This window comes from Lathyrus oleraceus, chromosome 6, assembly GCF_024323335.1.
Source record: "Lathyrus oleraceus cultivar Zhongwan6 chromosome 6, CAAS_Psat_ZW6_1.0, whole genome shotgun sequence".
NCBI classification, from domain to species: domain Eukaryota; kingdom Viridiplantae; phylum Streptophyta; class Magnoliopsida; order Fabales; family Fabaceae; genus Lathyrus; species Lathyrus oleraceus.
The window spans coordinates 33,086,504-33,158,592 of NC_066584.1; the positions used below are offsets into that span (position 1 = coordinate 33,086,504).

Below are 72,089 nucleotides of genomic sequence, written 5' to 3' on the forward strand. Positions count from 1 at the left end.
GGGAATAGCCACAAAAAGCATGATGATGCAAATTACAAAAAGCAATAGATACATGATAGTGATGAATCATAAAAGAACTGAAAACAGAAAAAGTTATAGTATTGCTATGAATTAAGGGTTGTAAGCAACATGATGAAGCAAATAAAAAGCAAAATTGAATGAGGTTATTTGCGATAATCCACCATGGTTTGAATTTGAATTGAATCGATAATTAGGGAGATAATTAACGGGAAGAGGGAATTGAAAATATTTGAATTATGAATCGGTTATGGTGAGTACCTATGGTGATGGTGTTGTTGTTGTTGTTCAGAGAGAGAGAGAGTGGAAAAAGGGGAATTTAGAGAGAGAGAGAGAATGAGAAGGGATGGAAAGGTGTGAGGGTATAAATCCTATTCGTCACCACATCAACAAATTTGGTTTTCGTTGACATGTTCAATAACTCTTTCAAAAAATACAACTTTTTTTTTAAAAATATCAACTATATATAAAACATACATATAAAATACAAACTAGAGTACCCATTTATGATTGTGGAACTAAAATTAAACATAATTTTTTTTTAGAATAGGATGTATCAGAATCATTTTTTATCTCTATTTTATTCTTTCTTTATATATGTATATATATTTTTAATATTATTTAATAGTAATTTTTTAGAATCACAACCATTTATATTTTTATTTAGTTTCCTAGAATTTATGTGGCTATTTATATTAATCTCTCCATTCATTGACTCTACTTCAACCACGTGCACCAAATCTCAAGTTCCCATTTGAGACTATCAATTTTCATTTTTTCTTCCACTTTTTACTCTTTTACTCACCCTCTCATTCTTCTTTTAAAATTTATTTATTTATTTACATTTTTTCTATTTTTCATTTCATTATTTTATCTTTTTTACCTAATTATTTTATTTTCTCTCAATTATTTTTAATATACTAAAACATATAATTATAATATATGATTATCATATTAAATATTTATTAGTGTATAAATGTATACAATGTTAATATTTAATATTATTTTTATGGTATATTTAATCAATTCTATTTATTTATTAATATTAAAAATATTAATTACTTTTTTTTAATTTTTAATAAAATTAAGAATTTATTTTAAAAAATTATATAATACTCGATAATCATATACACAACTAACTTTTCATCTCACATATAACTGTAACAAAATAAATTTTTGTTTTAATTAATAATTTTTATTATTTGAAATTCAAATTTTAACATTTCTCTTTTTTTCACGTGTCACTATCAACCAAATACACATTTCATTTTAATTAATAATTGTTTTATTTAAGACACAAAATCCTTATTTTCAAATATCAAAAATTTTCTTTTTTTCACGGATCACTATTAGCAAAATATCGATTTTATTTTAGTTAACAATTATCTTTATTTGATTCACAAAATTCTTATTTTTAAATATCAATTTTTTCCCCACGGGGCCATTATGAGCAAAAAAAAATACATATTTTATTTTAATTAACAATTGTTTTTATTTGAGACACAAACTTCTTATTTTTCAAATGTAAAATTTCTTTTTCTCACATGTCACTATCAGTAAAATACTTATTTTATTTTAATTAACAAATATCTTTATTTGAGATACAAAATTCTTATTTTCAAATGTCATAACTTTTCTTTTTCTCACGTGTCACTATTAGCAAAATATCTATTTTATTATAATTAACAATTGTCTTTATTTGATATATAACGAGGAGTATAAATGTTTGGAGCCGAACTCACGTTTCACTAGTTTTAACCCGACATGTGGACACGTCAAATTATACCAACGCTTCCTCCGTGCAAGCATATTCCGAGCACGACCTTGTGTTACTACCTCGACATTCCATCGAGACAACGCGTATGTATTAACGCAACACGCTTCCGAGCGAAACAACCATACACGACTCTACAAAAAACTTAAGATCATTTACACTTTTAGCAAAAATCATTTACTGCTCTCTACAACAAACAAATTATGCAAATTAGAGGGTTCCAAAATAAGCCTCGGTTCTCTTTGGATCTTGGTTTTCCTCAGATCCTAGCAGGACAATAATAATGGCCAAATAAGGAGAAATAATATACCAAAAAGCGCAATCACGCTAAAGGTAACAACTGAAATACATATATAAAAATATTGTAAACAGAGGCACAAAAGACCAGTCAAATATTACAGAAGTTAATAAAGTAAAGAAAAAGAACAAAACGGCTCTTAAACGTCACCACCCGACTCCTCAGCTCCAGGACCACTTCTGATATCCTTCTCAAAAGCATCTACTAAAGGGTCCAATTAGTCAGTGGTGATAGTAAGGCCGAACAAAATAACTGATCATGCTCTAACATTTCATCCCGAAGCCTACTCATGTTGAAGGGATTCTCGAGATTTTTGTCGAGCAACAACCACCTCTTCCTCAAGAACCTTCAAGCCATTAGCCTGATCATCCTTCCTCTATTGAAATCTTCGATGTGTTTTGAACGTCTGACACGCTTCAGCCTCATCTTCAGAAACCTTCTTACAACGTTTCTCCTCGTTAGCAATGGAGGCCTTCAACACCTCTATCTGAGCAACCAAAACGGGAGGTCTTCCATACTGATCTGCCTCTTTCTGTAAAGAGCCAAGATCATCAGCATTCGCTTAAAGCTCAGCCAATTACTTCTCGACATTAGAAATTTTCCGCTCAAGGGCTTCACCCTCTCCCTCAACTCATCTCGTTCCCTTGAAAGCTCGCCAGAGCCCCGAGCATCGTTCTGGCCAGCAGCCACAATAGAAACAAGGGACTCGGCCTTGAACAAAGTACGATAAGTGTCTGCAAAAAGGTTTCACCTCTCACTCGCAAATAAACCCCAGATAAAATCCAGGTCTTTAGTTACCACGACAACAGGAAACTCCTATGGAGTGCTAAGTACCCAAGAAGCCGAAAGAAATGAGTAAGAGCGTCATGCTCGCCACCCTCCGTCAATCGAGCCAGCTTGGGAGAACCTCCTCCAACGGGAGTAGATGGACTAACACCCCGACCTCTCTTGATCGGGGAAGGAGAAGCCTATAAAAACACAAAAAACTTTGATATTCCTATGAATTAAGGGTTCTAAGTAACATGATCAAGCAAATAAAAACCAAAATTGAATTAGGTTATTTCTGATAATTCATAGTTTGAATTAGAAAGAGAGATGAAAATGATGAGTGAGTACATATGATGTTGTTGTTGTTGAGAGAGAGTGAAAGAACAGGAAAAAAGTGGGAAAAGGGAATTTATAGAGAATGAATAAATGAGAAGGGATGAAAAGATGTCAGGGTATAAATCATATTTGTCACATATCAACAAATTTGTTTTTCGTTGACATGTTCAACCAACTCTTTAAAAAAATAGTTTTTTTAATATTTAAAAATATTTTAGTGAAATAAATTTTAAAATAGTAAAGATTTTAACTTATTTTTTCATAAGTTAAACGATTAATTATGATATCTAATAACATATGAATTTAGGCATATATATTAATAATCATTAAAAAGTTATATTTAATTATTAATAAAATAGTTTAATAATCAACAAATAATTATTAAAATCAATTATTTTAAATAATTAAATATAAATGAGTGATTTAACCATTAATAGTAATTTAATAAATTAAAATACTTTATAAATTTGATGAAAATAAATAAATAAATATATTAAATGAAACAAATATTACTAATACATCAATAAAACTTGCTTATTAAAATAGGAAGAAATATAAAGTCCAGTGGCGGAGCCCGATAAAAAATTTTGGGATGGCCGCTAACGTAAAATAAAGATTATAAATAAAATGTAAATAGTATTTTAAATAAAACATTAAAGTTAAAATAAATACAAAGTTAATTACTAAAAATTTAAATTACATGACTTAAAACTACCTTAAAGTAATGCTTTACGCGTTCCGAGTGACTTGAAATCGTCAATAATTGACTCCGAACTAATGCTTGCACTAATCTCCCTTTCAATATATACTGTCATGATATCTCCAAGAAACCAATCATCCATCTTGTTTCTCAACTTAGTCTTAATAATTTTTATTGCTGAAAAAGACCTCTCAGTTGTGGCCGTAGAAACGGGAAGAGTGATGATAAGACGAAGTAGTCTATCAATCAAGAAGTAAGTTTCAGCTTGTCCAAATGCAACCAAACATGAACATAGTTTTTGAATAGTTGATAAATTATTCAAGTTTGATGCTTGACGAGCAACAAATAGAAAATGTTGGAGTTGAAATTGCAAATTATTCTTCTCTTGATCACTAAAATCCATAGGATAATATTTTTCAACTAAAGAACAAATAGTATCAATGCTAAAAGCTTTATATCCATCCTTAGGAGATAAAGAACAAGAAAGAGTTAACAAATCCATTGCCTGCTCACTGAATCTGCTATTCAACTCTTGTAATTGTTTGTCAATGGTAGTGAAAAAGAGTTCAACTTTAAAGTAATGTTGAATTGTGACTTGATTCTCTTCAAGACGGGAGCGTCCAAATCTTGTTGTTGAATGAACATCATTAAGATCAGGAATCTCAATGCCATGCTTTTCACAAAAAGATACCACTTTAGTAAACAATATATCCCAACCATTTTCTCTCAAACCTTGAATAAGATGTTTTGTTGAACGAACCAAGTTCATAGCATTAACTACATCTTGATTTTCTTTTGTAAGGCTTGACAAAGCATATTTGTTATTCCCATGATTTCTTTCATCAAGTGCAAAATAAATATAAAATCAAATGCCTTCAAGTAATTGTAACAACTATCTGCATCCCCACGTGTAGCATAACTCCCTCTATCTTTTGCAAAAAAATTTAAAACTAAACAAGTTGCTTCATACATGTTTATCAAGCTAGAAATTGAATCGTAATGTGATCCCCAATGAGTATCTCCAGCTCGTTTCAATGTACCAACTTGATTTGCACCTTTACTAGTTACAATCTCATCAATCTCTAACAAATAAGCAATTTCTTCTAATTGGGCAGCTTGTAACTCATCATGACGCTTTGTAGAAGAACAAACAACATTCACAACAAAGATCAGCTTCTCAAAAAATTTATGAAAAGGTTTGACTTCTCTTGATGATGTAACTAATGCAAGTTACAATCGATGAGTAAAACAATGAACATAGTATGCATAAGGACAATTCTTCATAAAGAGGGCTTGTAAACCATTCCATTCTCCTCTCATATTGCTAGCACCATCATACCCTTAACCACGAATGTTAGAAACATCAAGGTTATATCGAGAAAGTATATCATATTGCTTCCTTAAGAGTTAAAGATGTGGTGTCTTTAACATGTGCCACATCAAAAAATCTCTCTTGTATTAAACCAACTTTATCAACAAATCTTAATACAAGAGCCATTTGTTCCTTTTTTGACTCATCACGAGCTTCATCAACAACGATACAAAATTTGGAATCACCAATTTCCTCACGAATACTCTTTTTCACCCTACAAGAAAGAATTTGCAAGAGCTCTTTTTGAATTTGATGTGAAGTATACTTGCAATTTTGTGGAGCATTTTCCAACACAACTTTTGCAACTTCATCATTGTAGGATGCTAAAAGTTTCAATAACTCAAGAAACTCATCTTGATTTCTTGATTTGTTGCTTTCGTCGTGACCCCTAAAAGCACAAGCTTGTAGTGTTAACCAACGAACAATGTCAATTGAAGTCTTGAGTCGTAACCGATTATTCATTCTTTGACTTGAACTTTGCACTTGAATAACATTTCTAATATGACCATCTTTTTGATTCAACAAGTCTTGACAAGCTTTCATTGCATTGTTGTATGGTGAGCAAGGATCCTTCCCTATGTGTTTAAGAAAGGAACAATGTTTTCCATTCCTAACTTTCTTCCAATTTCTAAAACCCATAGAAATAAAGACAAGTGATCCGGGACGTCCACTTAGTTTTTTGCTAAAAAGGTAACATGGTAAGCAATATGCGACATCTTCAGATGGTGAATATTCTAACCATGATGGAAATATGCTAAACCAAGTATGTTGAAACCTTCTCGGATGATCCTTGTTACCCGACAAATGATAGTTTTCTAAATGAATTTGATATGAACCCTGTGATACGGTGAACTGACTTTGTGTTTTTGCTTTGAAAAGCTATGTTGCGGATAGCAAGAGTCGCCACCGACTTTTCTTTTATCCAATAAGGAAAGGCGGAAAAGAACAGGAAAGACCTTGATTAGATTTTGAGTTCGGGAGGTACATTCTACAAAGGGAAGGTGTTAGCACCCTTTGTATCCATGGTTATCCATGGGCTCTTAATTGCTTAACTCACTTATGTTTTCCTTGTTTGAGAAAGTGTTTGAGAAATGTGGTGTGTTTAGAAAATATTTTGAAAGGAGAGTTTAACTTTGTAATGATTCTTGTACGAATATATACAAAGTGTTTATCTCGTTTGATTTTGAAAGATGTTTAGAAAAATATAACTCGGCGATGATTCTGGTGCGAATGTATACCAAGTGGTGATTTTCTAAAAGATGTTATGAAAAGTGTGAGGTGTAAAAAGTATTTTAAGCTGTGAGCAAGCATTTAAGAGTTATACCTAACCAAGGTCTTTATAGGTATTTCCTATCCTTAGAAGGGTAAAACTGTCCTTACTATTGAGAAGTAAGTAGTCTTATCCTTTGGATATAAAGGGACATTGTGGGGTCGTCGATTGGTCATTGAAGGCAACATTTGTAAGGATACCTTAGCATTCGAAGGGACGATCATCATTTAATCGTAGGCTACAACGAAGGGTCATCGAGGGACAAAGTCATATATTCGAAGGCAACGTTCGAGGGACAAGGTCATATATTCGAAGGCAACGTTCGAGGGACTATGATTTATCTTGTAAGGACATTGACCTTTTGATCGAAGAGGCTATGACTTATCTGTTTAGGGATGATGATGATTTAATCGAAAGGGTCTTTGCTAAGGGTATCCCCACATTCGCAGGACATGACCGTAATATCGTAAGGCAACAAAGAGAGGGTTACACTACGGGTGCAAGTGTGGAAATGATTGGATTCAGATATATTATCTTGAATTAATTTATCTAAGTTCGATTATTTATCTTTCCATGCAATCCTATTAGCATACATGTAGACAGTTGATGGATGAGAATGTAATCCAGATTCAACAGTCGAGGGATATAGATGATGTCAATGTGATAGTGCCAGTGTTTAAGACCCCAGAGAGGGTGGTAATCCAGTTCGATAGCAGCAACAGTAACAACATCAACAGATCGGTATCACCGTTGGTAATACGGTTAGCGGGCCCAGTCCCATATGCATCCGATAGAGTTGTTCCGTATCAGTATAATGCTAATATGTTGGAGAATGGTCAAGAGGTTTTGTTTGCTGTGACTAATTCCATTGTGAACATTGCTGATGTTACGAAGGTGACCCGTAGTGGTCGAGTTTTTGGTCCCGTTTTCCCAAAAGATGTAGAAGATGTTGGTAAGAAGGTTAAGGTACCTGTAGCAAATCCAGTTGGTGCTCCGAAGTGTCAGTCTGGTGAATCCAGCAATTTGAAGCCTAGTGATGATGATGAGGTACTAAGATTGATAAAAAAGAGTGAATTTAGTATGGTGGAGCAGCTGCTCCAAACTCCTTCCGAAATTTCAGTGTTGTCTCTGCTTATGAATTCTGAAGCGCACAGAGAAGCATTGCAAAAAGTATTAGAGCAAGCTTATGTTGAACATGATGTAACAGTAGATCAGTTTGACCACATTGTGGTTAACATCACTTCCTGCATCAACTTGAGCTTTTGTGATGAAGAACTTCTCGAGGAAGGAAGAAATCACAACCTAGCACTACATATATCGATGAATTGTAAGGAGGATGCATTGTCAAATATGTTGGTTGATACCGGTTCTTTGTTGAATGTACTCCCCAAGTCAACTCGGTCCAAATTAACGTATCAAGGCGCTTCTATGAGATATAGTGGTGTGATCGTCAAAGCTTTTGATGGTTCTCGCAAGACTGTTATTGGTGAGGTGGACCTTCCAGTGAAGATAGGTCCGAGTGATTTCCATATTACTTTCCAAGTAATGGACATCCACTCGGCCTATAGATGCTTATTGGGAAGGCCATGGATACATGAGGCTGGAACTGTGACGTCCACTCTGCACCAGAAGTTGAAATTTGCGAAGAATGGCAAGCTCGTCATCATGGGAGGAGAGAAAACATTGTTGGTGAGTCACCTGTCGTATTTCTCATATGTGGAAGCTGAGGATGAGATTGGAACTCTGTTACAAGCTATATCTATTGCTGAAGTGAAGAAGACTGAGGCACTCATGTTCTCTTTCAAAGATGCGCAGAAAATTGTTGAAGACAGCAGTTCAGATCAGTGGGGCCGTATGGTAGAGGTCGCCGAGAACAAGAATAGAGCTGGTTTAGGATTCTAGAGAGGGATGTCTAATGTCAAAGTTGAAGATGTGCAACCTAGTTTCTGTAGTGGAGGGTTCATCCATGGTAATGAGCAACACTCAGCAGCAGTGATCGAGGGTGACGAAGATGAAGACTGCACCAATTTTGTGACACATGGAAAAGCTTGCAACAATTGGATCGATGTTGATGTTCCTGTTATTGTTCATTGCTCTAAGTAATTGTTTTTACTATTTTTGAAAATCCTTATCCTATGCCTAAGGGAGAAGAGAACTTTGTTGGGCATATTTCAAATTAATCATCAATAAAATGCAATTCTATTCATCCACATCTATGATGTTTTATTTTACTTTTTTCTTTTCTAAAAATGGTAGTCACAAAAAACATAAATAAATAATAATTTTTCATCTGCATAATATTTGGTCACAATTCACTTCCCTAAAATCAAAATATCAAATCATTATGGAGGTTGATTTCTAAACCCATTGAATACAATGATCATACTCCTTCTCAAAACTTTGAATTCTCTGTGTTTGAGGCTGAGGAAGAAAGTGATAAAGAAGTGTCTGATGAATTGTCTCGTCTACTTGAGCACGAGGAAAAAGCCATTCAGCCATTCGAAGAGCAGATTGAGTTAGTCAACTTGGGTTCGGAAGATGATGTGAAGGAAGTCAAGATTGAATCTCGACTGTATCCAGAAGTTAAGAAGGGGTTGATTGATCTCCTCCGAGAGTACTCAAATGTATTTGCCTGGTCCTATCAAGACATGTCCGATTTGCATTCTGAGATTGTGGAGCATAGATTGTCATTGAATCCAGAATGCCCGCCAATCAAGCAGAAGTTGAGGAGGACTCATCCTGATATGGCAGTGAAAATCAAAGAAGTGAAAAAGCATATCGACGCCGGTTTCCTTGTTACTGCTGAGTATCCGCAGTGGATGGCCAATATTGTGCCCGTTCTTAAGAAGGATGGAAAAGTTTGTATGTGCGTTGATTATAGAGATTTGAAAAAGGCTAGTCCTAAAGATGATTTCCCTCTGCTACACATTGATATGTTGGTAGACAATACAGATAAGTTCAAAGTCTTTTCGTTTATAGACGAATTTTCCGGTTATAATCAGATCAAGATGGCACCCGAGGATATGGAGAAGACCACATTCATTACACCCTGGGGAACATTCTGCTATAGAGTGATGCCTTTCGGTCTAAAGAATGCTGGTGCAACGTACCAGAGAGCTATGACCACTCTTTTTCATGATATGATGCATAAAGAGATTGAGGTATATGTTGATGATATGATTGCCAAATCAAGTGATGAAGAAGAGCACGTTGAGAATTTGTTTAAACTATTCCAGCGTTTGAGGAAATACAAACTCCACTTGAATCCCAATAAATGTACATTTGGTGTTCGTTCTGGTAAGTTGTTGGGCTTTATTGTCAGCGAGAAGGGTATTAAAGTTGATCCTATCAAGGTCAAAGCAATACAAGAAATGCCTGCGCCTAAAACTGAGAAGCAAGTCAGAGGTTTTCTCGGCCGCTTGAATTATATCTCAAGATTTATTTCACACATGACTGCCACATGTGCACCTATATTCAAGCTTCTTCGGAAAGATCAGTCTTGTGATTGGACCGAGGATTTCCAGAAAGCTTTTGACAGTATAAAAGAGTATCTGCTTACGCCTCTGATTCTGTCTCCGCCTATGGAAGGAAGACCTTTGATCATGTATTTGATTGTGCTTGAATAAAGTATGGGTTGTGTGTTTGGTCAGCAAGATGAATCTGGAAAGAAAGAATATGCAATTTACTACCTTAGTAAGAAATTCCCCGACTGTGAGACTCGGTATTCTATGCGAGAAAAGACTTGTTGTGCATTGACTTGGGCTGCTAAGCGTCTGCGTCAGTATATGTTGAATCATACCACTTGGTTGATATCCAAAATGGATCCAATCAAGTATATTTTTGAGAAGCCTGCTTTAATTGGAAGGATTTCCCGTTGGCAGATGTTGTTATCCGAGTACGATATTGAATACCGATCTTAAAAAGCAATTAAAGGTAGTATCTTGGCTGATCATTTGGCCCACCAACCGATTGAAGATTATCAGTCAATGCAATTTGATTTTCCCGATGAAGAAATCTTGTACCTGAAAATGAAAGATTATGATGAACCATTGCTTGAAGAAGGGCCAGAACCTGGTTCCTGTTGGGGCATGGTATTTGATGGATCTGTTAATCAGTATGCAAACGACATTGGGGCAGTGATTATTACTCCTCAATGCACTCACTTTCCGTTTACAGCCAGATTGACTTTCAAGTGTACAAATGACATGGCTGAGCATGAAGCTTGCATTATGGGGCTTGAAGAGGCCATTAATCTTAGAATTAAGTATTTATACGTCTATGAAGATTCAACTTTGGTTGTGAATCAGATCAAGGGTGAATGGGAGACGAATCAACCCGGTTTGATACCATATAGAGATTATGCGAGGAGGATTTCAACTTTCTTTACAAAGGTTGAATTTTATCATATCCCCCGAGATGAAAACCGAATGGCAGATGCTCTTGCAACGTTGACTTCAATGATCATGGTGAAATTCTGGAACGAGGTGCCTAATTTGAATGTGATGCGTCTTGATAGAACAGTGCATGTGTTTGATGTTGAAGAGATCAAAGATGAAAAGCTGCGGTATTTTGATATCAAGTGTTTCCTCCAAAGTCAGATTTACCCGCCTGGGGCATCTTTGAAAGATAAGAAGATTTTGAGGAGATTAGCTGGAAATTTCTACCTGAATGGTGATGTGCTTTATAAGAGAAACTTCGATATGGTTTTGCTCAGATGCGTGGATAGACACGAAGCAGACTTGTTGATGACTGAAGTCTATGAAGGTTCCTTCGGTACTCATTCCAATGGACATGTTATGGCTAAGAAGATGTTGAAGCAGGTTACTATTGGCTGACAATGGAATCTGACTGTTGCAGGTTTGTGAAGAAATGTCACAAGTGTCAAATATATGCAGATAAGATTCATGTTCCTCTGACACTATTGAATGTTATTTCCTCCCCATAGTCCCTTCTCCATGTGGGGAATTAATATGATTGGCATGATTGAGCCCAGAGCTTCGAATGGACATCGTTTCATTTTGGTGGCTATAGATTACTTCATAAAGTGGGTCGAAGCAGCATCGTATGCGAATGTAACCAAGCAAGTTATTTTAAGGTTTATCGAGAATCAGATTATATGCTGGTATGGTGTGCCAAGTAAGATCATTACTGATAATGGATCGAACTTGAATAATAACATGGTGGAAGCTCTTTGTAAAGACTTCAAGATTGAACACCATAATTCTTCTCCCTACAGACCTAAGATGAATGGGGATGTTGAAGTTGCAAACAAGAACATCAAGAAGATCATCTAGAAGATGGTTATGACGTACAAGGATTGGCATGAGATGCTCCCATTTGCTTTGCACGGGTATCGTACATCCATCTGCACTTCAACAGGGGCAACCCCTTTATCACTTGTTTATAGCATGGAAGTTGTGCTCCTAGTAGAGGTCGAGATCCCATCACTACGCGTTTTGATGGAAGCCAAGTTGACAGAGGCTGAATGGTGTCAGACCAAATATGACCAGCTGAATTTAATTGAAAAGAAGAGGTTGACTGTCATGTGTCATGGTCAGTTGTATCAGCAGAGAATGAAGAAGGCATTTGATAAAAGGTTAAACCCCGTGTGTATAGAGAAGGTGACCTTATGCTTAAGAATATTTTATCCTTTAAACCAGATTCTATGGGCAAATGGACTCCTAATTATGAAGGCACATATGTTGTTAAGAGAGCTTTTTTAGGCAGTGCTTTGATTCTTACAACTATGGATGGTGAAGAGTTCACTCGTCCTGTGAATGCTGGTGTAGTCAAGAAATACTTCGCCTAAAAAAGAAAAGAACAGTTTGCTAAGTTGAAAACCCAAAAGGGTGGCATAGGCAAAAATGAGCGTCTCGGTGGATTGAAAACCTGAAAGGGCGATCCAGGAAAAAGTTAGAGACATAAAATAGAAAATTTATCCCGAAAAGTTGAGTACCCCACCTTGGGGAAATTTATACAATATTAGGGATCATTGCAAGTAACTGCATCCTGCTAATCTTCAGTATTGAAGACATTCTTGAGCATAACATTTGGTCCTGATTCATCTTCAACCAAAGCCAAGAGCATAGTGGATATTGAAGTCGGTAGAAGGATTAGTGATCATTGTATTCAATGTATCCCTTTTCCATGTAAATTTCCATTTTTCAACTTTTGTAAAGATCTATGGAGTTTTGTCATTTACAGACTACCATTCTATTAAATAAAGTTGAGCCTTTTATCCAATTGTTTCTACTCTTATTTATCTTTCAGCCAAATAGATTTAACTTTTTATGATGATCATTTTGAAATTAATTTTAAATCAAAATCATGTTTTCTTAAATAATAAAAGCTGATACTTTAAGAGCAATCGATTTCATTTAAGGAATATCAACAACTGGCTGAAAAACGGTAAGCCCTAAGATGCGAAACATTATTGGTTTTCCCCAACCAGTTGAAGTAAGCTCTGTGTTTTCCCAGCAACGTTTCAGCATCTCCAGCCGATTTTTTGTTGGCCGAGTCTGCATTTTGCCTCCCGTGAGTTGTAGGCATGTTTTATCAGTTTGCGTAGATCCAGCACCAGATTCTGGTTTCCCCTCAGGTCTTCGGCGGATCTCATTCGACACTGATTCTATAGCAATATGTTGAATCCTCTGCAAGGTTGTCTCCCATTTGATATGGTATTGACCTAAAATTCCCTGCAAAGTTCGTAGTGCAGCTTCTCAGCAGATCTTCCTTTTTCCCCAGCCAGGATTGAGCCTTTGAGGATGTTGATTCTCGTTCTCCTTCTCCAGTTGGTTCCCTCTTGTTGAGATTGGACGAGCGTTGTATTGATGATTCAGACCAGCGACAGTTGTATCATTTGTGATCATTTTGTCAGCATAATCATCATATATACATATACATATACATATACATTCATAGATTTCATTATTGGATTATTATTTGCACTTTGTGATTCATTATTTCTCTGATCCTCTACTATGGTGGTGTCCTTTTCGCCACACAGATTTGGTATGTTTGTCCTCTTTCAATTATAGAGTGTCAACCCCCTAAGCAGAAAGATTTTAACCTTTCTCATTCCCCACTGAGTTATTTCCTCGTGGATGATTATTCTTTCAGTTTCCTCCCCAATTGATTATCTGGATGGAGTCACTCCCCCTGAGTTATATCCTTATTGGATTGAGTCTTTGATTGACCGTTTCTTTCTAGATCTTGCCTAGATAGATGCTTTTGGTCCCCTTGAGAGTCTATTACCCAGTAACGGGTAATACTCTTCTCGATTTGCAAGTATTTTACTTTTGCCCAATATCCGACAAGAGTAATCTTTCTCCCCAGCAGATTCATTTTCACGTTTCCCTAGGAAGTCTATCCTTGATATGTTCATCCTAACCGATGACAAATATTTTCTTCCCCTGCTCAGAGTCTATCCTTGATATGTTCATCCTAACCGATGACGGAAATTCTCTCTCTTTGGTATTCTACCCAGTAAAAAGGTAGTTGTAATCCCTATTTCATTCCCAGAGGGTTTATCCTTGATATGTTCATCCTGACCGATGACGAGTTTCCTCCTCTTTTCGGTATTCTACCCAGTAATCGGTAGTTGTAAATCCTACTTCCCCTTGCGGAGTCTATCCTTGATATGTTCACTTTAACCGGTGACGGATATTCTCTCTTTTGGTTTTCTATCCAGTAACTGATAGATGTAATTCCTATTTCTCCCCTTAGAGTCTATCCTTGATATGTTCATCCTAACTGATGACGGATATCCTCTTTTCGGTATTCTATCTAGTAATTGATATATGTAATTCCTACTTTTCCTCAGCAGTCTATCCTTGATATGTTCATCTTAACTGATGATGGATATTCTTCCCTTTGAGTCTATCCTTGATATGTTCACTTTAACCAGTGACGGATATTCTCTCTCTTTGGTTTTCTACCCAATAATCGGTAGTTGTAAATCCTATTTAGCTTTTCCTCAGCAGGTTGTTCTTACCCAGTAACTGGTAATGAATACACCTCCTAGTGGGCCCTCAGTGAGTCATCCTTGATATGTTTGCCCTAACCGGTAATGGATGTCCTCTCTGTCAGAACTTGTTATCCCCGTACCCAGTAGCCAGTAGTGGATAATACATTTTTGTTACTCTTGTGTCGAAGATTATCTCTTCTCCAGTTGAGTTTGAGTGTGTATTTCCTCAGTGAAATCGCCTTTTCCTGTTTGGTTCGAGTATTTCAGCCTTGTTCCGATCTACCCGTTTCCCCTGCAGATGTTCCTTTTATTCCCCGGCTGAGTCTTTCCACTGATTTATTTTCGTGGAATCCTTTATGTCCCATAACAGTTTTAAGTCGTAGCCTGGCCTATGTGTATCTCTTATCCCCCAGAGTCTCTGTCTCCCTAGTGAGTTTTTTCCTTATGGAACGCATTATGCTCCTACGGACCTTCAGTCTCTCCGGATTCTTTTCCTTTGTGGAAACCTTTTCCCCACAGAGATTACTTTTAACATTTCATATCATATGCATCATTAGGTCTTTTAGGGACCAAAATTCATTTCTATTATTGTTATTTAAGCACATTCTACTGAGTCGATATGAAGATTTTAACCTTCATCTTCTCAGATAGAACGTCCTTAAATAGGGGCAGCTGTAAGACCCCAATTTTGACCCTAAGATCCCTCATGCTATTCTCATCATATGAATTAGCATTAGGATCACACCTTGGCATTTTTCTTACCCCTCATTCATTGGGTTTGTATTGGGAGAGATCACCAAGCACTTTTGATTGTATCATACTTCATTTTTCTTTATTTACTAACCAAAATACCAAAAAATATGTCAATGTATAGTTTGTTGCTTTTGTAGGTAGTGTGTATGCTCACCTATGCTCTATCAAGCTCATATCTAGGGTTTATGACCCTCAATGCAAGGATATCAATCAAGAAATGGTTCACTATGGATCTAAGTATCATATATGGATCTCCATGACCTCCACATGTTATTTTGATCAAGAAATCATCAAAAGTTTGGAGTTGGTTTTCCTGGGAAACCCTAATTCATCTGAGTATCTTGTGTGACTTCTTCAACAAGTTTCTTTATCAATTGATCAAATAATTCAAGGGATACATCACATTGTCATACCCCAATTTTGTCCGGGTAAGGAAAAATCTTCAACCAACATTCACTACCCAATGTTATAAGACATGTATTTTATCTTAAGGCACAAGCTTCATCTTAAGGTTTTCTCAGCCCTTAGTGACGGCAAATCTTCAGTGATATTTTCATTTGTTAAAATCCTTAAGAAGACACTTGTTGCTTTTGTCTATTATGGCTATTAAACTGAAACATGGGATAGTATGTGCACTTTGAGACTTTTGGTTAGCAAAGCCCATTTTGGTTTATCCATGAGAACTTTTGGTTTAAAAAAAAGGGGGTCCATTCACATGATTAATATTGCAAAGTGTGGTGTGAATCTTTTACATTATTAATCTAAAATCCATTTGATTATTAGTAAGTATTAAGAGTCATGGACATTTTTTTTATGATTGTTTGTTTAAGCTCATTTCCACATGTTTAGGCCAAAGTTTCAATCCTTCGTAAATCTCTAAATTCAAATTGCATTTTTAAACATATGTTTGTTTCAAGCTAAGGTGGATTGTTGAAAAACTATGATAATGGACAATGTTTTAAATCTCACTTTGGAATGGTTTCTTTTATTGCTTATGATGCACATTTCATATTGATTCATTTAAATGAAAAATAAGCATAATTAGAAGTGACCAAGTGGAAAGTCCAATTTTGATTAATATGGCCCAACCCATTTTTAGTTTGAAATATAGTTTAAATTTTCTTTTGATTAATACAATTAAATTGTTAAGGCAAGGTTTAAAATTTTAAAAAAAAAGGACTAATTACACAAATCATATTCCAAATAATGTTCCAAATCATATTCCAAATAATGTTCCAAGTGATATTCCAAATCATATTCCAATTAAATCCAAATATTACAAATTACTCTAAAAAGGCCAAGGCATAATTAAATAGAGCTTAAATTAAAATTATAAAAATCTTGCAAATGATCCAAAATCCCAATTAATTCCAAGTCCCTAATAATCCAAAAAATAGTTACATAACTATCCAAAAAGAGGTTTCAATTGAATTCCTATGTATCACAAACAGTCCCTAAATTTACAATCCAAAAGATTTGTTACAGCTAAATAAATTTGAAAAAAAGTTGAACAAGTTGAATATCCAGCAGTTTGAGGCAGCAAGTCTTCAAAGACTTTTTCCAAAGCCAATGGTCCCTAATTGCAGCGCCCCCTAGTTCCAAAAGCTGGCGCCGCCCCCCTTTCTCAAATCAACATCACTTCATCTGCAAATGCAAAACCAAATTCAAAATTAAAAACTGCTTATCAAATAAGCACTTATATAAAACTGAAAAATAAACAACAAAATAAACAGATAAGTATGTTGCACGATGAACCAAATTGAGCGCTCAAAAAACACATTCCAATATCCCAATCAACAACCTTAAATCCATAAGATAATCACTCCACAAAATCTGGAAAGAGGATTCAACAAGTTATCTAAAAAGGACCAACATTCATATATAACAAAATCAATTAACAGGAGAGGACACATTTTGGAGATCCAAAGAGAAATTATCAAGAACTTTTTTTTAAACAGAAAACCAAACATAGAACCAGTTATGAAGAAATCCAAGAAGAAATTATAAATTTTTCTTTAACAACAAAACACGCATCAGTTTCAGAATCAAAAAGAAAACAATCAAATATTTTCCTGTTCATCCAAACCCTAAGTTTTCGAACCAACAGCAACAACATTCAAAAAATCAAAAAAAGAAGAAGGAAGAACAGAGGGAGCGAACTTATCTTAACAGGAGGGGGAGCGTCGCCGGTGTTGAACTTCACTCAAGTAAATCCTCCATTTTTTCTTTCAAATCTTTGCATCATTACCTTCACCTTTGCATACTGAGTGAAACCCCCCTTTCAATTTCTTCAAAAGGCTTATGTAGAACTTCAAATCTTGAATTTTAGGTTTAGGTTTTGGACGGTTGAGTTTTGTCGTTTAGGTTAAGGATGTTAGGGTTTGTTGGCCGCGCAAGAGAGAGATGGTATTAGGGTTTAGGTTTTGTTTTCCTTTTGGGTACCGATCCGGACGTTTGAGAAGGAGTTTGAAGAAAACAAGGCCGAATTTGGAATCTCCGACCAAAATAAGGTAGGGTTTACGTTTGAATTTTTTTGGATTGGGGTGGTTGGTCGCCGGAGGAGATGGCGGCGCCGCCGCGGTTGGCCGGCCGCCACCGTCTTCTCCGGTCAAGGTTGGCCGTGAGAGTGGCGATGGTAAAATGGAAAAGATGCAGAGCAACTTGGTGAATGAAAAGAAGAAAGAGAGTGAAAATGAGAGAATAATTTCTCTCTCTCTGAATTTTGTTTTTATATGTTGTTTAGGTTGGAGGCATGGGCGACGCTTGGCACCTCCTGCCAGCGCCACGCGCCTGGTTGACCTCTGAGTCAACCAGGGGATCCTGTGTGGATCCCCCCACCATACGGTGGTACACCCTCACACCCTACCTGTTGATCTCTTGACCAGATCAGAGTCTTCCCATCGTGTGGCCCAGATTTCTCCCTGTTTAGTCAATGTTTGACCAAGTCATTTAGGGTTTTGGGCATTTTCGTTTGGGCCAACTCTGGTTGGGCCCAAAGACCTTTTCTCTATTCAAACCCCCTATTCCATTTCCAACAACACCTAGAGTTGGGCTTTTCTCTTACTTGGCCCATTTGCTTTCATTTTTTAATTTGTTTCACTTATTTTATTTTATTTCTATACATATAAAAAATATACAATAGACTTTTGTGACTATCAAATAAAAATAAAACAATATTTTATTTTACTTACTTACTTTTAAAATTATAATTATATTATTATTATTATTATTATTATTATTAATGTTTAATAGTAAATATACAATTATATTGTTATTGTTATTATTAATATTTAATAGTAAATATGTAATTATTTGGTTATATCATCATTTTTTTAATTACTCTTTATTTAATTAAAATAATCTACTAAATATTTAATTAATTAATTATATTATTATTAATGTCATTTATAATTTAGATGATTGTTTATTTTTGCGGAGTGTATGTGCATGATTATTCTTTATTTATTTATTTATACCGAGCCTTGAGTGCACATGAACGACATGTTTTAATTGTGACAAAATTAAGTCGCTTTCACCGATTTAAAATCATTCGAGCCAATTTCAAAATAAATCACATACTTCTCGATTCAAAGTCGAGCCCATTTTCAAAACACCTTTGTAAGTCGATTACTTGTAAAAGTATCGCCATCAGCCTCACATGGCTTACTCTTGGGCCTTCTTACAATGAGACCTATTCGGTTTTTATTAATCGATTAGATGGACTATTCAATAAATAAATTCAATTCATTCACGAAAAAATACAAATTTTAAAACCTCGATCCAACATCGAGTATTCTATATCAAGAATTAAAATACTTAATCATAATTAAACATTATTTCACTTAGGAATAAAAGAGGTAATGGTTTTGAGTTTTCAACTCCTCTCCTCGATTATTTAAGCACAGACTCTTTTACTCGATTAATCGAACAATCGTCATCTTTAATCTACCTAAGCACAAACAAATCAAATTCCTTTTACAATAAGGAATAAAAAGGGAGATAACTTTGAGTCTTCAATTTTTTCTCCTCGACTATTTGAATACAAGTTCTCTTACTTGTTTAGTCAAATAATTGTCGTTCCTCTACAAATCTCCAAGCCCCGATTAAATCGAAATATTTTCACAATAAGTTGAATGAAAAAGGAGTTGACTTTGAGTTTTCAATTTCACCCCTCAATTAGACGAATACGAGTTCTCTTACTCAGTCAGTCGAACAATTGTCATTTCTCCACAAACATACAACTTAATCAAATCTCTTTCGTAACAAATTATACGAAAAGGGAGATGGTCTTGAGCCTTCGATTCCTCTCCTCAAATGTTTGGATATGAGTTGTTTTACTCAGTCATTCAAGTACTTGTCGTTTATTATAAAAAAATATGTCAGTCATGTACAACCTTATTTTCTTAAAAAAAACTCAGATGAAACCGAAAGTGGTCTAGAGTCTTCTATTCCCTTTCCGGATTATTAGTGTTGATTTTTCCATTAATTATTTAGTTATGGATCAATCAATATAAAATTACTCGTAATTATATATAATATCAATAAATAACATTTAAAATTAATAATATTAAAATGGTGAGTGTCATCAAATTTGTATAATATTTTTATTTGAGGTATGTAAAGCAATAATTGTTACTTATTATTGTCTGGAAATACAACAATCATTTTGGTCATGATATATCATCTCTTACATATTCGTTTTCTTTCTCTAAAACTTATCGTAGTTGTTTTTCCTTTCTTTCTAGAGTTTGTGGTGGAGTCTCTCCCGGTCTCTCTCAGCTCGTGTGGGTTATGTGTCTCGTTGAGATTCGTATTTTTCGTCGTAGATATGAGAAATGGATCTGCTCATGGAAAGATAGAAGAATATTATGTTCTCCAAATAGGAGGACGAAGGAGTAACAGCGGTGCAGGAAGAAGTATGTGAAGAGGAATTGTTTCAAAGAACCCTAGCTGGGAAACTCTGGACAAAAAGCAGCTTAACACTCGAGCTTTTAAGAGTACAATGGGTAATGTTTGGAAGCTGAAGAATCCTGTAGAGATACAGGATCCGAGCAAAAATCTTTTTCTGTTTAAGTTCGAAACAAGGAGAGATTTGAAGTATATTCTGAAGAGTGGTCCATGGAGCTTTGACAGGGCGTTGTTGATCTTGGATGGGGTTCGGGGGAGGAACAACCCTCTGACCTTAACATGCAATATAGAACCTTTTGGGTGTGGATTTATGAGCTACCACTGATGTTGAGATCTGAGACTATGGCGAGGAAAATAGGAAACATTCTAGGATCCTTTAAAGAAATGGATATGAAAAATGCTCAGAGAAATGGTTGATTCCTAAGAATCAAGGTGACTCTAGATCTACAAAATCCACTAAAAAGAGGAACGGTTGTGAAATTCAAGGAAAATAATCTTAGAGTCCACTTCAAGTTCAAGAGATTACCCATTTTATGTTTTGTGTGTGGACGAATAGGTCATCAACTTAAAGACTGTGAAGCCTTAGAAGAGCTTGACGATGAAGGCTTTGAAGAAATTGAAGAACAAGAACTCTTGTATGGTCAACGGTTGAGAGTTTCACCACTACCAAAAATAATTGAGGAACAAAAGAAGAGATAGTCAAGCGTAAGTTCGACAGTAAGGGGTAATGGCAAAGGAGATAGCAAGAACCTTTTCGATGCTTCTTCTGGGCAGAGTAAGTTCGACAGTAAGGAAAAGGACAAACCTGAAGAACCAGAAGTACAACAATTTAAACAAGGGGTAATGGCAAAGGAGATATCAAGAGAAAGAATTCAAAGAAGACAAAGGAATAAACTTAGACATAGAGATAGTGGTAGAATCTTTGGGAAGTTGTAGCAATTTCAAATGAGAATCAGTTAGGCCTAGTGCAGGATATAACTACTAGTTGTACAAAGAGGAAGTGGACTAGATAGAAAGGTGTACAGAAAAGGACAGACTCTGGTAGAAAAATAAGATGGGCATAAGGTTCCAAGAGACAACTCATTCACGTTATGATTATTGAAACAAATGGCAGTGAGTAAATCTCAAACAACAAAGTTGTGTGGTATTTATACTTCTACTGAACATCCAACTGACACATGTCTTATTCTTCAAGATTAGTCAGTCACTCAGTTGCCTCAAGCATATGCAACTAACTTTTTCAACCAATGCAACCATCAGAAAGGATACAACATTCCTGACTTGTCCACCAACAAATATCATCCCAATTGGAGGAACCATCCAAACCTTAGATATGGAAACCAGCAGCCCACCCAACAACAATTAGTCATACCCCTGCCACAACCACAAACCACTCCCCGGCAAAGGCGTCAATTTGATCCGTTGTCGCACACGAGTCAAAAATGAGTAATAATATATAGTAAACGGAAAGCGACACCTCGAGTATCGTATCGCAAGGACTCTTGGCAAATTAACCAAGTATGGAAAAAATGGGGGTTTCGATTTGATTTAGAATAAGTGATTAAAAAAAGTGATTAAAATAAGCGATTATAAAATAAGTCAATCTACTGTTTTTGGTTTCCGGCTAATCACTGGTTTTTACCTACCAATTCCTTAAGTGGCTTCAATCTCTATTCGATTCAATTTCGATTGACAAGCGCAATAGATATATGACAGATTTATATTCCTATATTCCGAATTAAGCAAACGGATGAATACAATCGTGAATTAAGCAAATACGATTTACAAACGTAATTTAATGACAAAGCGACGAAAACGGCGATTAACAGTTAGGAATGCAATCATACGAATTTAATCAAAACCGTTCCATAAAATACAGATTAAGCAAATGAATTTTCATATAATAGATTTGGAAGAGAAACGAAATTAAATTGATAGGATAAAAACCTCAAAGCCTTAGAAATTCAGTTACAGTAGATTGACTCTAGAAGATTAGTTCCTCTTCATGATCGCACAAAACAAAAAGTTATCGTGAATAAGGTGTCTTTGCTACAGTACCGCAACTTCTCTTTTCAACAGAATAAGGGTTTCACTTATAATTCAAACTGGGCTGAAAAACATAAATTCGGCCTAACAAATGGCCCAAAATAAATTAGTTCCTAAAGTACGAAAGTTCAACGAATTATTTGAGACTTATGCACTCCGAATCAGCTTTCGGATTCCTCACAAAATTTGTAGCTCTTTCTGTTAGCTTTCCAACGCATATCAGAACGCGTAAAACGGCATCTCGTATCTCAAGTTATGATCCGAACAGTAGTCAGATGTCAAATAACCGCTAAAACTGAAAATAGCAAACGAAAATAGATTAAAGGCAAAGATGAACTTCAATCTAAAAACATAATAAAACAGTAAAATAAACTAGATAAGTGCCTAAGTACAATTATAGAATAATGTGCATCAAAATGCACTGATCAACGGGCTCTGCTAGAAAAATAAGATGGGCATAAGGTTCCAAGAGACAACTCATTGACGTTATGATTATTGAAGGCTTTGTTGAAGATTGTGGAAGTGGTGAGAACAAGAGAAAGCGAGGAAGGACGGGGGAATTGACACAAAACAAGTTACCAGAGGTAGTGTTGCAAGGTCAACACCGCTTATAACAATGAAAATCGTTAGTTGGAACTGTATGGGTTTAGGGAATCCACATGCAGCTTGAGCCTTATCAAGGCTCTGTCGTGTTAAAAATCCCTCCATAATCTTTTTGATGGAAACCCATCTAAAGGATCGTGAGTTTGTTACTCTCAAGCATAAGTATGGTACGGATCAAAGTTTCACAGTGGAGTGTAGAGGTGAAGGTAGAGAGAGGGTCGGGGGTATTGCTATGTTATGGAGGGAATCTCTTAAGATATCAATTTCTAACTATTCTTCGAACCATATCAATGTTGAAGTTTTTGATGATGAGGAGGAGAAACATTGGATCCTCACAGGTGTTCATGGCTTTCCCGAGGAGAAAAATAAAAGAAAGACTTGGCAACTCATAAAAAGTCTTAAGGTGAATTATGGTGAGAAGTGGATTTGCATATGGGACTTCAATGATATATTAGCTGAGAATGAGAAACAAGGAGGGAAATGTAGGACCTTTGGGCAGTTCAATTGAGGAAGACAAACTGCGTCTGAGTGTGGATTGTAAGACCTGGGATTTGAAGGGCACCCCTACACTTGGACAAACAGAAGACATGGTTCTAACAACATCCAGTGTCGGCTTGTTAGAGTTTTTGCAAATGATAGGTGTGTATCTAGATTCTATCCTATCAAGGTTACTCATCTTTCTCGATTTGGTTCTGATCAAGCAACTATTAGGCTGGTTCTAGAATGTGCGAATCATGATGAATAAACCAAACACATGTACTTGTTTAGATTTGAGGATGCTTGGGCCAAATATGATAGGTGTAAAGGAATAGTTAGGCAGAATTGGCATGATAATGATCTATAAGGGTACAACAAAATAAAAGCAGTTTCTGGCATAGGTTTTTTTTAAGGAGTTCAGGTGTGGGTCCATTCGCAAAGATCTTAATCGCATTGAGGAACTTCTGAAGAAAGGGGATATGTGGGACAGTAGTGAGGATAATATCAATAAGATGAAGGCGTTGGAGACTCAAAGAAACAACCTTCTGAAGATAGAAGAAGTGATATGGAGACAAAGGACTAGAGCTTTAGGGCTGAAAGACGCGGATAGAAACACACACAAACTTCATAGAAAGGCTGACCAAAGGAAAAGAATAACTCATAGCAGTAAGCTGAAGGATGATGATGGCATATGGTGGAGGGGAAGGGTTAACTACGAGCGTATTCTTATCAACTACTTCTCTGACCTATTTTCCTCTTCAAGCCCTTCGAACATTAACGAGACTTGTGTTGTGGTTAAAGGCAATCTCGGTGTGGCTACTAAGGAATGGTGTGTGAAGGTTTTCTCCGAAGATGAAGTTGAAGAGGCTTTGTTCAAAATGCACCCTCTGAAAGCCCTTGGGCCGGATGGGCTTCCTAGTTTGTCTTTCCAGAAATACTGGCATGTTGTGGGAAATGAGGTAAAGAAGACGGTGTTGGATATTCTTAATGGTGATTAAGACCCGGCTGAAATGAATAAAAATTTTATTATTCTTATCCCCAAGTGAGAGAATCCCAAATATCCAAAGGAGTTTCGTCCCATTAGTCTGTGTAATGTAGTGATGAAAATCATTTCAAAGACTATAGCCAATTGTGTCAAACAGATTCAGCCAGAGATCATTGTTGTGGAGCAAAATGTGTTTGTCAATGGGAGATTAATTATGGATAATGCTCGTATAGCCATGGAATGCTTCCATTGGTTGAAGAAGAAGTCGAAGGGTAAAAAATATGTGATGGCCCTAAAGCTTGATATGTCAAAAGCGTACGATAGAATGAAGTAGACTTTTGTGGTAGGGGTCTTGGATTCTATGGGGTTTCCTGAGAAGATGGTGAAACGGATTCATAATTGTATATCCTTAGTGTCCTTCCAAGTTCTCCTGAATGGTTATCCTAGCAAAGTGTTTTCCCCTAAGATAGGACTCCGACAAGGAGACCTTTTATCCCTTTACTTGTTTATTCTTTGTGCAAATGTGATTTCCGGTTTGTTAAAGAAGGAGGTGATGAAGAGAAACATTCATGGTATTCAAGTATCCAAGAGGGCTCCTAGTATTTCACACATTTTCTTTGTTGACGATAGTATTTTGTTCTCGCGGGCCAATGCTACGGAAGTAGAGAGAACTATGGAGGTCCTCTCAACCTATCAAAAAGCTTCAGGCCAAGTTATGAAATTGGACAAGTCGGAAGCCTCCTTTAGTCGAAATTTCGTGATAGTCAAACAAATGATCCATAATAGCATGGGTATTAAGATAGTTATTTCTCAATCGAGATATTTAGGTCTCCTGGTGGATCTGGGCAAGTCTAAAAAAGAGGTCTTTTCTCTTGTGATGGGTCACATCTAGAAGAAGGTTAAAGGTTGGAAGGAAGGTTTTTTGTCGAGGGCAGGAAATGATGTCCTTATTAAGTCAGTAGCTCAAGCAATTCCAACATACATTATGAGTTGCTTCAAAATTTCAGATGGGGTGTGCAAGGAGATATAGAGGTTGGTTATTAGGTTCTGGTGGGGAGCTAAGAATGGGGAAATAAAGGTGCATTGGATGAGATGGGAGAATATGTCAAAGGCTAAAGGAGTGAGGGGAATGGGGTTTGTGGGAATTGTGGATTTTAATCTGAGTTTGCTGGGTAAACACTTTTTGAGGCTCTAAAAAGATGATAACTCTCTCTTAGGTAGTGTGTGGAAGTGTAGATACTACCTAAACTGCTACATTCAAGAGGTCATTATTGGTTATAATCCAAGTTATGTGTGGAGACGTGTTTTTAGTGCCAAAAAGATGGTGTTGAAGAGTACTAGGTGGAGGATTTGAGATGGTTCGAAAGTGAGGATTTGGGACGACAATTGGATCCCGAATAACCCTGGTTTCAAAACTTTCAGTGCAGTTAGAGGGGTGGATGGGGATTCCAGAGTGTTTGATCTGATTGGTCATGACTTATGCAGGTGGTGTAAGGATTTAATGGAGAGATGCTTCGATCTAGCTGAGGTTAGGCATATTATTAGCATTCCCCTCCCGTTGAGTATGGATGAAGATTCTTTAATTTGGCACAGTGAATCGAATGAAGTATATTTTATGAGGTCAGCTTATCGATTGATCATACTGTCAAGAGATGTCAGAATTATTGGATCTTCAAACTAGGTCCAACAACAGTTTTGGAAGAAGCTCTAGAAGGTTCCCATTCATGGGAGAATTCAGAACTTTTTATGGAGGTTGTGTGAGAACATTTTCCCTACTAAAGTTAATTTACTCAAAAAAAAGGTTGTTGTGTAGAAATTATGGGTCCCTTTTGCTTGTCCTCCCCTGAAACTGTAAATCATCTTTTTCTTCATTGCTCTATTGCCAAGATGGTGTGGTTTGCTCTTCCTTCGGGTACGAGAGTGTCAGAGAATTCGATTATTGTGGATTGGTGGGAAGCTTGTCTGGACTGCAAAGATGTTTATTTCGCGTAACTTGTGTACACGACGCTTTGGAAGATTTGACATGTTAGAAATAAGAAAGTTTTCGAGAAGAAGGAGATTAACCCTAGAAGAATTGCGCAGGAGGCGAAGGACTTTGTTTGTGAGTTCAACCGATTATGTCTTGTGCAAATTTGCAGGAAAAGAATGTTGGAATCTGATAGGAATCCTAGATGCAGGTTAGTTCTCTAATGGTTTCTTGGTGCTAGGGTACATCATCAAATATAGCATCACAATGTGGTTATTTCATCGAACAACTCTAAAATTTGGTTGGAATTTATCCCTCCTGCTATAATTTTTTTGTTTTTCTGTTATTTAATGAATGTTTGTTACAGTTTTTCTTAATAAATAAATCATTTCATTATTGTTTATAATGTATTTAAAGATGTTTCAAATGAGAAATTGATTAAAAAATAATCTCATAAAAATTTATCTGAGATGTTTTATTTTATTTTGCTATGACTCCTTTAAATAATAAAATTTCAAAAAATTATTAATATTTAAATTGTTTTTTTGATAAAGAATTGAGAAATGTCTTTCTAAAAAAAATGTAATATTTTAATAATAAATATTTAAGTTACTAGAAATCAAAATTACTCTTAGAAAACAAATTTAATTTTTTTGTTACTATTTCTAAAAAAGATTCATAAAAGTTATTTAAAAAATATAAAAATAGAATCACTTTTTTCTTAACCGATAACAAACAAAATCAATATCCAAAGAAAACAAACTTTAAATTTGGTAAATGAATCCTGCTTTCTTTCATTTTTTTAATGAGTTATTCCTAACTTATGAAATTTTTTATTTGATAAATACTTATATAAGCTATAATAAAGTTTAGATTCATAATAATCTTATTTAGTAAATAATTTAGTATTTCTTGACCAAAAATAAACAAATATTAAAACTAAATTAAGATCATAGTTGTGGTGAGTCTGTTAGACTAAAAATAAAATCAATGAATTGTCAAGTTTTGCCACATGTCAACTATGCTTCACATATTCCCCCAAATATATCGGTTATTCACAGCTCGTTTGATAAAAATATAAAACAAATTATTTAGTTCTTGATTTCATGGCCTGCAATACAGCTCCATTGACTTGTGCGTGATTTATGCTTTCTTTTTTTATGTACTTGTTAAATCATATCAACACAATTCTAATCTTTTCTCCTTCCTAAATAATTTCATATCTGCTTTGTTCCCACAACTTCATTCTTCCATCAACTTCCTTTTGTAAAGGTATGTTATCAAAACATGATCATTCTTATTTGTTTTTGTTTAATGTAAATGATAGTTTTTTCTTCTCTATTTGCTTGTTTAACAGGTTTAGTTTTTTGTATCATGTTTCTTAATGGTTTTCTCTTTGTTCTATAATTTTCAAAAAGCAAAGGAACATAACTTTTTGTTTATAAATGAAAGCACTTATAGGTGATGATGATAATAACAATTCGATTAGCACTTTATGGTATATACTTTAATATCTCACTTTATGATGAATTTAGATGTTTTTCTATCTTGGGTTTAGATTCCCCAAAGTGTACCTTTCTTATCTTTGGGATGCTTTCTTTTGTTCTTTGCATATTCATCGCAATTTCTTTTTCTTTTTCTGTTGTATACACATCATCACCATTTATTTTCAATAACCAATAAGACATGTAGGTCCTATTTATAAGAAGAAATAGAGTAAAAGAGGACATTGTTAATTTAGACTCTAAATATGTAAGGGTTTGATAATGTGGTCCTTAACATTAATGATCTCTTAAAACAATTTCTTACATTCAAAATTTTGGTCACATTAGTAGGACAACATTTTTGAATGACATACAAGCATAATTGAATTTCTTCAATGTCAAATGTGTTTGAATATTGAATACATACAAAATATCATATGTTTCCTCAAAGAAAATTAATGTAAAGAAATTAGTCTCAATTATTGATGAGAATGGATGTATGCGGTTGATTCAAGATTCAATCAATGACAATAACATTTCTATGCATTTTTTATTATGTATTAATGCAAACAAATTGTTGATATTCAGAAATCTAACAATTTATTTGAACTACTCAGTTGAGATTTTTTTTTTTTGCAGTGTGTAGGTTGAATCAAGAATTTCCTAGGTTAAATACCTAATTATATATGGCAACAAAACCTAAAGGGAGTAGTAGTACACCTGTTGGAAATGAGAAGAAGAAGGTCCCATCTTCTAGTTCTCTCCCTACACCAACCAAAAGGATCACAAAACCATCCACAGCCATCAAAAGTAACTCAACCTCCCCATCAGAGAAAAACATCCCAAGCTATCTAAAACCTACAACAAGTTTCAGACAAACCAAAACTGAGACTCCAATTAAACCTTCTCCAATAAGAAGAAGATCATTTGATAAACCACTCTCATCTTCAAACTTAACAACAAAAACAACACAACCCTCACCTTCAAGACTACAGAAAGCCCTTGTTTCCCCTGGTCCTAAAGAAAGATCTTCCCCAAATATTAGATCTCCTGTTGTTCCGGTTAAAAGCATTAGCCCTTTAAAACCCATTTCAGAAAAGACACCGAGTGATGCAAAAACTAAGCAAGTATGGAAAAAGGCTGCAAAGAAGATCACCGCCCCTAATAGCAATATTGCTACTTCTAACACTACAAAGAAGGTATCTAATGATCATGCTGCTTCTGTTAGTCCTGTAAAGATCAAATCTGTCACTACGGATAAAGATTCATCAAATGTTGAAGCTGAAGATGTTAAGGAAGTTGAAGAAGTTCAAGAAGTTACAAACCTAGAAGATGAGGTGATAAAAGTGGAGAACGAAGAACATGCATCTCATGAGAATATTTCATCTGATGTCAACTCTGAAATAGTACATGAGCATGAACATGATAATCAAGTTCTTGAGGATTCTGGCACACCTCAGAATCAAGTTGATGATGAGAAAGTCATTTCTACAGTTTCTGGCACACCTCAGAATCAAGTTGATGATGAGAAAGTTATTTCTACAATTTCTGGCACACCTCAGAATCAAGTTGATGATGAGAAAGTCATTTCCACAGTTTCTGGCACACCTCAGAATCAAGTTGATGATGAGAAAGACATTTCTACAGTTTCAGAAGAAGCAGAAAAGGAGTCACGGGAAGAGAAACATGAAGTCGAGCATGAAGAGAAAGAGAACAATAATGGGAATCAATCAGAAGAAGTCGATCATTCTGAGGTTGAAAGGGAAAAAGTTGTGAATGAAAATGAAGAAAATGAAAGTGGGATTGTTCCAGAAGATGAAAAAAATGAGACCAATGAAGAACATCGAAGAGAAGAGAAGGAAGTTGTTGAAGGAGGGGTAAGTGAAAAAGTTGAAGAAGAAGCTAAGGTTGAGGTAGCGAAACCAAAGCAACAACAAGCAGGAGGGGGAAACGGGAAGAAGGAATCTCAAGTATCTAATGACATGATTGAGGAGACTGCAAGCAAGCTGTTGGGGAGGAAGAACAAGGTTCTTGCATTGGCTGGAGCATTTCAAACTGTCATTGATCATCAAACCAAATGATCCACGCATATGCATGTCAAGTGAGACTGCTTTGCTATCAGATGTATTTTATGTGAGACTGTACTTTTGCTGAAACGCATTATGGAATTAAAGGAAGCAGTTTCGGAGAGAAGTTAAAGTTATAATCATTTATTTGAAAATTCAACTGTTGAGCTTTAAAAAACTGTTATATTTGTGTATGAGTGTTGTAATTACTATTGATTTTCCAATTAATGGTTATAACTTCTCATTCCCTTCTAACTTTCTCAATTTAGAGAACATAATCTCACGAGCAGAAGAAAAATAAACAAGAATTGAAGAACTTATTCATAATCATTAACATAACAAAACAACTTTTTCCTAGGTGAAGTTTAATTAGATAAAAAGATTACCTTCCCATCTTGCTCCTTAACATCTGCCTTGAGACGGAAGAAGTTGACTTCTTTTTACTTCATCTTCACTCAAAAACTTCTTGTGTCCCTTTGTGTACCATGGCTTCTTATATTCTTAGTTAACGATTTGATTCTTATTTATCAGTTGGGACTCCTCCTTCTACAATTGATTTTTCCTTAGCCTTCGCTTCTTCCACATAGTTTAGATTTTGTTAATAGAGGATAACTCACTATCCTCCTCAAAAAACCTTCATCAAATAGTTCAAACTTCATTTAGGTTTGCGCACCATTGAGGCAAGATTCCAATTCACCAATGAACTTGCCCTTTTCAAGTAGAGATTCTTTGTGGACTTGTCCTTACAACAAGAACTTTGTTTGTCTGGAACTGAACACCTTGTTGCCTAATCAAGAATGGATTTAAGATGCATACATGCATCCCTTTAATCATTTAAAAAAAACTTACCATAAGTCCTAGGCAGCCATATATGGCAACACATTAAGTGACAGTTAAGGGGAAATGCAGTTAACTAGAAATTTTCATTTACCCAGGTGGAAATTACTCGATTTTAAGCCTATGGATTTTTTGACAGCACTAAAATTAAATTTGACATTTTGGTACAACTAAACATGTTATATTATCATCTTCTGCAAAGTGAAAGGTCTGTCCCTTTCCCTTCAGATACGGGTTTTATAAGTCTATTCAATTGTTCTAATGTAAAAACACCAACTGCTCTACTGCCATATGAAGTAGCATACGCGTCGGTGTAATTTACAATGATAACCATTGGGTAGCCCTTCTCCAAAATTAAATCAATTACATGACCAACAGATGTCAAAGCCGTAACACTGGGAGGAGGGCTCCTCATCATTGTTGAAAGTGAAGCATCCAACTGCATAATAAATTCATCACAGTATTAGATAGTTAGAAGCCAAATCAGAAATTGCCAACACATATTTTGAAAAATGTCTATTATTGACAATACAATGATGTACCAATGTCTGTGGCTGTGCATTAATATAAATCATGTTAAAACATTTTTGTAACTCAAAGTTTTCTTTAATAAAGTATGAATAAATAAGCCTTTACTGGCCCAGGACAGAAAGTACATGCATTAGTGTTAGCTTCTCTCCATGTCCATGACTTGAAGAATAGACTCGTCAATTAAAGACGGTAGAATGCATTATTTATAGTATAACACTATTTCTTCAAATTATAATCTCAAAAAAACATACCTGATTGCAGTCTTTGCGGTGCAACAACCCAGTACAACTTCCCCACTCATCTACAATAGGAACTACTGCATCATTGAAGAAACGTGTTACCACATTCTTCAGCTTTACGGTACCTTGTAGTGGCCGAGTTGCTTCAAATGGTATCATGAAACCCTCAACCGGTTCAGAAGGTGAAACCTAAACCACGAGATTGCATAATAAGACAATTCTCTAAGAAAAAAAAGAAGAAACTGCTGAAAATGCAATGCAGTGCAATGTAAACAAACAGCCAAAGACAGGAGTCATGGAAAACATTTGTGAATTGTGAATATATAAATAAAAGCATGAGAGCCGGAAAAACATTTAATTTTAGAAAAAGCGGGTTCGAATGCATGTACAAACAAGTAAAGCACACTTGTTCTTTAATTTAATATAGCTCAATGCCACCTAGAGGAAAGGATGTCAATGAACATATATTTAGTTAGTACCTGAGGAAGTAAGAAAGGATTGAATAAAGATGCTGAGAACCCCAACAAGGCCTCAATACGAGAAGCAACCTAAATTACATAAGCACAGGAAAATAGTTAAGAGGCTGACCAGTGACAATATTAGGATTTTAAGAAGGGAAAAAAAATCAAATGCCTAACAGCTTGTTCAGAAATTCACATCCGAACAATATTTGGAAACTGTTAAAAAGACACCACAACATAAACTGAAGTACCAGTTGATCATATAATATTTAATGTGATAAGAAACACCAAAATCAAGAAACTCATCAGATGTTTTTTTTTAAAACAGACCTGATATATAAATTAATGTCAATATTTAAAAACTACTAAATGGATGTATTTCAAGACGACAATATTCATGAAAAACTAATTACACACCATGCCTCCACGACTTGTCCAGGAAATGCCCTTCCATCTTGAAACAATATATGTAAGAGTTTTAATAGCGACGTCAACCTGGCGTAGAAAAACATGCATAAAATGTCAAGAATAGGTGAATCGCTAACTTCTTCATCCCAATCAAAATGTTGAAAATTAGAAACAGAAACATTAATAATACCTGGCCAGCGTTCAGGGCTGCTTCCATTAGAAGGTGGTCGGCTTCTTCTTGGGAAACTGCTAAGATGGTTCCTGTAGTATCTGGCAGAATCCGCTTATGCAAATTTTTAACAAGATGATAGTCTCCTTGAAAAGCAAAGGCCCGCATTATGGAAAGATAGAGATGAGGCTTTGGTCTCAACTCTGGCTTCAAACCAACCTGCTTCTGTATTTCTCCAAATATACACAGAGCACCTATAAACCCCGCGATAATTCAATTATATGACAAACAAAATACAAATTTATCGACAAGTTGATGAAACAAAAGGACTAGGCAAAAACACTAATAGAGTAGTTATTAAGGAAAAATACTAAGAGTATCTATTCAAGCTTCATTAAAAAATGAATTCATTCTTTTATTATGTTTAAAATAGTTCTTTTTGTGCCACACCCATATACCTAAAGCTTTAACTTGCTATGCGGTTCAACTGCGCACTTAACTGAAAGTTTGACTTGTCCTTATGAGACATAAGCTTTCAGCAAACGGGGCCAAAAGTTAAACTGTTATCCATTTCTAATTTAACATAATTGAAATTCATAATAAAGGACGACATTCATGATCTTTACTCAACTTAGAAGAATACAAAATGCAAATCAGCAGTATATCAATATTTGACCCTTCAATTTAAGAGACTGGTATAACCCATTAATCTCACGGGGATAATTCTGATTATTAGAACTTGTTTTGAATATCTTACTCCACCCATATCTCATTACAAATACCATAAACATTTATCTTTTATTCCTACAACTATCTCCAAGCAACTTAAGATACCCAGAATTAAATGAAAGCATACCCTTATCTGAGCCACATTTTAGTAAAGCATCAACTATTGCAGTGTAAGCAGTTCTATCAATGTATAACTCAGAACGAGATTTCATTTCCAGCACTATTTGCCCAACTGAAACGAGATCATTTGCCTGCCCACAACCCTGCATTAAAAGAGCAAAACTGAGAGAGGTTCTGCCAAAGAACCCTCCTGAACTGCCGATAGAACTTATAGTCAAGGCCATAACTAAATTTCGCTAAAGTAAATGTTCAAGGCATGCCATTTTCACACATGACTGCTAAAACAATGAGAACATAAGTAATCATTGAAATATAACAATTACAAGCAGCTGAAACCAGTGAACCTAACTCCGGACGCTAACGATCAAAACATTTTACAGAATAAAGCAAAACTTGATTTAAATGTTAATGGTTTTGTACTACAACAAATTAATCTTACAAGTGAGTAAATTTGAGAAATCTGACCTTGAGCAATGTTGTGTATGTAACGATATCTGGAAACAGATCATCACGGAAAAATTTCTGCGCTTTTTCCTAAAAATATCAAAGGTTGGAATTTTGAAGTTCCATATTTATCTACCACAAAACTATTAAACTTAAATTACAAATGCAAGTTATTACCTTCATTTCTGCAAATAATTGCATGGCAAAATCCAACTTTTCACTCTGAACACATGCTAAAATGAGTGTGTTATACGTGATCCTGTCAGGCATTATTCCTTGATGTAAAATTTCATTGAGCATGTTTATTGCAGCGTCGGGACAGCCTGAGTTTATATGCCCCTAAATTAGATGGGGAAAAATAAGCATTCAAATTATCTGTTAAGAAAAATATTTGCAATCTCTACAACTGAAATATGCTATTCATAACAACTTTCTCCCTACTGATCAGAAGAAAACCTTCATTATTAGGTTGTATACTGAGACTGAAAAATGTTCGCCATCACGAAGCACAAAACCATAACAGGCAAGGAGGCCATTTGCACGACGCAAGTCTCCTGCACTATAGCATTGCAAGTAAAACATCACCAGTCAACATGAATTTTTAATAAATTTCTTCATAGAGCCTCAAACCAGAACAGACATCCAGCAACTTAAATATTGAAAACCAACTAAATATCAACAATACAAAAACATCTTCTGTTTTTAGTTACTTTATACATTTCGGCATGTAAAATCATGCAATGCAAAAGCAAAAGAAGATCACAACAAAATTAAAAAAATAAATAAAAACAACTCCAGTAGAGAAGAACCTCTAATATCATAAAACATTAAAAACAACTCCAATAACACCCAACTGGGGCAAGTACCAGTGAGATTGAAATGTCTGACTCACCTGCTTCTGTTAAGGCATTTAGCAAACCAAAGACCAATGGTGCTGACAACTTTGGACTTCCCACAGCAGTACCATTTTCGACAGATTCAAGCAATCGAAAAGCTTCATCAAATCTCCGTGCCTTGCCTAAACCCTTAATAAAATTTAAATGAAACTACAATCAAGTTGAAATATAACACATGATTAAAAAGCAAACGACATTGAGTTGTTAGATAGAAAGCAATCAGTGATACTATTAGAGTATGTCCGGATGGATGGACTTAAAGCCACAGGAAAGGGACAGTCTATAGTTTTTCATTTTTAAATGAAATTTATAAAATGATTATAAAAGTTAATAATGGGTAACTAAAAATTTCAAGGTTATTTGTTAATATTTCCTTTCAATGACCCAAAAAATCAGCCTTACTTACTAGTTTGAGTTCGTTACATGAATCAAACAACATTAGAGTATCCTAACATAGATAATGTATAATGATACACTATTTGAATGTAAATCTTTAAGAGATTGTCCAACAAATTCCCTTTGTTTCTCTCTAACTCAACATACTAAACTATCATTCACTTGCTCTACTAACTTAGACATCCACGTTCTTCTTTCAACAAGTGAAACACATCTAAAACGAGAATTTAACAACTTTACGTCAAAGTTTTCCTCGATAGGCGGTGCTATGCTATCCTAACTTGTCTGTCCACTCATCCATTATAACATTCTCATACTCACTAACATTAAACTCCCTTTCTTATTAGAAACTTCACTACCCAGCATATAGTCTCATAAAAAAACCACTTATCAGTAAAATTAGCTTCAGTAACACACTTCCATCACAGATTAAACTCTAACCATTTCTTCTCCATTTCATAACAAATAAAAATTGTTTCTGTTTATTGAAAATGAAAATTCTACTCTATCTAAACATACAATATTAATCATTCAGTTTATTTTCCATCACCAGAATACTTAATTTGAAAGAAAAAAAAAAGAATATAAAAACCTTCAAAAGTGTAGCGCATGTGACAGTATCCACACCACAAGCTTCTGGACATTTCATCTCCTCGAAAATCCTAACAGCCGAATCGATATCACCGCAACGAACACAAGCCTCCATGACCGCATTCATCACAATCGTATTCAACTTCCCAAAACGTTTCTTCGCAACCTCAATTTCATTCAAAATCTGAAACCAAAACAGTAATCAAATCAAATTAAATTAAATTAAATTAAGTCATTACAATTGAAAATATTATTTGTTATTCGATTGTTGAGCACTAACCTGACGAAGCTGTTTTCTGCGAGTGAGTTCAACTATACGTGAGGTGAGGATGTTGAAATTTGATTTGCGAGTAGTGGTGGTCCTGACCGAACGACGTCGTATTGGAGAAGAAGAAGAAGAAGAAATTGGAATGTATGAGGAATGGAGTGGCTTTATGTGGAAGGAAGAGAAAGCGTGAGTTAGAAGCATTTTGGATTGTAAGGTTATTCGATACTATTTTCTATCCATTCGCCATGGAAGTCGAATGAAGAAATTTTCACTCTCTGTAATCTGTTATCGCTGGCACAGTCTCAGTGAGACCTGATTTGAGCCTAATCTTGTTCAAAACCCATTCAGTAGAAGTTTATCTCCCCGCCCCTTAGGTGTAACTTCCACCTCTTATTTTGTATGAAAAGAATACTAAATTATTTAACCCATAAGTAAATGGAAATATTTTGACTGAATTTTTTTTTTAACAGATTTCTACTTCTCTCATATTTAAAGTAAAAAGTATAAGTAAGTGAGAAATTTTTATCCAAATAATTCAATTTAAAAAAAAAATTATAATTTATTTTTCAGATTATTTCCCAAAGTATATTATTTTAAAGAGGTGGAGCTAGATGAACTGACGCATGCTCTTTAACTTAGAGATGTGGCGTCAATTAGATTGACTAGTGCACCTAGTGTTGTCAATCCAATTGTCGCATGTGTATTGATTTATAAAGGAGGGGACCATTGGTCTAGCACCTATGTGTGTTTCATAAAAAAATTTTTAAAAAACAATGTATATTTTAGATGAAAGTCGAAATCGGACCAATTGATATTAATATTATGTGTTTACACAAAAAGACTAATGTCGTTGACCGAGATGACCTAACCGACCTTCGGTCTCACATCCCCTAGCTACCCGAACGCGTGACCCTAACCCATGTTGATGATTCACCCCAGGTGTTTGAGTATCTGAGGACACAGGAACATCACCACCACCTACAGAAGATTGCCTAAGATATTCAGACAAATCTGCATAGTCTTGTGTATGTAATGAAGCGCTACCGCCATAGTTGAGTTTGTGACCCATGTCAGAGTAGTTCGGTTGGGTTTGAGTTATTGGAGGGCGACCAGGACGATTGAAGGGCGACATTGGTGTGAATGATGCATCGAGGAAAGGTTGAAATGATTGTTATGGTGTTTGGTAGCCATATGGTTGTTGCATGTTTTGGTTTTGTGATGTTTAGGCTTCTTGGCTATAGTAGGAGGATGGACAATTGGTGTTAAATGATCGTTGGGTGTTTTCGCTAAGGCGGCTATGGTAGGGTGATGTGTTGGGTGCATAATGATGTTGAGTGTCTTGATGATGATCTACTTGTTGGTGGTAGTACGGGGTATGCTCTTGGTATTGTGGTTGGGTGTTTGACATGTTAGGATCGTAGGTTTGTGTGTTTGTGGATCGAAAATTTTGATGGATATGGGATTATGAGTAACCGGTCTGACAATGTTGTTAGGGGTTAAATGTTAAACCTTATTGTCTGTAAGTTACCTGGCGTGGGTCGTATAGGTACATATCCTTGACGAGAAACTCAAATCCAACTAATTTGTACCAAGCCATATAATTACGACTTGGTTTTTGTTCGGTTGGCATCACAACGTCAGTTAAGACATGGTCTTGTCGGTGCTTCCATTTATGACACTCAGATCTAGCGAGGCTTTGCCAAGGGTTAAAGTTCCATTGGTCCTTAACTTTTCGTAGATGTCATTCTCTGAGGTTTGTCGGGGGATATGAGATGTGTTAAAGCATACCGAACTGCAATTTAACACGATCACTATGGTGCATCTCCACAGTGGTGAATCTTATATTTGGTGTGCATGCAGTCCAAACGATTGTGTCTTGTTCGTTGATTTCATGGTCATGATCCAAGTTTAGATATGGACGTCAAATGAACTGAAATGTGAACATATATTAGATTATAAATTTGTTAGATGAAATTAACAAATTATTACAAATTAATTAGGTTAATGACAATACATCTGTTGGTCGAAGCTGATCCAAGAGATTGCAATATTGGGTAATACGATGTTTAGGACATTTGTTGTAACTCATACCATATGTCGATCATCTGCACCATAAAAGTAAATATATTATTTAGAGATAATAATCGATAAAGCAAGTAAATATAGTCCATTGTTAAGAACTTATTTTTGTGCGTACGGGAATTTGAACGGACTATGGTTGACGGGCACTAGGAACGGTAGTCTGGATCAAACTCATGCTTGGAGCAAAATAGGACATTCAGAGAATGTAGATGTGTCTTTGTATGCATTTTTACACAAAAGAGCTATAAAGATAAGTCAAACAAGCGGACCCCTAACTGTAACTTCTTATTCTATCTACATGTCTTAGTAAAGGTAAATACATAACATGCATACTAGAACCACTACCTTCGAGAAATAAAAATAAACCAATTAAAAGCATAATATAACACCTAGTTTTCATTATTCGAGCCTCTTGGGTAGAATTTTCATCTAACTGTAAGTTGTTGTAATATGCCTTAAGGCGTGAAAGGAGTATACCTTGACCTCTAAAGGTCTCATCTAACAAGTCAACATCCAAGAGGTCCATGCAAATTGAATTCGCATAGTTGATTTTATCATTTACCGCCTTACCCTCGATAGGCAGTCCCAGTAACATGTAGACATCTTCTAACGTCACGGTACATTCACCAGTTGGAAACCAGAATGTGTGTCTTAGGACGTCATCTTTCACATTAAGCAAGAATAAATTTAGCATCAATCTACCAAGACTTTATTTTGCTTACATGTCCAAAATCGGCGAGTTCGACATAAGGTTGAATTATCGTGTCCATGTGAACAAACTCGTGGACACGAGTTCAAAACCTAGAAACATCCTAAAAAAATAAACAACAAAACAAGTTACCACATAAAAATTGTGTAAGAAAAATAATACAAAAAGTAAACACTTACATAAGTTGTTATGTTTGCAACTCTGCCTCTATGCGATTCACTCATTGTGAACAGAGACATCGTGTCGTAGTGTTGCAGATGAAACAGTGGTTGTTGCAGATGAAAGAGTAATTATTGCAGGTATAGAAGTGATTGTTGCTAATGAAGAAGTGATTATTACATGGTTATTTATAAAGAGAGTGGTCTCGATAAAGTGGTGTGGCACAAGTCGTCTCTCTCTTAGTGAACTTCTTAAAATTATGGAACTTCAGCCTAACAATATATGTCTCTTCTTCAGGATTTCCAACCATTATTCTTCATAATTATTTGTAATATGGAGAAAAACTAAAAATTTAGCGTCAAAATCATTTTCAGAAGGAATGGAACTAATAAAGCAACTTTGTTGATTTTTTTCACTATTGTCTACCTCAATAAATTAAGTTTTTATTTAGGTTTATTGGATTGGTGTTTTAAGAATAAAGAAATTTACACAAATTTTTACCGTCGATTGCAAAGTACCTTCTCTGATGATATAATTATGGTTCTTTAGAACTATCTTAACTTGATGGTTAAGACTAATAAATACGTTAATGTTATAATTAATATAAGTTGTTAGTTAGATTTTGAGTTATTTTCTAATTAAATTAGACACTTGTTAGATGTTGATGTTATGAGTTTTATTACTCTCAAACTAATCGAATAACCGTGCTCCTGTACGGGCTTGTAGTAATAGAATCAAAAGAGTTACATCCTTGGATAAAATAAACATAAAGATAATTATTAATTAAAATAAAATACATATTATATTAATAGTGATCTATAGAAAAAAAAAGTTAGTTGTTTAAATTACTATATAATATTATCCAATTTGATAAAATAAAATTTTAATTTTATTAAAATTAAAAAATAAATTAATTAATATTTTTAGTGATAATAAGCAAATAGAATTGATCAAATATATCGTATATACAAAAAAATTCAAACTCATATTTATATAAATATAATCTTAACAATATATAATAAAAAATAATTTTTATAATAAAATTTTATTAAAATGTTAAAAATATCATTTGATTATACTTATTTAACAATCTTCAATCAATTAACAAAAATTTAGATCATCAAACTCATGTTTGAATAGTAACTCCATATTAAAAAGATCATATTTACCATGTTTCAATAAAGAAATATACGTTTAGAAAAACACATTTACATAACTAAATTATTTGATATATGTTAATAAAAATTAAATAATTAAAAGATATATATTTTTCTAAGAATAGATTATTTTTCAAGTTTACCACATCAAACACCTAATCAATGAAATCAGATACCATGGAGTTAAATGACTGAGCAACATTAGGTGCATTTGTCCACCCTTGGTAAAATCAATATTAGGACAGAGCAACATTAGGTGCATTTGTCCACCCTTGGTAAAAAATTTCATTCTCTCTATACTTTTTAACATGGTTGTCTTCCATCTTCCTCTACCTTTCCATATCTCTTTATATCAGTTTGAAATGGTTTTGCATTTCATCATAAATGAATGCAAGAGAAGACCATAATGTTTCAGTATGAAAGTCATGAGTATTGTTATAGTTTCAAAGGATATTTTATCATTGAAGCCAACCATGTATGATGTAAGTTGTTGCTACATGGAGGATATTAGTCTATAGAATCTAAGTAGTTACTTTGATTTTTTTTTTCTCTCCTTCTCCACCGGCTAAAAACCATTTGATACACCCGTCAACCGTTTAAACCGTCATCCGAGAAAATCGAACTTTACAACGGACGAAAATGGATCTTGTTTGTGGACTATGGTTTCATTTGGATCGGTTGTTTTTCATCTGTAACCGACCGGATCCGAGAAAAAAAGCTCATACAAAAGTAAGTCATATAAACCAGACACGTATACTCGTAGTCATTTCTATATACCCCCGATCCTCACAAAGATTTTTTCCTTCATACATTTATGAAGCATTGAGTGCCAACTCAGCTACCACTACTATTGAGTAAAAACCAAGTTAAGGGATGATTTTTTCCTCTTCTACTAAACTTCCCCTCTTTATATATCTAAAGTAAAGTTGTCAAAACGGTTCATCCGAGTCGGTCTTGACGAACTTCAAAATTTTTAAGATCGGATTAAAAAACCCATGTTATAATTGGGTTGAAAAATCACTACATGAATCTGACCACCCTTGACCACCCTTTACGGGTTTCGTTCGGCCTTAAACAAACTATTTTTTTATTATATTTTATATAAAATCTCAAATAAAAATTTCATAATATTTATTATAAATTTATAAATAAATTATATTATTTTAAATATAATACATATTTCTTATACTATTTTATTTTATATAAATAATATAATACATTTTTATATACAATGTGTTTAAATCGTATAAAATAAAACTCAAATATTAAACATAAAAGAAATTAACAGTAAATGAGAAAAAACTGTTAAGTAACACACAAAAACAATTAAAAATTAATTTTATTAATATATTTAAAAGAGAAAGAATGAATAGAATATAGATAAAATTAGTGAGGTGAGAAAAATTAATATATTTATTTGGAATGAGATAATATAAATATTTATATGATTTTAAAAAAATTATTGTTATGCGGGTGTAACGAACTGGCTAATATTAATGGATAGACATTTTAGGAATAGGCTAAAAAAACCTCTGAAAATTATGAGCTTTATTTTTAATGCTCTAACTCTATGGTTTATCGGGTTTGGTGGGTCGGCCCATATGAACTAGCTCATTTTTACATCTCTAATGTAAAGTAATGGTATACGAGGTGACAAAGGGCGTTACGTTCTCATCCTCACTGAAGAGAGTTTCGTCTCTTAGAATGTTCAGAAGCAATAATGATCGTGTGGGTATCTATTCACATTTTCTATTGTTGAAAGGAAAGTGCTTCGTCGGGACCAAACCCTTCTTAATACCCGAGTCCTTGATACCATACATGTAAATCCTTTTTCACTTCCTTGAAAGACAGAGGAGTTGGCTCGAAATGATAAGAAGAGATAGTCTGGTAGAAATGAGCTTTAGACCAATATTTCCAAAAACCACTTCTATAAGAGCGAACGCTCCCCGCCAAAGCCAAAAATAAGCAGAAGATCATATGCGTCTCAGAAGTGATGAGTTTTTACTAGTAAGAAACGCTTCATAAAGTCCCCTCAGTCAGAAGCGAAAGACTTGAACCAAGGTACTTGTTGAAGAAGGTGGATTAATCCTTGATCTCAAGCATCTTCCATCGAAGTACGGGCCATAGAGAAGAGGTTAAAGAGGATCCCCAATGAAGGTTGCCAAGACTGGTACCCAATACAAAGTTGGAACACCGCCATGAAAGCTCATGTTTTAGGATGAAAATACAAGGGGACAAATTTTAGATGGTTTATCACGATCACCTTAAAGTCATAGAAGGGTAGACATATTCCCAACCGGGTGAAGATACATTCGTACAGAGGAACTGAGCAACCCTCAAAGAGCTGCATACCATCTCATCCAGACCTATTGGCAGAATCTCCCAATCTGAGAAATTGCCAACTCTGATATTGGCCTAGGTTATGACCTCGATGGTATTCAGAACGGAATGAGTCCTAACTATTTTAGCAGATACCCAATGGTACCTACTCGTATTGGTCGACTATATTAATTGAATAACCCTGCGGGACAACACACAGTTTTATGATGATCACTGGGATTGACCCAGTACATGGTATTTTTTCACCCTTTACACTCCAGGTGATGAGCAATTTCAGCTTCACTAGGGTCATAACGAGCTGACTCCTTGTATGTTTGGACGAAGCGACCGACACATTCCCACCTTTGACTATCAGCCTCTATTGCTGCTTCGGTTAAAATAGAATGAGGCATTAGTCCCTCTGTAGGGTTTTCACCTATGTCGAATGTCACAAGAAACATATATTATGTAGTATTCATGGAGAGAGTTTCATTTGACAGGGATATACCAGAAAACTTTTCCATCTTCAAATCATCACTCAAGATGATGATTCTCGATTCAAGACCTCTATTGACAAAGAGGAAGGAATATGATTTGAACTTCATTCCCCTTTCCAAAGATGAAGAAACACTACCCTTCAGGTCACTCTTAGAAATATTAGGGTTACCACTCATCGTAATGAAAATGCGATAGAAACTTGAGTAGAAATTAAGGGGAAGATAAGGTAAATTGAAATAAGAAGACAAAGACATTGAAATGAGAAAGGGAACTAGAAAATTGAAGCGTTTGTGCTTTAAAATTACGAATGTGCAATGATGGTTACTCTCAGAGGTAAGTGCTCTCGGATAAGACAGAAAAACTTAAGGAGACAAAGGAAACTTAGTCTACAAGAGGGCTGGAAATTTTCTCTACGATCTCTTTCCATCTTTGTACATGCAAGGGAAATCGAACGAATCAAATCGAAAGCAGGAAATAAGGATAAATTGATGATCATATTTCATAAGGGGAAGACAACTGCACTCGAGTGTACTCAAGTATACAAAAAGTTGTGTCACGTCACCCCATACTTTTCAGGTCACGCTTCAAAGAAAAAAGGTGAAACATTTCAATGATGGGATTACACTTAATATTCACATTCATATCATGCATTAGAAAAACCAAAGTGGCACATGCCAGTCGACACATGGATGAAATCCCTTTGAGGTCATCCAGTGTTAATGAAAGACCCCCTGACATCAGACATGCTTGACAAGTCTTTGAGATAATTGTCCATGTCGGCCAAAGACTTGAGACCCACTGCTTCGCATCAACCAAAGACCTGAGACCCACTGCTCTGCATCAGCCAAAGACCCAAGGTACACAATATTTAATCTTCATTTTCACTTCCACTATGTTGAACCCTAAATTGACCTGGGTGTTGAAGTGATAATGATGCACGTTCCCCCCCCCCCCTCCCCCGAGTCCGTCCGTATTGGAAATAGCAACACTGATTAACGATATCGCATTAAGACCGATCTCTTTAGTACAATAAGCACCTTGATTGCAACCTTTGATATATGGTTTTACATCAATATAATATACATCGAAAGTTCTGGTTCACCATAGTTTCCGCAATCATCACCGTTTCTAGTTTCGCAATGGAACAAGTTCTTTAATTGCTTTGTCCATTTGAGCACTTATTCATTTACTTTTCCAAGTTTTTACGTTAAGAAACTTTTAGCATAAATACATTTTTCTCAAAAGTGTAACACATGGTGTCTTTTAGGATTTTCAAGTTTGATTATGCAAGTGAATTAAAACTCATAATTTGTTTTCTAAAAATATTAGTAAACAAATTGGCACGCCCAGTAGAACCCTTTTGTGCAAAATTTTTCTTTTTGGAAGAAAGTGTCTATGTTATTACATTTTGTTTTCGCTTTTCACATATAAATGTTGTAGTCAAAACAAACTTCTGACTCACGATAAGAGCAGTTACTCCAATGGCTGTTGAAGTGCTTGTCCTGTAACCAGAAATGATGGTACCACCATCATAACCAACTAGCTTTCTTGTTAATCGCGTGGTTTCATAAACCCTTGTAAGAGGTAATAGGCCTCAATTCCTTCCAAGTTCCACACTTCCCCTAGTGGCATGAAGTATACATATGGCATGTCATCTGCAATGATGGTAGGTGTACTGACTAACATGTCGATGTATGTAGATAATGCAATAGTTGTTGCCTTTCCATTTAATATATACATGGCATCAGGATCTGCCATTGGTAGCCTTAGTCGACTAAGTCAATCACATGGAGGATTGAGATCCATCCCTCAGGCTATGCCACCTTTAACTAATAATTCTCCTTTGGCTGTGAGGCAACAGATGGATGACAATAACCATGACATGGTTAACATGATTACCCAATAAATTGGTACGATGTTCAATCCTTTAATAAAAAATACCAATCATAATTACAAAAAATTAGCACATCAAATGGTTACATCCATTCAACCAGTTCCTAATAGCCAGGTGCAACAACAAGTTGCACCCCCAACCAATCAAACAACCTAGACCCAGGGTAGTTGAAAAAGACGTAGTGTTCGTAAACCAATAACGAAGATGCAGATCACATAGATAGGAGAGTCCAAGAAAAAAATTGGGGGGAAAATAACATAACCAATATGGTTGAACAAATCCTAACTCAAAATAGTCTTATTGTTGGTCTTCATAAGCCAACCTTCATTTTTGCATTGTCGGTATATGTATTGGAAATTAAACTTCACATTGGTTGGAAAATCCTTACGTTTATTAAATTTTTCGGTGACACTAGTGAGTTTACGGATGAAAGTCAACGACTTAGATAATAACAAAAAATCTAAAGATGAAATACTTCCCAAATTCTTTGACCAAAAATGCTTTCACATGGTTCACTATGAAGGAGAAGAGCAATCCAAAATGCAACGGAAATTAAAAATTTCTCCTTTAGTGATCCTTACGAATGGGCATGATTAGTGATAGAATCGTTACCTCTTGTGGCGATTGAAACCTTTGATGCGGATCTACGGAGCGATCACGAACATTAAATGGTGACAATGCCTCTACTCAGTCCACACGAACGGATTCCTTCAATCTCAGTGCTAGCTGCTACGAATGAAGGCTTTGAGTGTGTGTGTGTGTGTGTGTGTGTGTGAGAGAGAGAGAGAGAGAGAGAGAGAGAGAGAGAAACGAAATTACAACTGAACAAATGCTTCTGCACAAGGGTTCTATTTATAGAACCACTTGTGTGGGTTGCAAGCTAAAAATCCCACTTAAGTGTATGTGGCCCATATCTTATATTAATGCAAAATCACTTAAGTGTGTGGTACCTTACCATATTTCGTATTCTACTTAAGTGCATCGTACCTTACGATGTTCTAAAATTCACTTAACTGCACCGTATCTTACGGTGTTCCTTAGTTACTCTATCTCTCATCAATTCGTCCTTTTGTGTGTGACCCTGTAGGTTTTCCCGAAATTGACAATTATATTAAATCATGTATTTAACATAATAAACAGTGAGCGGTATCTAGCAACACATCACTGCTACCCAAGACACGAAAATGTCATGTGATCTGCCTTTTGTGATAATACTTATGTGTGCAATTACCCTTTTACCCTTGTGTCTATATTGAACACAAGGCATAGACTGTGTCATCCTTGTCCAGTTCAATATTGGGCCCATAGACATTTATCATGTTACGCAGGATGGGCAAATTCCATCTAGGTCACTCATATCCCTCAGCATGCTTCGTGGAGTACCCATCAACTGTCTTTATGGTCATCCAATTACGGACAACATTTTATCAGTAATAAGGCACTCGACTCTACATCTAGGATCCATAGTGGTTTCAGGTCGAAGGGTGGTATACACCATTATCACCATGAGAATAACTTATGACACTTTGCATAACATTCTATATAGTATTCTCATAACAGGTCAATCCAATATAAATATTACTCTTAATATTCATACATATGTTTAAGACTTGATAACTCCTTATCCATGATCCATGAGATGTGATCATGTTTACTGTGGAAATTGGTAAACAACCGCTGGTCCTCCCTAAGCCTTAAAACTAAGGGTTACTTGCAGGATCGACCAGTTGATCCTAAGACATGTGCTAATGTAACAGGGTAACTCGTTTAATTCGACAAACTAATAACTTTGTGAGAAACGACTTCTAACAAAGTATTGAACAAGCAAAGGTTTTTCCACACGAAATGATGATGCTATAGATTATGGGTGACTCGTGACCGACAATACTATAACATTCAAAAGACATACATAACAAACACACTTTTGGTGAATTCTATTATCGTAATAGAATTAGTGTCGACAGCATAAACGACAACAAAAAAGGATAATTCAAACGTAAAAGAAATTAAAATAAAGTGTTCAACGGGAACAATTGAAAAATAAGGAAGTTGCATTGACGTAAATGTGGTGATTCACGTACATAGCACTCTTAAAAACTCTTGCTTCCTCGCGCTGGGAATGTGAAGTTTTTTACAAGTGATTTTGGTACAAAGTGAACACCCTGAGTCCTCTGTGGGATCCCCTATTTATAATGAACTAAAGAAGTTGTCTACAAGCGAAACTACTTAAAAACAACTGTCTATAGACAGACGTCGTGCCACACGATCTAAAACTGCTCCATATCTTTGGCGCTTGTTCTCCTTGTAACTTCTAGCCATTTTGAATTTCAAATTTATCTCGCTCAAGTATTTATGTCGACACCATCCCCTTTGTGTTTGGTACAATCATGAATTTCTTAAGTCCCCATCTCCGTTTCAGTCGACAGAGCGGATTTCGACCAACTTGCTTCTTCCATTAATTTCGTCTTCTGGAAACTTTATGGTTTTCCCAGCTCTTGCTTATTTTGGGCTCATCTTTTCTTTCAAACCTCCCCTTGGTGGGGTATAATCCTTAAATCCATAAGGCGCTTTCATTAATTATGTTTTCAACATGCCCTATCAATTTCTTGTGGTAACAGATCATCAGTCTATATACATAATAGTCTTAATGCTTTAATGTTATCCCACTTTACAATAAAGCTCGACTATGGATGCTTTAAGAATAGTGTCCTTATGTTTAATGTGATCTCATGATTAAGTCACACTTGATACATTAAACGAACTAGCTATTCTAAGGTCTTTATCAAACAAACATAATAAAGAAAAAGCCTTTTATTATTAATAAATAATTCAATACAAGTACCAAAAGTATTGGCCTCTAGGGCTTACACAAACACACTACTCTCCCTCCAAACTCGACACATAATTGGAATTAATTATAGAGTATTCCATGAGCAATTTTATATGGGGCGGTCGAAAATTAGCTTGAAAGATTTAGCTAATGTGAAATGAAAATCGTTTGAACCAATAGACGATTATCTCAATAGGTTCATATTAATGAAGTCAAGGTGATTTACTTAAACGTATGGATATGAGTTAGTCGAAATGGATGCATGTGGTTTAGACTATTTCGTTATGAGGAAGTTAGATACCCAATACCTAAGAGACATGACCCAATTAGCAAATATGGTTAGACAAGTCGAACACCTGAACAAAGAGAAGGCTAAATTAAAAAAGGCTATATTAAATCGACAACCTAGGAAGGAACATATGAAGGAAAAGAATGCCTAAATAAAGGCAAATGATAATGATCAAGAACTCGATGTGACTTTTGACCATGTCAAAGAAAATGATGTTAATATGGCAAAATTACAGCCAAGGTCTCCATATGTCTGTAAAGTTTTAAGATTATATAATGGGAAGAATTTTGGCAAACCAAGTAGAAATGAAAAATTTATTACAAAAACTTATATGGTTGATGTGACCAAAAGTGATGAAATTTGTGACCTTTTAGTTGTCGATGGTAAACTCATAGTGCAGAAAGGCTTAAAGACGCCACCATTGGAACAAAAGGAAGAAAAAAGTTTTTGTAAATATCATAACTTCCTTGTTCATAAGACTTTTCAATGTGTTCTTTTCAGGGATCTAGTGCAAGATGTGCTGAAGGAAGGAAGGCTGAAGTTTAGTGACAAACCTAAGTTATCCATAAAAATCGACTTTGATCCCCTACAAGTCAAAGATACATACTTCGTCGAACTAGTCAAGATCATGATTGTCGAAGGTGCTGAGGATCCCAACCTACAGGTTAAAGATCCAAATATAGTGGATTACAAAAAAGTATGAGAGGTGTATCCCATAGTTGAGGAAGATCTTGTGGATTTTATGAAGCATTACAAAGCCATAGATTCGGAAGTGATGTTGTTCCCTCACTCTAATTCCATTTTCAACAAAAAAGCAACGGAGGACCTTGAAAGAGTCTAGCGTCAGCAAATGAGAGCCTCTGACAAATTGATTAGACCCAACGACGAGTCCACGTCAAGTGAAGAAGAAACCCATTTCAAATCTAAGGACAAATAACCTATTTCAAATGAAGATGATGACATGCTTATAGACGACTTTTAAATTAAGTCAGAGGATGAGTTTGACGTCATATGTAATGTTGTTTTTGTTTTACCCATATAAGTTGACGTAGTGACTGAAGTCACCGACGACGATGATGATTACCTTGCTGAAGAAGTAACAAATTGTGACCCTTTTTACTATTATGTTATGAATAGTGGAGGCATGGAGGAAGAATATGTTGTCTTTAAAAAACCTGACGAATATATGAAGAAGCATCTTAAGCCATTCTCCGCTCTTGCTAAAGTTGATGGAGTAGGCATGAACAAGGTTCTAGTATATGGAGGAGCACCTTTGACATTCTGGAGATGGCATTCTGGAGAATTTTGAAGCGGATTAAAGCTACTTGAAGATGGAATTTTGGAGAATGTTGAAGCGGATCAAAGTTACTTCCTCGTTGAAGTGGATCATATAGATAATGTCACTTTTAACAAGAAACTTGCAACTATTAGAACCTACATTTTTTTATGGAAATGAGTCCTATGTGCGAGGAGATGTCCTTTACTCTATACGATTGGATCCTACTCCTTGATTCATGTGTCAATAAGACTCAAAAAAGAGTGAGTCGGATGAAGATGTCACCACAAATATGTGGTGGTTCACGTTAGATATTATTGATGTTTGAATCGAGCGTATTAGCTCGGATTGTGGCCCATATGGCCAAAAATTTGATAAAGGCGGCTTTAGAAGCCGACGTTCAACTAAAATTGGCTTTTGAAGCTAGTCTAATTGAAACTAATAAAGTGATGGAGATTGGTGAGAATCATGTTTCCAAGTTGGTCAAAATAGACCATTCAACAATGGTTAAAGGGCATAAAGATAAATCAGAAAGTCAAAGGCTCGATCGTATCTATTATAATGAACCTTTGGGTTTCGAAAAAGAACCATTAGTTTCATCCAAAAGGACGCAAGCACAAAACCCACTAGAAAAGATCAACTTAGGAGATGGAACAATAAAAAAGCCAACATACATAAGTGTCAAAATTGATCCAAGCCTGAAGATCCAGATGATCGAATTGCTCAAAGAGTTTAATGACTGCTTCTTCTGGGATTATGATGAAATTTCAGGTCTCAATCGAGATGTGGTGGAATTAAAGTTGCCAACTCGACGTGATAAGAGGTTGGTGAAGCACACGCCAAGAAGATTTGTGCAAAAAATGGTGAATCAAAAAAGAAATCTAAAGGCTCTTGAAGAACAAGTTCATACAAACTGCAAGGTATGTTGATTGGTTAGTAGATGTAGTCCATTTTGTTAAAAAGAATGAGACTCTTAGAGTTTGTATTGATTTTAGAGATTTAAACGCTGCAATTCCTAAAGACGAATATCCAATGCTTGTGGTTGATATGCTGGTCGATTCAACAACACAAATTGAATATTTGAGTCTTTTAGATGGTTACTCAGTAGGGATGTGCATGGTTGGTTATTTTTATAAACCAAACCATAACCATTTTTAAACCATTTAAATGGTTGCATTCATAACCATAACCACTTTCGATCAAAATTGGTTATAAATTTGGTTATGGTTATATAATCGATTTTCTTTTAAAAATCTCATCTTAAATGATTTTTTTTATAAAAAAAAAAACATTTTTTAAACTAATTATTTATAATTTTTGAAAAAAAAAATTAAAAATTAAAATTCTGTTATTTTATTAAATTTTATTACTATTTATTTTAAAATATTGGTTTGCAAAAAAAATAAATATTTTTTTTATAAATTTGCAAAAATATTAAATTTTCCAAAGAAATATTTTTTTTATAAAATTAAAATAAAACATTATTTATTTGGGAAAACAAGATATATATATATATATATATATTTTTTTTTTTTTTTTTTTTGAAAAAGAATTATAGAATTTTTCTTTCCAAATATAAGATTTCAAATTTTTTCAGAATTTTTTTATTTTATTCGGAAAAAAATATTCATAAAAAATTATTGGAATTTTTTTTAAGAAAAAAATACAAATATTAAAAATATATATAAATTTCGGAAAAAAATTATTGGAAAATTTTTATGGAAAAAATGTATTAAATTAGGAAAATAAGAAAAAGTTTTTTTTTTAAAAAGAAAAAATTTGGAATTTTATTTTTTCTAAAAATTTATATTTTCTTCAAAAAATTTAACTTGTTTTCGATAAAAAACATATATATATATATATATATATATATATATATATATATATATATATATATATATATATATATATATATATATATATATATTGAAGGAAAAAAATCGGAACTTTTGTTTTTCGAAAAATATTTATATTTAAATTAAAAAATTTATTTAATTCAATTTATTTTACAAAAATAATTGGAAATTTTTTCATTAAAATAAAAAATGTATATATTTTTTAAAATTTTTAGAAATATATATTTTTGAAAAAAAATCTAGAAATTTATTTTTCCATTAAATTAAAAAATATATTTATTTTTTGAAAAAAAATAAAAAATTTGAAAAAAAAAATGGATTTTTTTTCCATAAAATAAAAAAAATAAAATGCATTTTTGATCCCCTTACTTTGATGATTTTTAAGTTTTATCCCTTCATTTTAAAAATCAATTTTTTTCCCTAAATTTTACATATTTGGGACTTAGATGGTCCCCTCCAAATTTTTTGACGTGATAATGATGATTAAGAAAAAAATTATTTTTAATTAGTTGATGATATTGACTAGATAATTAATTTATTAATATTATTTTAATTAATAAATTTATTTATTTAATTAAGTTTGTTTTTTTGTAAATATAGTTTAAATTTTAAAAGTATGTTTGTGGGCCTAGGCCCAAACCAATTTAGTCCACAAATGCTCATAAGTGCTCTTTTAAATGTCTTTTTCAAAGTTATATAAAGATTAAAGGATGAAAAATATTATTGTTAATAATTCAACTAATTTTCAAATTTAAGGATGAAATTTTTTTATATTTTGACATGCAAATTTATTTAAATAGTAAAAAAATGTAAAAATCAATCTTAGAGTCAAAATTATAAATTTGAACTTCCATTAGAATCAATTCTAAAAAAATAATTATTATTATACTACTTGATACTTTTAACATTCAAAGATGTTATAATCAATTTTCCACTTTCAAAATCATATTTAGATCCTTCCACTTAAACATATACTAATATGATTGGTCTAGTCCATTCTTATTCTTCTTTAGACTAACATCTCTCATCTAATTTCCAACCATTTAAGCTATTAGATAATGTTTGGTCCACAATTGGCGAATCATATTATATTAGCTATAAATCATGATTGAATTGGCAAATTAAATTCTTTGTAGCTTTTGTTTTACATACACAAATGATAACAGGAACCATTTATTTTATAAACTTTATGGTAGAGGATGTAATAGAGCAATGGCCCACATCTATAATTGCATGAATTTGAATGGACATTATTCTATTTATGTGAATGATTCATGAAAAGTTAGCATGACCCACGTCATCCATTTATAGCCAAATGAGTTGGAAATCAAGTTAGAAACAAACCAAACACAAATGAAATGCACGAGTGAGTGAGTGAGTAGAACAATAATACTACACTTCAAATTTGATTTTTTGTTTCACTTTGACTAAGGATACAACTAGCAGCCCATGGTATTTTAATAAAGTTGGTAAACAAATTATGCGTGTGTTTGATTTTTAATAAAGAAAATTGATTTTGAGTCGATTAATTTTTATAATTTGATTTTAATTAAAATTGAGTTAAATGTAAAATAATTTTTGTTTGGATAAATTTTTATTAAATAAATTAAATAACATATTTCTATATAAAAATATTATTTAAACCTAAAAATAATAAATCATATCTTTAAAAAGAAATAATTTTAAAAAGCTTAATTGAGAGCATTTAAATTTGTTAAAAATCAATATATATATATATATATATATATATATATATATATATATATATATATATATATATATATATATATATATATATATATATATATATATATATATATATATATATATATATATATATATATATATATATATATATATATATATATATATATATATATATATATATATATATATATATATATATATATATATATATATATAAGGGATATCATGTGGTAGAGATGATTTGCGAGTCCAACATATATTAAATGCTCTGTGTGGAGAATGTTATGATGTGGCAAGAGATCTTTTATATGCACTCACTATAGTTATAGTTGTTAATTTATGGCTAAGAAGAAGATGTTTGATGAAATGAGTTTATAGCTTTTACACCCTTGAGCTCATGAGGGTGGAAAACACCCAATTGTTGTAGGTTTTGTTTGGAGGCTTCTAGTATTCAAGGTTGCTATGAAAGAAGTAGTTAAAGATACGACAGAATATCTCAATGATTTCCAGTTTGAGATCGGGGTATCAGGTGGCGTTGATGTCATTTTGCACAATATTAACGCAATGTTAAATAAGCGACATGAAGATGGTTCTTTGGCTATGCTCACAGTACATTTGTAAAATGTTTTCAACTTGGTAAGTCAATCAACTCTATTGCGTGAGGTGAGAGTGAGAGGTCCATATATTTCTTTGTGGGTTGAGTTTCTTTATTGTCAAGCAACAAAGTTGTACCTTGGGAATGAACACGTCATGTCAGTCACTAGAGTGCAACAAGATGACCCGTTATGATAATTTCTTTTTGCTCGTGTGTTACAACCTCTAATTCATAAGATTTGAGACAGTTACAAGCTTTTTCTTCATGTTTGATGTCTTGTTGATGGGACCATCATAGAGGAATCAAAGAAGGTGGGTAAAGCCCTAGATATTATCTAGGAAGCAGGTTCAATATTAGGTCTTGAATTGAATATTTGTAAGACATAGATAACTTGGTATTTCAAATGAGGTGATTAAAATGTTGATGCACAAGGTGAAGAAGGTGAAGATGGAAGAAGATAGAGAATAACAAACTTCCACTACTCTTACAAAACAATTACATCAAATGGTTACGTACACCACTGTACACAATGCATACACTCAGTACACTGCTCTGTTGTATTGTGTTACCTATTGTTGACAGCTACACTATTTATATATACACAACAACAATTCCACGTAGGCAAAAGTGTTAACCTTCATTAGTTATGTTAAGCTTAACAAAAACTAATATTATTACTACTGAATATGAATTACTTCTAACACCATACCTTAATTCATATTCAACTAATCAAAACTAACAACACGAATTCCATCCCTAAAGTGGAGAAATTGATCATTCTTTATCGCTTTCGTCAGAACATCTGCTAGTTGCTTCTGGGTGCTATAGTGCATAACTTCTAGCACTCCATTCTGAACCTGATTTCTCAGAAAATGTTACTTAGTCTCAATATGCTTGCTTCTCTCATGCAACACTGAGTTCTTGGCAAGATTGACTGCATACTTATTATTAATCATCAACTTTAGAGGCTTGTTACCTTGATCTTCAGATCCTGAAGTAAATTAAGAAGCTAAATAGCTTGACATGCAACCACATCACCTCTAATATGTTCAGCGTCACAGGTTGACAAAGTAATAACTGGTTTCTTCTTGGAACACCAAGAAATAGGACCTCCTAGATACTTAAATAAATATCTAGAAGTACTTCTTCTATCAACTCTGTCTTCACACCAACCAGAGTCTGAGTAACACATCAACTATGACTTAATCGTTTCTCCAGAAGGGAACAAAACTCCATACCTCAGAGCCCCCTTAATATACCTTAGAATCTTGACACCAACTTGGTAATGAGACTACTTCAGTTTACTCATGAACCTACTAACCATTCCAACTACATAGCAAATATCATGTCTGGTATTACATAAATACCTCAAATAGCCAACCCACATCTTGAAAGTCATAGCTTTTACATCATCACCTTCAAGATCAAAATCCAATTTGTGATTTGTTTCTGAAGGTGTGACCACAACCTTACAATTTAGCAGCTCAAATCTCTTCAAAAATTCAAGTTCATATTTCAGCTAATGCAGAATGATCCCCTTCTCAGGGTACAAAATCTTCATCCCTAAAAAATATTTCATATTTCCAAGATCAGTTATCTCAAACTCATTCATCAGCACCTTATTGAACTTAGATATCTCATGTTCACAACTTCCTGTTAGCAATATGTCATCAACATACATACACACCATAATCATATTGTCTTCAAAAGTATGATAAACATATAAACCATACTCCATCTCGCACTTTTTGAATACTTGAAGCTTGAAAAAAGAATCAATTTTCAGATTCCAAGCTCTAGGAACTTGTTTCAGTCCATACATCGCTTTATGTAACCTGTACACCATCCATTCATGATTCTTTTTCATAAACCCAAGAGGTTGTGACACGTATACTTCTTTTTGGAATGGACCGCTTAGAAATGCAGATTTCACATCCAGATGCATCATAGGCCAGTTCTTGTTAGCAGTTATCACAATCACCAGTCTAATTGTCTCATGTATCGCTACATGAGCAAACACCTCAAGGTATTCTAATCCAGGTTTCTGTAGAAAACCTCTTGCCACTAACTTGCGTTGTGATTGCCAATCGATCCATCTGGCTTCAGTTTCACCTTGAAAACCCTTATGACGTTGAGGGATTTCTTGTCCTTTGGAAGCTCAATCAACTCCCAAGTCTTGTTTCTTTCTATAGCCTTAATTTCTTCTTTTATGGCCTTCAACCACACTTTCTTCTTGAGAACTTCTTTAGTACTCACTGGTTAAGAGTCTACTAACACGACACACTAAATGACTTCTCTCTCAGAGTCTATTTTAGTATCTTATAGCATGTCAAACTCTGCAAACCTTCTTGGAATGTTTCTGATTCAGTGTGACCTTTGAGCTTGTTCAGAATCTTCTTCGGACGCTGGCCACCTTCATAGTCTGGAATATTCCAAGAGTCTGGATCTCCATCAAAGTCTGAATCACCATCAAAATATGTATTAGAATCAGATTCACCTAAAGCCTGACTCACCTTCAGATTCACCTTCAAAATTATCTTCTGATTTTGACACATCTTCAGAACCTTCAGATTCTAAAGTATCTTCAGAAGTTAACTCACGAAAGTTGGATTCAGATTTACTATAATCCCACACTTTTAATTCCTTCACAATGATATGTCTACTGAATTCAACCTTGTCAGTGATATGATAGTAAAGCTTATAAGAACTTGTATTATAGTAAGCTACAAGCAACATAACTATTCTTTTGTCATCTAACTTCCTTCTCTTAGCATCTGAAATATGTTTGTAACAAACAGAAACAAACACCTTCAGATGGCTCACACTTTTCTTATCTCCAGTCCATTTTTCTAAATGAACAATTTCCTTCAGCTTCTTTATTGGACACCTGTTGAGCACATATGATGCAGTGGCAATAACTTCTCCCCACAAGGTGTGAGGTAGCTCCACCTCCTTCAGCATATTCCTTGTCATATCAAGCAAAGTTCGGTTTATTCTTTCAGCAAGACCATTGGGTTGAGGAGTGTATGGCGCAGTCACCTCACTCTCAATTCCATTGTCCTCACATAACTTCCTAAACTTTGTAGAATTATACTCACCTCCATCATTAGTTCTGAGAATTTTCAGCTTCTAACCACTCTGATTCTCAGCATTAATTTTGAACTTCTTAAATTCAGCAAGCACCTCATGTTTGAACTTTATAAGGGATACCCATGTCATCCTTGTGAACTCATCAATAAATGACACAAAGTATTTATTCCCTCCAAGTGAAGGTACTGAAAATGGTCCACACACATCAGAATGCACCACACTTAGACCATGCTTTTCTCTTAGAGGCATTTCAGATGCAAATGACATCCTTGGTTGTTTCCCTTTCATGCACACATTGTATGAATTCTCTGGCTTCTTAATTGCATTAATTCCACGTAGCAACTTCTTTGAATTCAGATGTCCTAAGCTTATGAAGTTCATATGACAAAATCTTTTATGCCATAACTCACTTCCCTTCATAGAACTTGTTGCACTCAGGCATTCAGAGTCTACAGTATTAACATTCACTTTGAATTTTCTATTCCTCCCCCGTTCTTACTTCATAATCAGCTTCTGATTGCATTCATAGAACTTCAAAATATTATCCTTCATGGTAACTGAAAATCCTTTCTCAATTAATTTACCTACACTTATCAGATTGCTTTTCATGCCAGGAACATACCACATGTAACACCCCGATAATAATAAAATAATTATTTAAATTGAGTTAATAATATATTTATTAATTTAATTAAATAATTGGAAATTTTATTATTATTATTATTGGATTATTATTATTTGGAAAATATATATATGTTGGAAATAAGAGAAAGAATCCCATTTGGTAAAAAGAAAAGGTTTTCACGTGAAAAACAGAGAAGCGATCGAGAAAGTGGAGAAAGGGCAAGAGGAAGAGCTAGAGAGCAAGGGTTGGAGAACGGAAAAGCTTGAAGCTCAAAGTTGCCGGATTAACTCAGGTAAGGGGGTTTATCGTCGATTAATGGGTATTATGGGATAATATGTAATGGGTAGTGATAAGCCGTTGATTTGACCCTAATTGGGATTGTGAATGCTGAAATTGATGTTGGATAAACTGTGTTAAAAACTGTAATTGAATCGATAGTTGTGTGAGTCGTATTTTGCTGGACGTATAGCTTTTTTAAGGAATTGGAATCGGAGGTCCGGAAGTCCTCCAACGGCGGAAAATGCGGAGGATTCTGCATTCTGCCTTGTGTTAGCGCAGGAAATGCTGTTTTGTCTGCGTTAACCGGTTAACCCAGGGTGTTAACCGGTTAACACTGTTGTGAATTGTGAAATTAGTGTTATTTTGCCTGCGTTAACCGGTTAACCCAGGGCGTTAACCGGTTAACACTGTTAAGTTTTGGGCAGTAAGCGTGTTTTGCCTGCGTTAACCGGTTAACCCAGGGCGTTAACCGGTTAACACTGTTGCAGAGTGGAAAATTGGCTTTTTAATGTTGTGTACATAATTGAGAGTTGGCCTATGTTGGCGTATGATGTAATAGGGATTATATCCCGCTGTTTTGAGCAGTATCGGTATTAGTAGAGTGTGCTAATACTGTGTTTCATTGATTTACATGATAATGATGTGTTGATACATGTGTTGATGATGTATGATGATATGCATACTGACGTGAATGTATATATTATGCATGTATGTGTGAATGGACAGCTGTATGGCTTAGAGTGTGAGCATATGTCTATTCTTGAATTGTTGTTGATGTTGCATTGCTAGATGATTAGCGTGCATGGCATAGCCTGTGGGGCTGTAGCTAATTCCCATGGTGAGGAATTAGTGAGTGAATCATTGTGGATTTGTTGTTGATGTTTGCATACTAGATGATTAGTGTGCATAGCATAGCCTTTGGGGCTGTAGCTAATTCCCATGGTGAGGAATTAGTGAGTGAGTCATTAGATCTCAAATGAGTGGGACTAGTGAGCTTAGTAGCCGTATCTGGATTTGATCGGTGAGCTTGAACTATATGTTCAAGAATAGTCGGTACCGCATGTGTGGAGTCTCATTGCATAATGTATGTATGGCGTATAATATGAATGGATGTATTCCAATATTATACATGTGTTTGTGTTGTTGTAGAGTATGATTTGAGATTATACTTGTGTGTTATGGAATGTTGAGTATGATGTGAGCTGATGTGCTGTTACTGATTGTATGTTGTGATTAGGGTGATTAATGTGTTAAATTACTTAACATTGCATGATATTTTATAATGCTTATTATATCGATTGAGGAACTCACCCTTACAACTATTTTTCAGGTAACGAGAAATGAGTTGAGTAGAAGCGAATGCTTGGAGTCTAGTGTAGTCTCCTTAGTGGGTCATGCTCTGATAGATGTAACATCGGGAGGGAACCTTTTTAATTCTATTGTTAAAGATTGTTGAACCAGTTTTCATGTAGTATGTTACATGTTTTGATTAATTTGATTTATATCCGCTGCGATTTATGCAAATGTTTAATTGATTAAATAAAGAGCATGACAGTTATTTTTGGAACATGGTGTGAATGATTGTGTGACACCCTTAAATGCATAATTACTCTGATATATGTTTATTATTTTAATTAAATATTTGGGGTATTTAGAAGGGTGTTACATTAGTGGTATCAGAGCATAGTCGGTCGAGTCGAGTCGTAATTATTCTGTTTCCCTGTACGGGATAGGTGTTGTGTAACCCTATCAGTACTCATTGTTTTAGTTGTTTGGGTTTTCAGAATAGAGATGGCTGGAAGAGGTAGAGATGATGCTGCGATTGCTGAGGCTCTGGGTATGCTAGCTGAAGTACTTAGAGGGAATCCGAATGTGGTGGGAATGGGAGCTGCTCGTCAACTGAGTGAGTTCCAGAAGAACAATCCTCCAATGTTCAAGGGAGCATACGATCCAGATGGTGCTCAGAAGTGGTTGAAGGAGATCGAGAGGATCTTCCGAGTGACTGAGTGTGCCGATAACCAGAAGGTCAGGTTCGGTACGCATATGCTGTCAGAAGAAGCTGATGATTGGTGGGTTGCTACCCGCACTGAGTTGGAATCTGCTGGGAATATTGAGATCACTTGGGCTGTGTTCAGAGAGAGATTCCTGAGGAAGTACTTTCCAGAGGATGTCAGAGGAAAGAAAGAGATAGAGTTTTTGGAATTGAAGCAGGGTAACAAGTCTGTTACGGAGTATGCTGCTAAGTTCACAGAGCTGTCGAAGTATTACACTCCCTATAATGAGGTTGCGGGAGAATTTTCGAAATGTGTGAAGTTTGAGAACGGGTTGCGTCCCGAGATTAAACAGGCTATTGGATATCAGCGGATCAGAGTGTTTTCTGACTTGGTTGACTGTTGCAGGATTTTTGAACAGGATTCCAAGGCTAGAGCAGAGAGCTATCAGCAAAGGGTTGATAGGAAAAGCAAGAATCAGAATGATCGTGGAAAACCGTATGCAGTTGGCAAAGGTTTTCAGAAGCAGGGTGTGATGAAGAGGCCTAGTGGGGGAGACTCTAGTGCTCCTGTTAAGTGTTATAGATGTGGTCGGGCTGGACATCGTGTCCATGAGTGTACCAGTGCTGAGATGAAGTGTTTCAAGTGTGGAAAAGGTGGTCATTTGGCTGCAGAGTGTCGGTTGAAGACTGTAACTTGTTTCAACTGTGGAGAGTTGGGTCATATCAGTCCACAGTGTCCTAAGCCGAAGAAAGAGAATCAGTCAGGAGGCAAGGTCTTTGCTTTATCGGGTTCTGAGACTTCTGCAGATGATCGTTTGATCCGAGGTACGTGTTATATTAATGGCTTTCCTCTTGTAGCTATTATTGACACCGGTGCTACTCATTCCTTTATATCTTTGGATTGTGCTGTGAAACTTAAGTTAGAGATATCTGAGATGTATGGTAGTATGGTGATTGATACTCCTGCAAAGGGTTCAGTGACTACTACTTCAGTTTGCTTGAGTTGTCCTTTGAGTATTTTTGGTAGAGACTTTGGGATAGACCTTGTGTGTCTTCCGTTAGTACAGATTGACGTTATCTTGGGTATGAACTGGTTGGTGTTTAACCGAGTTTCTATCAACTGTTTTGATAAGACTGTGATATTTCCTGAGATTGAAGAAGGAAAGAGTTTGTTTCTATCAGCCAGGCAGGTGAATAAGGAAGTAGCAGATGGGGCAGAGTTGTTTATGCTGTTAGCGACTTTAGAGGCTAAAGATAGACTGGTGATTGGCGATCTAGCCGTGGTGTGTGATTTTCCTGATGTGTTTCCTGAAGAAGTGAATGAGTTACCGCCAGAACGTGAAGTTGAGTTCTCGATTGATTTAGTACCTGGTACTAGACCGATATCGATGGCTCCGTACCGTATGTCTGCTGTTGAGTTAGCTGAATTGAAGAGTCAGCTGGAAGATCTGTTGGATAAGAAATTTATTCGTCCGAGTGTGTCACCGTGGGGTGCACCAGTGTTGTTGGTTAAGAAGAAAGAAGGTACTATGAGGTTGTGTGTGGACTACAGACAACTGAATAAAGTGACGATCAAGAATCGGTATCCTTTGCCGAGGATTGATGATTTGATGGATCAATTGGTTGGTGCGAGTGTGTTCAGCAAGATAGATTTGAGATCTGGGTATCATCAGATACGTGTGAAAACTGAGGATATTCAGAAGACTGCTTTCAGAACAAGGTATGGACATTATGAGTATTATGTAATGCCTTTTGGTGTGACTAATGCGCCTGGAGTATTCATGGAGTATATGAATAGGATTTTCCATCCGTACCTAGATCAGTTTGTTGTGGTGTTTATTGATGACATTTTGGTGTATTCGAAATCTGAAGAAGAGCATGCTGAGCATTTGAGAGTGGTTTTAGAAGTTCTACGAGAAAAGAAGTTGTTTGCTAAACTCTCTAAATGTGAATTTTGGTTAGAAGAGGTTAGTTTTCTTGGTCATGTGATTTCAAGAGGTGGTGTTGCTGTTGATCCTTCTAAGATTGAAGCGGTGTCTAAGTGGGAAGCTCCGAAGTCTGTTGCTGAGATTCGAAGTTTCCTTGGATTGGCTGGTTATTATAGGAAGTTCATTGAGGGATTTTCTAAGTTGGCGTTACCGTTGACGATGTTGACTAGAAAGGGGCAAGCATTTGTTTGGGACTCAAAATGTGAAGAAGGTTTCCAAGAGTTAAAGAGAAGGTTGACTACTGCTCCTATTCTGATATTACCGAGTTCATCGGAACCATTTGAAGTTTACTGTGATGCTTCATTGTTGGGTTTGGGTGGTGTGTTGATGCAGAATAAGCAGGTTATAGCTTATGCTTCGAGACAACTGAGGGTTCATGAGAGGAACTATCCGACACACGATTTAGAGTTGGCAGCTGTGGTATTTGTTCTGAAGTTATGGAGACACTATTTGTACGGGTCAAGATTTGAGGTTTTCAGTGACCATAAAAGTTTAAAGTATTTGTTTGATCAGAAAGAACTGAATATGAGACAGAGGAGATGGTTAGAATTTCTGAAGGATTATGACTTTGGGTTGAATTACCATCCGGGTAAAGCAAATGTAGTGGCTGATGCGTTGAGTCGGAAATCATTGCATATGTCTATGTTAATGGTTAGAGAATTGGATTTAATTGAGCAGTTTAGAGACTTGAGTTTGGTGTGTGAGAGTACTCACAATAGTGTTAAATTGGGAATGTTGAAGTTAACAAGTGGTATTCTGGATGAGATTAGAGAAGGTCAGAAATCCGATGTGCTTTTGGTTGATAAGTTGACTTTAGTGAATCAAGGTCAAGGTGGTGAATTCAGAGTTGATGAGAATGGTATTTTGAAATTTGGTAATCGGGTGTGTATTCCAGATGTTACCGAACTTAAGAAGAGTATTCTTGAAGAAGGACATCGTAGTGGCTTGAGTATTCATCCTGGAGCTACGAAGATGTATCATGATTTGAAGAAGTTGTTTTGGTGGCCGGGAATGAAAAGAGAAATTGCGAGTTTTGTTTATTCCTGTTTGACTTGTCAGAAGTCAAAGATTGGGCATCAGAAGCCGTATGGGCTAATGCAACCGTTGGCTATTCCAGAGTGGAAGTGGGATAGTATCAGTATGGATTTTGTTTCTGGTTTGCCGAGGACAAATAAGAATTTTGAAGCCATCTGGGTGATTGTGGATAGATTGACGAAGTCGGCTCATTTCATTCCGATCAGAATGGATTATCCGTTAGAGAGATTAGCTGAGTTGTATATTGAGAAGGTTGTAAGTTTGCATGGTATTCCGTCGAGTATTGTTTCGGACAGAGATCCTAGATTTACATCGAAGTTCTGGGAAGGTTTGCAGAGGGCTTTGGGAACTAAGCTGAGATTGAGTTCTGCATATCATCCGCAGACTGATGGTCAGACTGAGAGGACGATTCAGTCACTAGAGGATCTTTTGAGGGCTTGTGTTTTGGAAAAGGGAGGTGCTTGGGATTGTTATTTGCCTTTGATTGAGTTTACCTACAACAATAGTTTTCATTCGAGCATTGGTATGGCACCGTTTGAAGCTTTGTATGGTAGGAGATGTCGGACACCGTTATGTTGGTATGAGTCCGGTGAGAGTGCTGTGGTTGGACCGGAGATTGTTCAACAGACTACAGAAAAGATTAAGATGATTCAGGAGAAGATGAGAATTGCCCAGAGTCGTCAGAAGAGTTATCATGATAAGAGGAGGAAGTCACTTGAGTTCCAAGAGGGAGATCATGTGTTTCTTCGTGTCACTCCGATAACTGGTGTTGGTCGAGCTTTGAAGTCGAAGAAGTTGACACCTCGATTTATTGGTCCTTATCAGATTTTGGAGAGGATATGGGAGGTAGCCTATCGTGTCGCTTTACCGCCGTCGCTTGCGAATTTGCATGAGGTTTTTCATGTGTCTCAGTTGAGGAGGTACATTCATGATCCGTCGCATGTAGTCCAAGTAGATGATGTACAGGTGAGAGATAACCTGACTGTTGAAACATCACCTATGAGGATCGAGAATCGAGAGTTGAAGCAGTTGCGGGGTAAAGAGATTGCCTTGGTGAAGGTAGCTTGGGGAGGACCAGCAGGTGGCAATGTGACTTGGGAACTGGAGAGTAAGATGAAGGAGTCTTACCCAGAGTTGTTCGCTTGAGGTATGTTTTCGAGGACGAAAACTCTTTTAGTGGGGGAGAGTTGTAACACCCCGATAATAATAAAATAATTATTTAAATTGAGTTAATAATATATTTATTAATTTAATTAAATAATTGGAAATTTTATTATTATTATTATTTGGAAAATATATATATGTTGGAAATAAGAGAAAGAATCCCATTTGGTAAAAAGAAAAGGTTTTCACGTGAAAAACAGAGAAGCGATCGAGAAAGTGGAGAAAGGGCAAGAGGAAGAGCTAGAGAGCAAGGGTTGGAGAACGGAAAAGCTTGAAGCTCAAAGTTGCCGGATTAACTCAGGTAAGGGGGTTTATCGTCGATTAATGGGTATTATGGGATAATATGTAATGGGTAGTGATAAGCCGTTGATTTTACCCTAATTGGGATTGTGAATGCTGAAATTGATGTTGGATAAACTGTGTTAAAAACTGTAATTGAATCGATAATTGTGTGAGTCGTATTTTGCTGGACGTATAGCTTTTTTAAGGAATTGGAATCGGAGGTCCGGAAGTCCTCCAACGGCGGAAAATGCGGAGGATTCTGCATTCTGCCTTGTGTTAGCGCAGGAAATGCTGTTTTGTCTGCGTTAACCGGTTAACCCAGGGTGTTAACCGGTTAACACTGTTGTGAATTGTGAAATTAGTGTTATTTTGCCTGCGTTAACCGGTTAACCCAGGGCGTTAACCGGTTAACACTGTTAAGTTTTGGGCAGTAAGCGTGTTTTGCCTGCGTTAACCGGTTAACCCAGGGCGTTAACCGGTTAACACTGTTGCAGAGTGGAAAATTGGCTTTTTAATGTTGTGTACATAATTGAGAGTTGGCCTATGTTGGCGTATGATGTAATAGGGATTATATCCCGCTGTTTTGAGCAGTATCGGTATTAGTAGAGTGTGTTAATACTGTGTTTCATTGATTTACATGATAATGATGTGTTGATACATGTGTTGATGATGTATGATGATATGCATACTGACGTGAATGTATATATTATGCATGTATGTGTGAATGGACTGCTGTATGGCTTAGAGTGTGAGCATATGTCTATTCTTGAATTGTTGTTGATGTTGCATTGCTAGATGATTAGCGTGCATGGCATAGCCTGTGGGGCTGTAGCTAATTCCCATGGTGAGGAATTAGTGAGTGAATCATTGTGGATTTGTTGTTGATGTTTGCATACTAGATGATTAGTGTGCATAGCATAGCCTTTGGGGCTGTAGCTAATTCCCATGGTGAGGAATTAGTGAGTGAGTCATTAGATCTCAAATGAGTGGGACTAGTGAGCTTAGTAGCCGTATCTGGATTTGATCGGTGAGCTTGAACTATATGTTCAAGAATAGTCGGTACCGCATGTGTGGAGTCTCATTGCATAATGTATGTATGGCGTATAATATGAATGGATGTATTCCAATATTATACGTGTGTTTGTGTTGTTGTAGAGTATGATTTGAGATTATACTTGTGTGTTATGGAATGTTGAGTATGATGTGAGCTGATGTGCTGTTACTGATTGTATGTTGTGATTAGGGTGATTAATGTGTTAAATTACTTAACATTGCATGATATTTTATAATGCTTATTATATCGATTGAGGAACTCACCCTTACAACTATTTTTCAGGTAACGAGAAATGAGTTGAGTAGAAGCGAATGCTTGGAGTCTAGTGTAGTCTCCTTAGTGGGTCATGCTCTGATAGATGTAACATCGGGAGGGAACCTTTTTAATTCTATTGTTAAAGATTGTTGAACCAGTTTTCATGTAGTATGTTACATGTTTTGATTAATTTGATTTATATCCGCTGCGATTTATGCAAATGTTTAATTGATTAAATAAAGAGCATGACAGTTATTTTTGGAACATGGTGTGAATGATTGTGTGACACCCTTAAATGCATAATTACTCTGATATATGTTTATTATTTTAATTAAATATTTGGGGTATTTAGAAGGGTGTTACACCACACATTCTGAATCAATGATGTTTTACCATTATTTAGAACTACTATGACATTTCCTATACCTTCATCATTGAAGTATTTATCATAACACATTTGATCTTTGTCCTCTTTCTAGAGTCAAAATCAACCATTCATTTCTTATTTCCATTAAGATGATTTGAGCAAAGGGTGTCCATATACCACCAGTCTTCCAAATATGCATCATCATATTCATAATCCATCAATAGCACAAGTTCATCATTAGAATCTCCTCTGGCTACAATTTTTTCTTTTAACTTCCTTTCCTTGTTTGACCAACAATTAGCAACAAAATGGCCAAACTTCTTACAACTGTAGCACTAAACTTTCTTCTTGTCATACTTCTCCTTCCCATTCTGAGCACTCTTCTGCCATTTAGAAGTTGACCTTTCTAACTTATCAACACCATCAGATCTCTTCCTGGCTTCTGACCAAGACTGCTTATGGTATTTCTTACTAGAAGCTACTTTCAGAGCCTGTTGCTCTACCTCCATTTCTGAGTTTCTCTCTATCAAACGCAACTCTTATGTCTCTAGACTACTTCGCAACTCTTCAATTCTCATGGTACTAAGATCCTTAGAACATTCAATTGCTACCACAATATAATCAACCCGAGGATTAAGAGATTTAAGTACCTTATCAATGATCCTTTCATCAAAGAGAGTTTCTTCACACGACGCCATCTCATTTGTCATAAGAATTACTATAGAGATGTAGTCAACTACCTTCTTATTGTTCTTCATGTTGAGATTCTCATACTGCTAACATAGAGACTAAAGATTTACCTTTTTCACTAATGCATCACCCTTGTAACATCGTACCAGTGTGTTCAACACATCCTTCACTGTCGTTGAATCGATGATTTTGTCAAACACATTCACACCCACACTCTGATGGATGTATAATAATGCCTTCTGGTCCTTCTTCCTCATATCACTCTGAGCATTCCTCTCTGCATCTGTTGCATTTTCTGGAAGTGCAACCGGAATGTAACCATCATTGACGAGATCAAGAACATCTTAAGCGTCAAACAATACACACACCTGAATCATCCACTGATTCCAGTTCTTGCCATCAAACACTAGAAGCTTAGTACTCAGATTACTGTTACCGTTCATCTTCAACTTTGTGAAAATCACATAGATCTCACGAAACATTAGTGTTTCCTAATCCCGTAGAATCAAGAAATGTGATTTTGTTATAATTTTTATATGAAATTCAACATGAATTCAAGAAATGAAATCAATCACACAACACCTCACCGTTCACTCGAGTTTCCCTGTGGATCTGAACCAGAGCTCTATATGCCAATTGCTGGTGCACAAGGTGAATAAGATGAATATGGAAGAAGAGAGAGAATGACAAACTTCCACTACTCTTATAAAACGGTTACAACAAATGGTTACCCACACCCATTGTACTCAATAAACACACTCAACACACAACAATAATGTCACATAGGAAAAAGTGTTAACCTACCCTATCTAAGTTAAGCTTAAAAAAACTAATACTGTTATTATTGAATATGAATTACTTCTAACATAAAGCTCATAACATTATCTAGGAAATAGGTCAAGGATTAGGTATTGAATTGAATATTTGTAAGATGAAGATCTTTTGGCCTTCATGTGATGGAAGACATTTTTTTGGGGGGTTGTTCCTTTTGGACACTGGAAGATGAGTGTTATGAATGAAATTTCTTAGAGGATTTGTTAGTCACGACATGGGTTTTATTGAAGGGTTGTCTATGAAGATAATTGTAAAGATTATTCAGTTAATGCATTTTCTTCAACATTTAAGGGATCTACAAATTGATAATTTTCCATTCTGATCAATGTATGAGCATTGTCAATTTTTTTACCTAAGTACGTGTCATTTAATTTGTAAGAACAAAAATTGTTCTACAACAGATTCCTTGATTTTGATGATAACAAAGGATGAAACCAAAAATGGCACCCTAACGAAAAGTTTCTAAGTGTGCAGGGTTCTAAAGAAAGAAGGAAGAAATCTGATGATTTCATCAGATACAGAACCAGATCAGATACAAATTATCAAATGATCAGAAGCATCTGAAGTGGAAACACGTTCAAGAAAGTCTAACTCTGAGCAATACATCAGAAGCATCTGAACAAGAATACGCTCTAGAAGTTCTGACTCTGAACAACGGTTGTCTAACTCCAGAAATTCTCAGCGCTATCTGAAGAAATCCATCAGAACTCAAAAGAGATCTACATCAGAAGCAAGATTCCAAGATTCTCAGATACTTGAAGACTCTGATCATGGAATTGCTAATCATGAAAGAGTAACGTTAAAGTCAAGTAAAGATTTGCAAATGGTTTTCCTAATTAAGAAAGAGACGTTAATCTCCAATTTCAATAAAGAAGATACTACTTGTGGTAAGTAGTCATTTCAAGGAGAGAAAGTTATCCTGCAGAAGCTATTTAAGTGATGGCGTAAATTCATTTTAATATCCACCAGTTTCAACTACTACCTCACTTCTATATATAAAGGACTGCAAATCAACATTCAGTACTACACAAGCATCAGCAAGCTAACAAGCCAAAATTATACTAAAACATCAACACTCAAGAAAAACACTCTTGTTCTCTAAGATCTTCACGAAGCTTTTGCTTATAACGTGAAAACTCTTGTTCTTAATACTGTAATATTTGCTTTCTTAGAAGCATTCTAGATTACATAAATCTTTCATCTATTTGTTTGTTGATTTCCTCAAGTGACTCTGTGTAGTCTGTATACTTGAGAGGACTAAGAGATTTTTCTCTTAGACGTTGTTTGTAATCTTTCAAGATTAGTGGATTAAGTCCTTGTTGAAGGCGAAATCACCTTGGCTGTGTGGTTTTCATTTTGAAAAAGCGCTTATTTTTCCAAACAATTCAAACCCCCCCTTTCTTGTTTTTCTCACCTTTAATTGGTATCAGAGCTCCGGCTCTGTTATTGATTTTCTAATCAAACACTTAACAGTGTAGAGAGATCCAGTACGAGAAAAACCATGGCCCACTCAAATGAAAGAGATAGTTACAATGCTAAGCCTCCTGTTTTTGATGGAGAGAAATTTGATTACTGGAAAGATAGAATCGAAAGTTTCTTTCTTGGTTATGACGCTGACCTCTGGGACATTGTCACAGATGGATACACACCTCCAGTCTCAGAAAATGGAGCTGAAGTTCCCAGAAATAAGATGTCAGAAGATCAGAAACGTATCTTCAAAAATCACCACAAGGCCAGAACAATACTTCTAAATGCTATATCATACAACGAATATGAAAAGATCACCAACAGAGAGACAACCAAGGATATACTTGACTCTCTGAAGATGACTCATGAAGGAAACTCCCAAGTCAAAGAGACGAAGGCTCTGGCGCTTATCCAGAAATATGAAGCCTTCAAAATGGAAGATGACGAAGTTATAGAGGCTATGTTTTCTAGATTCCAAACTCTTATTGCAGGTCTCAAGGTGCTAGACAAAGGATACACAACTGCAGATCATGTTAAGAAGATAGTCAGAAGTCTGCCAAAGAAATGGAGACCTATGGTTACTGCTCTGAAGCTGTCAAAGGATCTGAACAATATCAGCCTTGAAGAACTTGTCAGTTCTCTCAGAAGCCATGAGATAGAACTAGAGGAAGATGAGCCTCAGAAAAGGAACAAGTCCGTAGCGCTAAAGTCCAGATCTGAAAGACGGAAACCTGACAGAACCAAAGCTCTCCAGGCAGAAATTGAAGACACTGACGACTCTGAACCAGAAGACTCTGATGATGAAGAAGAGTTGTCCCTACTAACCAGAAGAGTTAAGCAACTCTGGAAAAAGAGGAACAACAACTTCAGAAGGCCAAGACCCAGAGGGGATCGATCTGAATCAACTTCAAAAGGTAAATCTAACAAAGATATTACCTGTTATGAATGTAAAGAAACAGGTCATTACAGAAATGAATGCCCCAAGCTAAAGAAAGACAACCCTAGAAAAGAAAGCTTCAAGAAGAATACCTTCAGGACAAAGAAAGGACTGATGGCTACCTGGGATGATAGTGAATCTGGATCATCAGAATCTGACTCTGATGAACAGGCCAATGTGGCACTTATGGCTACCACATCCAGGAGTAGCTCAGATGAAGAATCTGAAGAGGTATTTTCTGAACTTTCTCGATCTGATCTAGAATCTTGTTTGTCAGAAACTCTTAGCTCATATCAGAAATTAAAACAAAAGTTTAAAAACATTAAAGGCTGTCTTAAAGCAAAATTTGAAGAATGTAGTGAACTTGAGATGACAATTCTAGCACGAGAAGATACAATCAGATCTTTAACACTAGAAAGAGATGGAGCAAAAAGAAAAAGCTTAGAATTAGAAGAAGCGTTGTCTCAAGCACCACAAACTTCAAATAAAATAATTTATAAATACGAAGAAGCCTTTCAAGAATTTCTGAAAAATGGGATAGATAGGAGTATTATGGCATCCATGATTTATGGAGTTAGTCAGAACAATAAAAAGGGAATTGGGTATGATTCTAAGGAAGATAAAACTTCTACCAGTAACCAACTTAAGTCTCCCTTTTCATATCATTACACACACACACAAGAACAAAAATTTAAAAATGCTAGAAAACCCAAAGTTATAAGAAACTCTGGGAAAACTAATCTGAAAGGACCCAAGAGATTCTGGGTACCAAAAGATAAGATTGTGTATGTTGTAGATATCCTATGCAGCAAAGTTCAGACACCAGTCATGGTACCTGGACTCTGGATGCTCGCGACACATGACGGGAAGAAAGTCTATGTTCCAAAGTCTGGAACTTAAAGACGCTGGATTTGTAGGCTTCGGAGGAGATCAGAAAGGAAGGATCAGAGGCTCCGGAACTATTGGTAATGGTACTCTTCCCTCTATATCTGATGTTCTTTATGTAGAAGGATTAATGCATAACTTGTTATCTATAAGTCAATTAAGTGATAACGGTTATGATGTAACCTTCAATCAAAAAACATGTAAAGCCATTAATCAGAACGATGGCTCTGTCCTTTTCACAGGCAAGAGGAAAAACAACATTTACAAAATAAATCTTTCTGATTTAAAAGATCAAAATGTTAAATGTCTAATGTCAGTTCACGAAGAGCAATGGGTATGGCATAGACGCTTGGGCCACATTAGCATGAGGAAACTTTCTCAGCTAACTAAACTCGAGTTAGTCAGAGGCCTACCTAAACTGAAGTTTTCTTCAGATGCTCTGTGTGAAGCTTGTCAGAAAGGAAAATTTTAAAAAACATCTTTTAAAAAGAAAAATGTTGTTTCTACCTCTAAGCCTCTGGAACTTCTTCACATTGACTTATTTGGTCCTGTAAAAACAGCATCAGTTAATGGAAAGAAGTATGGACTAGTCATTGTTGATGATTACAGTAGTTGGACATGGGTAAAATTCCTAAAGCACAAGAGTGAGTCTCACTCTGTATTCACTAGTTTCTGTTCCAAAGTGCAAAAAGAATTTGACTCTAAAATTATTAGAGTCAGAAGTGATCATGGTGGAGAATTTGAAAACAAAGATTTCGAAGAATTATTTGATTCTAATGGAATATCCCATGATTTCTCCTGCCCTAGAACTCCACAACAAAATGGAGTTGTAGAGAGGAAGAATAGGACACTCCAAGAGATGGCCAGAACCATGATCAATGAAACTAATGTAGCAAAGCACTTTTGGGCAGAAGCTGTAAATACAACGTGTTACATTCAGAATAGAATCTCTATAAGACCTATTCTAGAAAAGACTCCCTATGAACTGTGTAAAGGAAGAAAACCAAACATTTCATATTTTCATCCTTTTGGATGTTCTTGCTTTATATTAAATACTAAGGAACATCTGAACAAGTTTGATTCCAAAGCACAGAAAAGTATTATGTTAGGATACTCAGAACGCTCTAAAGGCTACAGGGTATACAACACAGAAACCAAAATTGTGGAAGAATCAATTCATGTCAGATTTGATGATAAGCTTGACCCTGAAAAGTCAAAGCTAGTTGAAAAGTTTGCAGATTTGGAAATCACTCTTGTAGAATCTGATAAAAATCCAGAAGCAACTGTCACTCAGAACTCTGAAGAAATTAAATCTCCAGAAATCCCAAAGAAAGTCAAAAGTCGTATCAATGTGTCTGAAGATTTGATTCTGGGAAACAAGGACGAACCTGTCAGAACCAGATCTACCTTCAGGACTTCTGAAGATACTCCTCTGGGACTAGTGTCTCTGATTGAGCCTACGTCTTGTGATGAAGCACTTCAGGATAACGACTGGGTGGCAGCTATGCAAGAAGAATTAGATCAATTCTCAAAGAATGATGTCTGGGATCTCGTTCCTAAACCCAGAGGCACTCACGTCATTGGAACCAGATGGGTATTCAGAAACAAGCTGGATGAGAAAGGAGAAGTCGTCAGAAACAAAGCTCGACAAGTAGCTCAAGGTTATAGTCAACAAGAAGGTATTGATTATAATGAAACCTTTGCTCCAGTCGCGAGGTTAGAATCTATTCGTCTTCTTGTATCTTTCGCTATTAATCACTCTATCAAATTATACCAAATGGATGTCAAGAGTGCATTCCTTAATGGTTATATTTCAGAAGAAGTGTATGTCAATCAACCTCCAGGTTTTGAAAATTCAAACTTTCCAGAACATGTTTTTAAACTTAAAAAATCT

General features: G+C 35.3%; 3 protein-coding genes across 6 annotated transcripts in view; 1 reads left to right on the plus strand and 2 right to left on the minus strand.

Moving 5' to 3' along the window:
• LOC127092625 (uncharacterized) overlaps positions 1-455 on the minus strand; it is a 3,820-nt gene extending 3,365 nt beyond the window's left edge. The window contains exon 1 of the mRNA XM_051031512.1: positions 280-455. The gene's annotated coding sequence lies outside the window, so the exon portion shown is untranslated. The remainder of the gene's footprint in view (positions 1-279) is intronic.
• Positions 456-27,371: 26,916 nt separating this feature from the next.
• LOC127091727 (uncharacterized) lies at positions 27,372-30,045 on the plus strand. 4 transcript variants are annotated; one of them, XM_051030414.1, is made up of 2 exons: positions 27,372-27,512; positions 28,364-30,045. In XM_051030414.1, exon 2 carries the CDS (start codon positions 28,411-28,413, stop codon positions 29,803-29,805), a length of 1,395 nt encoding a protein of 464 aa, XP_050886371.1. In that variant the 5' UTR covers positions 27,372-27,512; positions 28,364-28,410; the 3' UTR covers positions 29,806-30,045. The 4 variants fall into 4 exon arrangements, with proteins under 4 accessions (XP_050886371.1, XP_050886372.1, XP_050886369.1 ...); XM_051030415.1 differs by lacking the exon at positions 27,372-27,512 and having other exon boundaries at positions 27,884-29,230; positions 29,282-30,045; XM_051030412.1 differs by lacking the exon at positions 27,372-27,512 and adding an exon at positions 27,894-28,281.
• Positions 30,046-30,694: 649 nt separating this feature from the next.
• On the minus strand, positions 30,695-36,275 carry LOC127091726 (pentatricopeptide repeat-containing protein At5g10690). Its single transcript, XM_051030411.1, has 12 exons — positions 35,892-36,275; positions 35,613-35,795; positions 34,621-34,753; positions 34,185-34,282; positions 33,906-34,067; positions 33,750-33,818; positions 33,292-33,427; positions 32,457-32,689; positions 32,276-32,353; positions 31,877-31,945; positions 31,410-31,586; positions 30,695-31,066 (listed from the first exon to the last, which is right to left on the minus strand). The coding sequence occupies exons 1-12, from the start codon at positions 36,078-36,080 to the stop codon at positions 30,815-30,817; spliced, it is 1,779 nt and encodes a 592-aa protein (XP_050886368.1). The 5' UTR covers positions 36,081-36,275; the 3' UTR covers positions 30,695-30,814.
• Positions 36,276-72,089: the final 35,814 nt, after the last annotated feature.

Bases quoted from the DNA above. Each gene is read 5' to 3' on its own strand.
- LOC127091727 (XM_051030414.1), top strand. From the start codon at position 28,411: ATGGCAACAAAACCTAAAGGGAGTAGTAGTACACCTGTTGGAAATGAG.
- LOC127091726 (XM_051030411.1), bottom strand. From the start codon at position 36,080: ATGCTTCTAACTCACGCTTTCTCTTCCTTCCACATAAAGCCACTCCAT. The intron at 35,796-35,891 runs GTTAGTGCTCAA...TTTTGGTTTCAG, and splicing joins GCAGAAAACAGCTTCGTCAG to ATTTTGAATGAAATTGAGGT. The intron at 33,428-33,749 runs GTCAGATTTCTC...CTTTTAATGCAG, and splicing joins CATACACAACATTGCTCAAG to GGTTGTGGGCAGGCAAATGA.